This window comes from Dermacentor variabilis, chromosome 11 (genome assembly GCF_050947875.1).
Source record: "Dermacentor variabilis isolate Ectoservices chromosome 11, ASM5094787v1, whole genome shotgun sequence".
In the NCBI taxonomy this organism is placed as follows: domain Eukaryota; kingdom Metazoa; phylum Arthropoda; class Arachnida; order Ixodida; family Ixodidae; genus Dermacentor; species Dermacentor variabilis.
In genome coordinates, this window is record NC_134578.1 from 39863165 (window position 1) to 39935253 (window position 72089).

Consider the following 72089-nt stretch of genomic DNA (forward strand, 5'->3'; position numbering starts at 1 on the left):
CCTACCAGTACTGGCATCCTCGATTAGCTAATTTGAATGCACTCAGAAACAAGATCCTCCGCTCGTGCGTGCAGACTTTGGCTGTGCAATATACAGTGCGTGCAAGGTTCGCCAGAATGGAAAATAATGAAGGCAGAAAAAAAAGAATGTGTGGAAATACAGAGTGCTACGGATTAGGACTATCAGTGGGAAGCGTCGACTAACTACCCACTTCTATGCTAACGATAAGCCTCTTTTGCATGCTGCTTATCCACCAGTCTTTGCTTATCGCCATTTGATGACAGTTTGAGCACTAGGTGGTGCTGCGTTGGCATGTATTTAGTTAGAGTGTTGAATTAGTCTCAGTGACGACACAAGCCTCGGAGTTGCAGAGAAAAAAAAACGAGAGAGAGAAATTGCAATCGTTAGCGCTTAGAGAAAGCACAACGAAAAAGTAAAGAAATGTGATCTCTCGGTAAACGCAAGAAACAGCGGTACTTAATCCGGGATAGAAGTTCTAAAGTTCTTTCCCCTAGCTTAGGCCTCAGATTTTTTTGTGGAAGTACTTCTGGTTCACCTGACTTGACAAGCGGAGGGAGAACAAAAAGACCTAGAAACAAAAAAGCATACAGGCGCGAAATAAGGAAGTAGAAACTTTTTGTTTTGACATAGGATTCAGCGAGGGCAGATTTTTTAAAGCTGTGAATCGTGTTTTGCTTGAGAGCAACGACTGTAGTCCATTGTCATCACGCGAAAAAAACGAAGCCTCAAGTGTAGTCGAAGAGAATGCGTCACGTTGCCACTAAGCCGATTGCTTCATGGCCGATATTTGGTTTATGCCACACCGCCTTCTCAAAATGCGGAAACGTACTTAAGTACACATGGTATCGGCACTCACATCATCATCATCATCACAATCATGTTTGCATGTCCACTGCAATAGTAAGGTCTTCCCCGTTGATATCCCGTTACCGCTGTCTTTCCCTTGCTGGCTCCAACTTACCCCTGCGAATTTCCTAATTTCGTCACCCCACCTAATTTTCCGCCGTCTTCGACTGCATTTTCCTTCCCTCGACACCTATTCTGTACTTCTAATGGTACTCCGGTTATCTACCATAGGCATTACATGACCTTCCCAGTTCCATTTTTTTCTTCTAATGTCAACTAGAACATCGGCCATTGCCCTTTGCCCTCTGATGCACATCACTATCTTCCTATCTCTTAACATTACGTCTAATATATTTCATTCCATTCCCTATCTGCGCAGGCTTTATCATGTTCTAGAGCTTCTTTTTCAACCTCCAAGTCTCTGCTCCATATGTTGTCACTGGTAGAATGCAATGATTGTGCACTTTTCTTTTCAACCTCACTGGTACCCTCCAAGTCAGGATATGGTAATACCTTCCATGTGCCCACCAGCCAATTTTCATTCTTCTGTTAGTTTTCTTCTCATCATCAGGGTACCCTGTGAGTGATTGACCTAGATAAACGTACTCCTCTACGCACTCTTGAGGCTTAATGGTGATCATGAATTCTGGTTCCCTTCTCTTGTACATTGTCTTCTGCATATTAGTCTTCATCAACGCTCTCACACTTTCTCGCTTAAGATCTTCCTTCATTCGTAGCAGTTCATCTACGGTGTTGCTGAAGAGGAGAATGTCATCTGCAAATTAAAGGTTGTTGAGATATTCTCCGTTGATCTTCTCTCCTAAGCCTTCACAGTTTAATGGGAAGAATACTTATTCTAAGCATGCAGTGAATAGCACTGTGGAAATTATCTCCTTGCCTCACCCCTTTCTTGATCGGTAATTTTCTATTTGGGGAGAACCGTGGTAGCTGCGAAATCTTTCTAGATATTTCCCAAGATTTTCACGTATGTCTCTTGTACTCATTCATTGCTAAATGCTTTATGGATTGCTGGTATCTCTACTGGGTGAAATGCCTTATCATAACCTGTGAAAGCCATAGCGAGAGGTTGATCGTTAACTGCAGATTTCTGAATTGCCTGATTGGCGGCATGAATGTGATCCACTGTAGAACATGCCTCCCTGTTCTCTTGGTTGGCTGAAGTAAAGCTTACACTAATTCTGTCTAAAATTATCTTGGCGAATATTTTATACAATATTGAAAGCAAGCTAATGAGACTATAATTCTTCAGTTCTTTCACATTTTCCTTCTTATGGATTAGTGTGATGTTAGCATTCTTCCAGATCTCTGGCACACTTGAAATCATAATGCATTGTATATAACGGGCGCAAGCTTCTCAACCATAATATTTCCTACATGTTTGATTAAATCGACTTTTATTCCACTTTCACCTGCTGATTTTCCCTGGCACATGTCTTGCAAGGCCCTTCTAGTTTCATCGTTACTGACAGAAGGAGCGTGTGTATCTTTTTGATGAATACTTCATATGAAAGTGTTGGGGCTGCTCTGGCTACTGTACAAGTCAGTATAGAACTATTCTGCTGCTTTTACTTTATCATGTAAATTGCTGATGGCATTGCCCTGCTTGCCCTTTACTGCATACGTATTGCCCAGTCCTATACCAAGCTTTGTTCTCACCGATTTCATTCAGCGGCTATATTTTGATGCTTCTTCAATTTTTCCAACTTAATATAAGTGCTCACATAGTTTTAAACAAAGGCCTCTGCCCTATCCTGGGCTCGTAATCCGGTTCACCGCTTAAGTGGCGAGCATTTTAACGAGAAGCTAATTCTTCGCTGCTTAAAGCACATAGACATAATGGACTCCGAAATCTCTAGCCTGGCTGGCTTAGTGAAATTAATCCGGTGAGGTTGCGGTATAGCTTCGGCTGTCTGCACTTCAATAACGTGCACCTAAAAGCAACGGTTCACGAGCATTTTTGCATTTCACGTTTGCCCCCATCGAACATCTGCCACCGCGGCGACGCCTTGAATCCGCATTTCGTGCCCAGCTGCAGAATACCATAATCACTAAGCCACCACGGTGGGTATGCAAAGAACATCTCGAAGCCAACTACAATTACCAGGAATTAACATATTAAAGTGCTTGCGACAATGAAGGTACTTGTCAGACAAAATAAGCAGCAATCAAAGTTTTTTGAAAAGCCCATGAAAAGCCACGGTCCTTGAGCATAGTAGTCGATACTTACTCCTATACACTCCATGAGCAGCTGTTCTCGCAAATAACATTCCTTATTAGCGAAACGCCCGAAGATGTTCGAGCAAAACAAAAATAAGAGCAATGGGTGTGTACCCAGACAAACGGCGTGTTTGCTCGGTTGGAGCTCCATCATGGACCCTTTGTGCTGGCCGAAAAAAACGCTGGGGCACGTGGCCAACCTAAAAGCTCTCTTTTGTGCTCGGCGAATCGCATGCCACGGGCCCGGACCCAGTGCGCGAAATTGGAACAAAACAGTGCACTTGTCGCTAAGTGGTAGCACGACGAGCGAAAGCGGCTGCGAGACCGAAGCGCGTCGATGAAACACTGATAAAAGCCATGTTCTCGCGCGTGGCAGTTATCGCTCGCAATTATCCATCCTGTGCAGTATCTACGACACGTGCCGTTCATTCGCTCGCCCGCTCTGTAGTGGCCGAAATATAAGCTGTGGCGCCTTCTCAAGCCCTTTGAAAAGATGTCGGCACAATAGCGTGAAGACGATAATAGCATCTCTGCTATTACCGGCTGTGCTTGTGTCTATACTTGGTGTCTCGTATAGTTAATGGTAACATGAATACCAATGGAATCAGCTGGCAGTAGTGCGTTTCCGGTTTCTTAAATTTTACTTATCTAGAAAATAAAGAAAATTATTTCGGATAAATAGCCTAATATAACAAAATAATAAAAAAGACACTATAGCACGAGCAAGCATAGCTGACAAAAGAGGAAATAAAAACAGAGGACATTTGTGTACCTAATATTGTAACGTTTTTTTTTCTAAATATATGGACAACTTTCTCACAGTGTCATACAACTATGGGAGGGAACCGTTGCGCTGGTCTCCACGCCAACTGTAAGCAAGGCAGTTCAGCCAGGGTAGGAAGGATGGGTGGCACGTAGCATTAAATGGCATGCTCACTTCAGCAAAGTGACCATTTTTAAGAATTCACTATGTTAAAAATAAATAGGTAAACATATTAATAAACCTCACCGACAGCTGCATTCGTACGCAGGAGCTCTAGCACAGAAACCCAATAATAAAACCATTACGCCACGGACGCATGGTCAAGTGGAACCACTGCAGTTAGCAGCGATTATGCATTCTAGCGTACTCTTATTACCTGCAGCACTAAAATATATGGAATGTACTTTGAAATTTAGCCCTAATTAGGACGAGATGAAGCGTAAAAAACACAAGAACGCTTGAAACTCCAACTAGGAAGATCAGACGAATGCATGCACTACCCATCATTCCCAGGGTGGCGAAGGATTGCAGCGCCAGAGCTCCCTGTAGTAATTTGTTTTAGACTTTATGAATTTTCTGTGGCAACGATACTGAGGCGAAGCGCCCACTAGTTTAAGCTTAGGAAGAGAAAACTGGAATAGCTCATTACAACAGCTAAGTCAGAGAAAACGCACAATGGAGCGTTCAATTTGTCCTGTATTTACTGGTTTTCTCTTCCACGCTCTGTTGGCTACATTGTACGCATGCATGTGCCATTTTTTCGTACCTCTTGGACGACACACAAGGTTAATAAATAATGTTTTCAGCAGGAATTCCAGTTAGCCAACTTGGAAGGCCATGGGCTGTGATTTTCGTTACAGACACGTCAAGGCCGTGAGGAGCCTGGGTAATTTGATCAGTTCCCTAACTGCACTAGAAACGTCTTCTAAAGACATCTAGTAAACGGCTACTGGAAACATGAATCTGCAGATAACCTCAAGACTGAAGGGGTAGATGCGCTCAATTACATTTTATAAACATAATAAATTGAGGTTTACTGTGCAGTGTCAATTTTTTCGCGAGGAGTACTTTTTGTTTGCCAATCGTGTGCTAAGAATGATAAGATTGTACAGCACGAACTTTTGTTAATGCTAATGCCGGCGCTGCACTCCTAAAGTTGCCATACTTTATATCATTGATGTGAGACGTTAACTAACTGAATTAAAGTAGTAACATGTGCCAAGAGCAAATAAAGCATTCTTCGGTCATTTTGCATCGTCCCTGGATTTACTACTGGTGGTATTAGGCGGTTGTAAAATGTAAGGGACCTTGTCGCAGATCCATGTAACATTAATATAATAACATTCACGCTAAATAACGGCACACAATATCTGTAGCATTGTTGCACCAGCCTCGACATTAACTTATAATTAACTACCTCTGGCATTCCAGACAGGCCAAATAGTACAGTTGCGATATCGATAAATATATGTGTTGCTGTGGTTGCCGGCTCAGTTTTATAAAGCAGTCATAATGGTGTTCAAACGCACGACAATATAAGTGGCTGGTTACCAATGTATTCACAATACATTACATGGCATTACACACCTGGAAAAATAAGCTTCACCTATGTATGCGAATCTGAGCAACTCATGCACGAAAACCGACAAACCTGTATAAGGAGGTTCTAACACCTTTCGGAATTTCTAGGGAATTTACTACCAGAAATCACCTTGCGGAACTGCGATAAACTAGTTATAAATATTGAGGTTCTGTGACTGCTTCTTCTTTGTTAAATGTGAAAAACGGCAAGTATGGCAACAAGTTAGTGCCGTCTATTTCAAATTCATAGGTAGGAAATATAGTAGCAGAAAAAGATAATGAAAATATAAACACTGTCACAAATTTATGACAGAATGCAAAGCACTAACAGAATAAATAGGCAGATAACAACAGGGAAAATACAGCCAGACAAGGTTACTTGACCACAAGGATAATTCAAGCATCTGGTTCACTGGTGTGATTTTTTTATTTGAATGAATGAATGAAGTAAGCTCGCAACGTACGCCTCTTTAGAGCTTGCTACCCCAAAATCCGAAATATATTGCTCAGAAGACAAAATAATTAAGAAAACGCAAGATGCAATTAAAAACAAGAATCATTATATGCACAAACACAATGTACAAGCATGGGCTTGTAACCGTTTGTTGCCGTACTAGAGCTTGGTGACCGCTTGTGAAATTCTTGGATATGTTCCTATTTTCTCGAAATCTACGCCCCAGTGACGGTTGCCTTTGAGTAACAAAAACAGATCTCGGTGGCTATATATATATATATATGCTAACTGCATGTGCCAGAAGTGATTTGCGGAGCCGGAAATACGTCATGGCTTCCATGTTTTAGACATTAACTATTGAGAATGTATAGCTGGCCCCACCATGCCCTGGAACCAACTCCTCCATATGTAATCAAATCAATTAAAAGTACAAGCAAACACCAAAGAACCCACAAAGAAAAAGGGCTTGTAACATCAGAAAAGTGAAGTTGATAGAAGCGTCTCCTTCTGAACTACCACTAATGCTATAAAATTATTTGACGACTGAAATTGTCGGGAAACGAAGACAGATGCTCTTGTTTCACATGAACATACTGACTGAATTATTCTGCATATTTCATACTCTCTCCTAAATGTCCACAGAAACCTGCCTCAAACAAAGCGGCCTCAACGAGATGCCTCGCACAAGTATTTATCCCCTAATGTACGCCCCTGGAACCCCTCCCTCTAGTGATGTCTTCCGTGCGGAAACAAGAAAATGCACGTGCTGTTATCGTTACATCATTTTCGTCCATATCTTCTCGTCTAGAACAAGGTCAGATCCAGCTCTCTCAATAATTACTGCACATAGGTGTTGAGGGATGCGACAAGTCTACAAATGGGAACATCTACCAAGGATATGCAGGAACAAAAGACGAGTAGGCTAAGGTATTCTGCCCCAAGCAGCAGATCCTCTAGTCAAACACGCACTTGTTTGAGAACATACACGCAGGCACAAAACACTGCATAAGGTTCTAAAGGTGAATGTTGCCGCTGAGCACACGCCTGATCATGCGGCGCTGCGCGCGGATGGGTTCTTATGCCGGATTACGTCGCGATAAGAATATAATGGAGGAGCGCACTCTTCGCATGAGCGTCCTTACTGTTACCGTGTTCATCTTCGTGCACGTTGACGATTGAGTGAGAACATCTCGCAGCTTAGGAGAGCAGCCCCGCGGCTAAGTGTGTAGAAGCCTCTTTATAGCGACTGTAATACCACCGTGTCACCTGCGTGGTGGCACGCATTGCTGTTTGTAAACAGAGGCGTGCACGGTCACGTGCCCCTGCGATATATTTTGTGTGCTTACTATTATTGCGTTGCTTAACACGAGTAGAGCGCGAGAGAATGATTTATTTACATCCGCGCAGTGTGATCACTGGGAGCGACCAGAGCAGGAGCAGAGCAAAATAACGGGACCTGCGGAAAGGACAGAGAAGAGCGCTGACGAACAACAAAACGTTCATTCTTTCGAGCAGCACATCTAGGTACCGCTGTTCCCGCTCAAGTCACAAACCAATCAGCCTAAATTTGTACGCTTCTATAGTGACGGAAAAGGTAAGAAGCCGCTTGCCTCAGTTGCCACCACTAAGGTCAGGGACTGGGTGCTATTGTCATGTGCAAAAAAATAAATCACCGCTGAATATATTCTACAATTTATATACAATTTGAAGAAGCAGCACGGCTTAATACGAACTAAGGCATATTCAGAAGCTCATTGAAAAGCAAGAATTCACAAACGAGAAGAAAGGGGGTTAACCAAGGGTCTCGACATTTATTAGTAATGTCATAAGAAGGCAACAAACACTGACACCAAGGACACTGTTGTCCTTGATGTCAGTGTTTGTTGGCATCTTATGATATAAGAAGTCACAAAGGAGTTGAAGCAGCAAGAAATGAATACCCAAGTGATATGCAGGGATGTAACGGCAAAAGTGACGCGTTTGTGATTACCTGAAATCGAGAACGCGGCGAAAGAAATAAGGAATGCTTGGATTGCACAGGAAAGGTGCGGAGCTCGAAGTTAATGACGCTCGAAGCTCGAAGTTAATGTCGGCGGCCATGTAAGCCACTGGTAGCAAGCAATGCCAACTAAGCAATAACTTACATCTACCACCGAAACGATGCAAAGTTTCTTACGCTGCTTGTGGGATCGTGGGCTGCCAGTATAGAAGAATGAAATTCGCTTTCTCTTCTTCAGTTTGGTTGAATCGGCGAAACGAGCGGAAAGGCAAGCCTGTTTGACAGTAATGTGATAGACATTTTGCTTCATAGAGCACTTCAAGCTGTCAGCTTCCGTGGAAGGCAAAACAAAATTAGGATCTTCGAAGTGAGAGCATTCCAACGCGCTAAAGAATAGAATGATGGGGACAGGAACAACTGTCGTGAGTTGAGCCGGTGGACAGGTTTCCTTATACTGACGTTATCCCGATGACTAAAAGTTTGACCTTCTACAGACAACAACAACCATAATAACTGCGGGAAGAAACGCAGTTTTATAAAATAATAAAGCGCTAGTCACGCGCAGTCAACACTTGTAACCCAATTTTTCTCTCCTAATAAGCAAACTCTGCGAAAGCGAAATTTTTCCAAATGATATTTGTGCGTCTATGACCTTCCCTTTCTTGCACATTTTAAATGTCAAATATTATTTGGGAAACACCAAAAACTTTCAGGAGGTAAGCAGGTAAGTAAAAAAAAAATATGCAGGCGCACCCGCTAGCACAAAACCTCGGAGACGGGCCGCAGTTAGCACTAACATGAAATTAGCAAAGTAGAAATTGGGGCGTTATGGCACCATCAAAAAATGGTGACAGTTGCTCAAGTATGCTTAGCCAATTGAAGCGAAAGCACAATGACTTTTCTGTTATCACCTCACATTAACACTTCACCTTAATCCAACTTGCTCTAATTTGTACAAGCCTTAATCCAATTACCAACCTTCATCCACTTTAATTCAGCTTAACTCTTTCGTTACCACGCCTATTCAAATCGATCATCCGTAATCGATGCTTTAGATCACGGACTTCGACATGATGGAACCGTTTCTTATGCACTCAAGGCCATCCAGTAGTTAGTGCAGGCATTGAACTTTTAGAATCACTTGAAACGTTCCTGCTCCGGCGATGCTTTAATTTCTGACGGGCCTTTTTGCAAACTAATGTGCGTATGTTGTAGCGAAAAGAGGCCTGGCTGTCACCTTCTGCCGCGCTTGAGAAAAATAATGCTGCTCCCGATTACGCTGCGCTAGCATCAAACTTTTTTAATCAAACGACTCCCAGCAAGTCAAGAATTTAATTGTATCGCCGGCTATTCCATGCAACAGTGTTGAGCGGTGATAATTAACCTAAAGTACCGCCAGCCGTTCAATAGTCAGTTTTGGTTTGGAGTTCGAGTCGTTTTATTTTATTCCCCCAAAGGGTATTTCTGAAGGTCCGCCGCATGTGCAACATGTGGACCCGGCATTTTCAACCAGTTTCAAAGAGTTTCGGCTTCAATTCTCTCTTAAAATCCAGGCAACGGGGGCTGCCGGCGTCACTGCGCAGTTATCGCATGTCGTTCCCATGGCGTTGTCGTCCCGCGCGGCTGCGTCGGGAGAAAAGCATCGTGCGCAAAACTCTGCTGCACCCGCACTTCAATTTAGTGGTGAGTACTCGAGCTGTGATTTCTCAGATGAGAGGAAAGCACATTCAAGCCCAGATGGCCGCGATGTTTTGAGTCATCATGGAACATTCGCAGCTGTTCACCGGCGACATTACGGCCTAGGGTGGTCTCCTTCCTCGTGCGCGCTTATCTGCCAGTATTTTTGCACGACCTGAGAGCTCCACTCATTATATTGAGGGTGCATACTTCGATTGGTTATGATTTGCTGCCATCGGCAGCAAAGGAACTTGCGTTCACGCCAAGAAGGCTGCCCGTAACACATCTCGACCCTACACTACGGATCAGCTCAAGACAGGTTAAAACCGCGTGAGATTTCTTTGTACTGTTCTTGTCTGCAAAGGCGATAAAGACAATGCGCAAAAATGCTAACAGATATGCTTGGATGCATAATCTCGTAGTTGCCCAGCTACGCTGAATGCAATCGCTCCTGAAAAAGGTGCATGACTGCAGACGAACTGGGGAAGCAAGTTCCTTCGACCATCCTCAGAAGATTCCGAAATGGCCAAACTGCATAAAGTATTACGAGTACCGCAATTGGTACAAAAACGAGACATTTTGTGCGAAAAGTGCGGCGCGCACTTATGTTTCACAAGATCGCGGACCTGCTTGACCGCATAGCGTGAGCGATGAACGGGTCCTAGTTTTTTTTTTTTTTTTTGCATCCGAAAATTGGTGGTGTACTGAGCATTTATTTTTTCTGACATTGTTTCCTGGGTTATTTACCTTTGAAATGTATATTAATAATTTCCTGTGATATTATTTTTTGTTGCTTAAATGATATTGCGCGACATAAAAAACGACACGGACGTGAAAGAAGACGACACACCAAGCGGTCGGGGGGGGGGGGGGGTCCATTTGATCAAGTTCTACGAGGGGTGTAAAAATATTGTAAAAACGCCACTTCTGACAAGGGACAAAGATGCGCTTGGTGTGTCGTCTTCTTTCACGTCCGTGTCGTTTTTTATGTCGCGCAATATCATTTAAGCAGTGGATTACCAACTTGCCCGGAATGCTGCTCTCATTATTTTTTGTGTAGACATTTTTTTATCAACTACGCTCGGTAGCTTGGCGTTTTCTGATAAATCAAACAAACTTCTGCAAAACTGGGGAAAGGAATACTGAGCAACTTCAATTTATTCAACCATAAGCTGCTGTGCTGAAGGCTTCTCTTAGCGCTGACACTGGAAGTACCGCAAGAAGAACGCGTCCGGGTAAAACCAACCGGAATCTTCAATATAATGATAATATAATATAATAATAATGTAATATAATATCATAAGTGTCGACTAAACCGAATCGTAACGGTAGAAGGACCTGGAACTCATCGGGCAACCTCTGGGCCTTCGGGATTCTTTTTTTTTCGATTCACTCTCCACACGTGCCAAGATGTTCTGCTATTTCAGCGCGTCCTTCGATGTTTCAGTGGCGAAAAACCGGAAACGGCAGAAAGAGAAATAAATATTTTACCTGCGGGCATATTCTCCGTCCTTCCGCCATCAGGTTTCGTTATTCCGCAAACTTCAGATGTTTCTTTTTTTCGGGGGGGGGGGGGGTGGTCCATTTGATCAAGTTCTACGAGGGGTGTAAAAATATTGTAAAAACGCCACTTCTGACAAGGGACAAAGATGCCTATTTGAAGACCTTGCCTGAAAAGCTTTGTTCACAAACTGCAGCAATTCGTCATCTTTATCTTGTATCTCTTCAGAAAGCACACTGTGTGTCTTCGCAGGCTTCTTGCAAGCGCGATCTCAAATCTTCTTGCCCATACCTTCCAATTGGCCTCAGTCAATGTTGGTTTTGCTTTTCTCTAGAGAAGTGGGTTTTGAGAATAAATGAATCTCCGAATATTTATCCATTTCTTTTACTGTATCCAACTTCTTGTCGAACACGCGGGAGAAGAAACTCGACCAAAGAAGAATGTTCGGTATCATTGCGTAGAAAGGCAGCAGGATATCCCATCATCCTCTTACTGTCTGGTCCGCTTTGTTGCGTACTGTAGAGCGCATTTCTTTCTTTCTCTGCTTTCTATCACTGATGTCTATTCTTTGCCTTCGGTTCTCTGCGTTCTAAGTCTGGCTCTGTGTTTTTGATCTGCTGGTCTGGTTGTTCTCCTGTATAACTTCTGTTCTCTGTTATCTCTGTTATCTATCGTCGTGCTCTGTATTACTCGCTCATAACCTTCTGGTGTAGAATTCACAAAATTTATTTTGCTCTTAAGTGCTCTTTGCCATTGAATGGCCACCATCACTATAAATATAGCCAGTACTAGGATGAGCTCAAATTGCCCCTTCGAGGAATTCTAGCGCAATACATGTTTGTGAATAAGGCCCCTGTTCTGCCTCTTGCACTGAACCATCGATTCTTAACCTTTTGTTCTATTACAGCAAACCTGTATATGGCTAGGGTTCCGTGCATTTTTGTTCTCTGTGAACAAATACTATCATCATCAATGGCTCATACCCCCTTAAGCATTCATATTCCCGTAAGCAAGGAAAAATGCAATGACTCATAACCCCGTAAAGCAGAGACTACAAGCACTCAGCAAAGTGAAGCGAACAGAGCTTAAATTATTTCTAATGACGTATACAACATACAAAAGAGCATGTCGAAAACTGTCATCATAAAAGCCCCATACCTCCGTGAGCAATGGCTCATACCCCCGTGAGCAATGGCTCATACCACTGTAAGCTATAAAAAAGGCGATGACCCATAGACTCGTAAGGTTCATGGCTATTCCCTTTGCGTGAATTAGCTTTGGCGACACTAGCCCTGCTGTCGTTGTCGGTGATTTCAATGTGGATGTGTCGGTAGCGAAAAGGGAGTGCATTACGCGTTCCGCGTTGCAGACATCTTCCTTGCGATAACACGCCGATCTGGCCTAACCGACCACCCAGCAGCGTACGTGCATTGATTTGACATTATCGAAGGACGGTACTGTAGTTCTGAGTGAAATAATGACCTCCGGTCACGACCACAAATGAGTCTAAGTACCTTTCGTCACAATGACCAACAGTCAAGACAATAAATGAGTTCGTACCTTTGTTCAAAACTATGTTTCACGTCCGTGTCGTGTGCTAAACTGCTTCGTTCGTCAACCACCTTCCCAGAGTGGAATGGCTGATGATTTTTTTCTGGAATGTAAATTCTATCATTGCCCTCCTGTTCCGTCTCTTCTATTTCATATCCTCTGTCAATCATTAAGGCGATGTTTTCTACTGAGCAATGAGCAATTTAAGTTACTGTTGATTCAATGGTAGAGATATCATTTTTTTTCTCTCAAATTATTTTTAATCTTGTTTTATGGCGTACACATATACTCAGTGCACTGCAGATTTAGTTATTAGAGTTTTAGCATAGCCTAAGTTGCATGACGCTACACGCAAACAAGCGGCGAGGTCATACTGCGTATGTGCAGAACGCTTAGGCATCTACGTGCGTTGCGTAACTCCCCTATTTCCACACTATAGCGCAAGTCGCTAATGCTGGCTAACATGGTTCAGCGTGACAAAAATGGAGGCGCCTCTGGGGCGGCAGCTGGTGGCTTCGCATATCTCAAGTTGTCTCGTATACTGCTTGGTCCATTAGTCCGCCACAGGTGACTGCGTTAGGTTTGTGCTGGGTTGTTTCGGACCACAATGAAGTGTTAGCGAAACGAGACGGTACCTCCGAGATTCATCCTCAATTTGAGGCGGTTTAGGCTTAGCAAGAGTGGCTGTAATAGCTGGACATGGCTTCCGAGATTTCGAAGCGCGCGAGGCAAGTTACGCCAGTAATGAAAACCATTTCGCTGCCATAGACGTGATCGCAGTTGGGCCCGATCTGAAGCGTCCTCCCAATTGCAACGAATTTCTTTTTTAAACCGTTGAACATGCTGCCTGACGTAAGCCTCACACGTATTTGAATAGGGAAATGAAGTTTGCCGCGAGCTAACGCTCGCTTTTAAGGGAAGGAAAGCATAAACTAAAACATCAGGCATCGATGCCTTGGGGACACGCAAACGGGTAAAACCTGCCGCAGTGCTAACATTTGGAGAAACCTTTGGAACATGGGCGCACGTTTTTCGCAAACAGTGAGCCCGATATGCTTCAATAAAAATTGGACGCTGAATTTGAAGAGCCATAATCTATCCAAAATTAGGAGAGTTCCGTGCTTGACAGCGTTGGGAATTTTTTTGTCATTTTTATTTCTGGCGCAGCAAATAGAAGCAAAGTGCACTAGGATTGCGCTGATTCGTACGGCCACGGACTTTGTACCATGATGTAATGATTTATATCTAGCGTTCTGTGTAGCCGGAGTATGTAGCGAATGGAAGCATTGCATCGGGAGTGCTTCATACATAGGCGGGGACAGGCAAGTAGTTTTTTTTACAAGCAGCCACACTGCACGGAATAGAAATTAATAAACTTTATTACGTTTAAAATAAGTAGTTAAAATTGACATAGTATTGGGGTCAGAATTCTAGATTGATTATTATTTTACTGAAAATTCTTGAATGTAGCCACATTTCAAGAAATTAAAGTCAGGTTCTCAACTGTAATTCAACAATAACCGAACGGCAGCCCAGTTATTTGTTAAATTGAAGCTATTGAGACATCTGAGGCTGACAAAATGGGTGTATTGCACGGCGCTCTAAAAGATAACTATAATTTGTCACTATGGTTTTTGTTATATCAGCTGCTTAGCCTAAGCTTAACCCTTGCGATACAAATCTTTATCCATCTCTTAATCTAGTTCTAAATATACTCCTGCTATAAATTATCTATTTTCCTTTACTTGCGGCACTATGTATATTGATAATTGATTGCTCTCTCTTTCTTTTCAACGCCCTATGTAATGCCTGTAAAACGACTTCAGGGTTAAAAAAAACATTTAAACATAAAAGAAACATAAACATTAAAAACATAAAAGAAACATTTGTGCAAAAATTTCAAACATCCGGTATTTCCCCGACAATAGCTAGCTCTCAATCTGTTGCCCACGGGGATCAATTTCGGCTGAAAGCAAAATAAAAAAATATTTTGTTAGAATGTTCGCACCTGTTGTAGTGTTCACGGATGGCCTTTGAGTGAAAAAAAATTTTTCAGCTTGTCTACAACGAGCATACAGTAGGTGAGTAAACGAAAAGCCTGATTCCTTTATTAGACGTCAACGGGAATCAATTCAAAAACCTGTCAACATCAGTCTCTTGGGGGCTTCGAGGGGAAAACAAGTCCACCATGTTTTCCCGAAGAAATGTTCCACCTTTAAAAGTGAAATCATATCTAGACCGAAAGCTTTGGTAGTTTGCAGCCGACCAAATTTAGAAATTTATAATTTATAGACCGCAGGCGAAAGGCCTGAAAATACGATACCCGATTTGTACGGCGTTCCAGATAAAATCACAAGATTTACAGAACTGCGTTTTTCACATCTGGCTTTCATACTCGTACTTTTCAATTCACAGGATAACTACGCCGAACTACCTTTCACTAAAATGTATGTGAGATGAAGCATTATACACTTCAAATCAAGTAAAACCAAATTTTCTTCCAACATTGGGGACGCTGAGCGCAGCGCTCAGCGTCCCCAATGTTGGAAGAAAATTTGTGAAAAAGCCGCTTAAATGGAATTCCACTTACCTGTGCGTCGAAGACTGTTTCGCCGTACAACAGTGGCTATTTCAGATATACGTCACGCGAACACAGGCAAGCACGAACCAATCTCATTCGTCGACTGCAGATACTCGCTGTCAGAATGCAGACATGAAGGGTGGCAGCAGCGACGAGCCAGTTCCCCTTCGTGGCGCCTCTCGTTTAAACGCGAGCTAGGCGCGTGAGAACACAGCGCACAGGAAGCCATCAGCTACCTCGCACCGGCTAGCCTTCGAACCCAGCGGAGAGCGCACCCAAGACAGGACGCACGCAGCAGTGCTCAGTCGCCGCAGTAGGAGTAAAGAGAGGAGATGCGCACTAACCTGCCCCCTTCCCCTCTCCTAGCGCGCGCACATCTACTCCTCCCCTACATGCGCACGTGAGAGGACGCCGCGCACTCTCCTTGCCTTCCTCCCTTGCGAGCGCGAGAAGACCCCGCCAAGCACATAAGGCGCGAATTTCGATTTTATGCTGAGCATCACGGCGACGGCGACGGCGATGGCAGAAATTATCCAAAAGTGTCCATATGATTGCTATAGCAATAAAAAATTGGAAAAGAACAAAAAGTACGAAATGCAGCAGAACAAAAGGAAGAAGAAGAAGAATTAGAAGCAGAAGAAGTGCTTGGGAGATAGAAGCTGGGCTTTTTTCGTACGGAGGAATCGAACCCCTAAAGAAAGCTCCCTATAGAGAATAAACAACCGCCTCTGGGGAATCGATTTCCCTGCAGGTGCCGTTTATAACTTGTAACTGGAGGCGCACAGGGTTACAATAGTTTCGATCAGCCAGATTTCCGTATAACTGCATCGTTACTCGAGTGATTGGCTCCTAAGAGCAAGGTTTTGATTTATTCGAATGAAACGAAAAACAGATCTCTTCTGAAAGGTGAACTAATATAGCTTCGGGTGATACGAAAATCGTTCCGGCAATAAAGTAGTTCAAGGAAGGGTCCATAGACAGTCAATATAAAAAGGAAACAGCACAATTTCTGCAGTTTCTGTGATTAACTGCAGCTCAGTCTTTCATATTATGAAAAGTAAAAATACAACCTGCCCACGAGGGCTTGCGAAATGTTAATACGAACACAAAAAACACTTTCAAAAAGAAGGTAGGTAAAGCCGTCATAACACTCGCAATCTGCGCCTCCAACTCAAGACCGCCTGCACCACGGTTTTAAAAGTGCTGCTGCTAACTTCTTTAAAGATTAGCTGACACAGCACGTATGGCTCGCTTTCTTCTTCTGTTGCGTTTTTAGGTGGCTGTCAGGTCCATAATTATAGAATAAAGCTTTGAATTCGCGAGAGTGCGATAAATATTTAATTACAGCACCTTTCACACTGCCCCGACTGACAGGTCGCGAAGCGCACCAGCTCAAAAGCAAATGAAGAACAGAAAAGAAGCAGAGATGACAGCACTACCATGTTTTTTCCGTTCTCTTTTTGTTTGCGAGTTGGTGCACTTATACATCGGTCCATAACGAACATTAATCAGCAAGCTCGACTCGCCATCCAGTTTTTTTATACGATCAGTCCAAAACGCTTGTTATGCGAAGCGTGGCTTTGGGGGCGAGAAACGCTCTACTTATGTTTGAATCTGCTCTTTGCTATCGCCTCTTGCTCTGGCTTTTTATTTAGCCATATCTTTTCTTTTTGCGTTGCTGAATTTGAAAGGATTCTCAACCTGCAATTTAGCTGTATGCAATCATGCGACAATCACGCGCAGCAATAGAAACAAGCCGAGTGCTATAAAGGACACTTTTAAAAATAAACTTCAGCAGTCAAACAACTCGCGGGATGGCTTAACCATTAGAACTACACCTTCGCCTTTTACTTATTAGCTGATTAAATTCATCTAATAATATTTACAAGGAATGCGCAAGTAGAATGCCTCCAGATTACCTTTGAATAGCCTCGGTTCTTTAAAGTGCAAGCAAGGCACTGGTACACGAGTGTCTTGCTTGTGTGGTCCAATCAGAATGAGGTCGCCGTGGCCAGCAGTCGAACCCGGGACCTCATTCTCAGCAGCGAATCGCCGGGGCGAATGAGCTACCTAGATGGGTGATCTGGGAAGCGCATCGTGAAAGCCCCCTTTACAATGCTTTCCAATACGACTCACTTCGACTCGTGTAGCTCGCCTTGGCAGGAAGAGGCCGGGAACCTTTTTACTCGTCGTTACCCGACATGTTGTGAAGACCGAGAAGGTCGCCACGTACCGTTCCGAACGCAAGTCTATAGCCCGTAGCCAAGCTGACGACAATCTCGCAGCCAACCACGCCCTTGTGGCATTAAAAAAGTGAACAATAAAGAATGAGAAGTTTCACAAGATTAACTTGGTTTCCAGGAGCGAGAGTCCTGAGCGAGAGTCCGCGAGCGTGGACCAGCTCAAGCAGAGTAGGAGAGAGCAGCCAAAAAATTTCATGTCCCGCGATGGAGGTCTCTTTATGTAGACGCCCCAGGAAAATACTTTAATATTCATTAGGCGAGAACCGCAGGTCAAAATAAGGGATTCAGCGCGCCTAGGATTAAAACTGCATGCCACATCCAATGTTCTGTCTGGCTAAGAATTTTGTTCCCAGTCTTTGATTTTTTGTCGCGTGAAGCGTACAGCCATTCTTGCTTGCTTTCTTTTCATTTAGTTCCTTCCTTCTTTCTTTCTTTCATATTGTCCTCGATCCATAATGCGCTTACAGATCAGAAAGTCAGTGTAAAGTACATAGAATAATACGTATACTTCTTCTAACTTGATGTACCTTTGTTTTGCTAATAAAAATTAGCGGCAAATACTTTTTGATTTGCCCTTAAATAAAAAGAAACGTTTTCGACGTTCGCAACCTAACACTCAATAATATGAACGGACTTTACAATCGATGGTATTCCGGAGCTGTCTTCAGGCATCAAGAGTTTAAAACCCGGTCGGAGAGCCTATCGCTCAGACATGTGGCCTCTTTTTCGCCTCCATCAAATAGCTTGCCCTCTCTTATCTTGAGCCTATGTATCTCAAGTTGCTTCAAAATGTAAGGCATTCCATTGCAACTTTAGTTTTTTCCGCCTCATTGTTCGCAAACTTGAGGAGATCGTTCATTCCGGTGTTTCCCTTCGGAAAGGCATTCCGATTTCGCAGGGACAATGGACAATAAGCACAAGAAAATTAACTTGATATATAAGACTTCTCGTCAAGGTGCTGTTAGCAGAGTGCTCCTGTGCGTCAGAAAGGACCTACCATCTTATCAAATTCAGTCCAGTGATTCAGACTTCCCGGAATTCATCGCATGTAAAGTATCCTTTGGCAAGCTCTGTATAACAGTGATTAATCTATATCTACAACCTTCAAACCGGATTTCAGTTGAAGCGCTAGTGGATATCTTCAAAATAGCTCATTCTAATTTAAACGATGGGTCGCCAACATTCCTTCGTGGAAATAATTACTCAAGCTGCATAGATGTTACCCTGTGTTCACATGATCTAGTGAATGGTGTGGGATGGACAACAGATATGGAAACGCGCGGAAGTGATCATTTTCCCATCCTTGTTAACCACCCTAGCATGCACTATGATATCAGGCGTTACAGCAGACTAACCAACTGGCAAGCTTTTCGGTACCGCCTAACGGATCAAATTAACCAACATGCAACAGTGGAAAAATATACAGAATTTTTGCAGGATAATATGAACATATGCACAAAGAAGGTCCCAATACCAAAAGATTATGCTGCAGTTGACGGAGAATATGAACACCTAAGAGCCATCCGACGCCGATCCGAAAGAGCTTACCGACGGAGCGGAAGTTTAGAAGCATACAGAAATGCTCAGAAAATACACATTGTAATGCGCAGACGAATGGCAAGCTTAGGCAAACGGCGCTGGCGTGATTTCTGCGGCACGCTGTCTCCTCACACGGCTGTCCCACGAATTTTTCTTGTAATTCGTTCTTTAAGCGGACCTGTAACACAAAGCTTCCCATTTCGTGCTCTCGCTGTAGCTCGGGACACGTGTGAAATAATAGTTGCAGATGAATTTTGTGAGCTTATTTCCAGATCTGCTTTTACGTCACAATGTGCGGAATTTGATATTTCAGTAGAGTTGGCTAAGCGAAAAATTACTGCTTGCTACTGGGCCCAACATCCTCAATTAGATCACACTTTCACATTAAGGGAGCTCCAATGTGCAATTGCATCATGTCGCCAAAAGTCCGCTGCTGGGCCGGACGGCATTACGTACAATATGCTAAGAAACCTCGGACCGACAGGTACAAATGCGCTCTTAGACATCTATAATAACTTATGGATAGAGGAAACTGTACCTGACTCTTGGAAAGTCGCTCGAATCATACCAATTTTAAAACCTGGTAAGACGCCCTTGTGCCTTGAATCCTTCCGCGCCGTTAGTTTGACAAGTTGTTTATGCAAAGTATTGGAGAAAATGATTGACGCGCGACTTCAATGGTGGTGTAATGAAACGAAGGTGTTGTCCAACTACTTAGTAGGTTTTAGAAAACATAGATGCACAATGGATGCAATATTAGATATAGTTACCTGTGTGGAGCACGAGCGTGCACGTGGAAACATGACTATAGCAGTATTCCTAGACATCAAGAGGGCATTTGACACCGTTAGTCACGTTCATGTTCTGCTAAGCATGTTGGAACTTGGTCTGTCTGGCAGGTCCTTGCGATGGATTTCTGAATTTCTATCAGGTCGCAAAATATTTGTTCAGACGGGTGAAGGAAAGAGTGCTGAACATATCGTCAAACAGGGAGTACCACAGGGAAGCGTACTCAGCCCCTTCCTTTTTAACTGCGTCATGGCTGATTTAACGCGAAGACTGCCATCACAGTTAAAGTTTTCTCTGTATGCAGATGATGTGTGTATTTGGACATCTGGATCTAATGCTCAACTACTCCAGATGGCATTGCAAGACGGCATAAATATCATCAACCAATTTTTGAGAGAAAGAGGAATGGTACTATCACACGCAAAGACTGCTGTATTGCCCTTCACTCGGAAGCAGTTAAAAAATTTCACTCTTAATCTGGAAGGACACCCTCTAATGATTGTCACACAGCATCGATTTCTTGGCATAATACTTGATAGGCAGCTATCCTGGGCACCCCACTTAAAAAAACTCGAAAACGAGGTCAATGCCACAGTGACTGTACTTCGCAGACTTGCAGGCACATCATGGGGCGGATCAGTATCGTCCATGCTGACTGTTTACAATGCATTAATACGACAAAAAATTGCATATTCCGCGCCCATCTTACACGGACTTTCCCACACGTCAGAAGAGAGAGTTCAAAGACTTTTAGCTAGAGGACTACGCCTATGTCTAGGAGTTCCACGAGCGACTTCGAGTTCTCTTGTAATAGCTGAGGCTCGCCAATCACCATTTCCAGTTATGCGAACTACAGAAACATGCCGGCATTATTTCCGTCTTCAAACCCAGCATAAAAACCACCCATTGGCTCTAGACATAATGAAAAGAGATAGAAGTTATGTTCATATCGAAATTCAAAAAAATCTTCACATATTGCCAGGAAATGAATTTTGGAACTCAGACATCGAATATCCTCCATGGCTGCTTACAGTTCCAAAAATCGAATTGTCAGTAGAAGGAATATTCAGCAAAAGAGATATGTTCATTCGAGCTGCTCAACAACTAGCGCTGTACCAGATATATATGCGGTATTCAGGATACACACACGTCTATACAGACGGCTCCAGTACAGCAACCTCTTCAACTTCATCATTCATTATACCGCACCTCAACAAACAAGAATCATTTAAGTTATCTCGTGCGACTTCGTCCACAACGGCTGCACTGTTCGCAATCCTATGTGCGGTAAAATTTATATTGTCAGTAACAGAAGCGCAAAATTGGGTAATTTTCAGCGATTCACAGGCGGCTCTAACATCACTCTGCAGCACAAAGGGGAAAACATTCAGCGACAGTATCATATATGAAACGCTTAAAAACCTCACAAAGGCAAGCGAAGCGAAACATGCAATAGCATTCCAGTGGATACCAGGGCATTGCAACATTCCTGGCAACACAGCAGCCGATGAAGCAGCACGACAAGCGCACCTGAAAGATGATACGGCTCCGCTCCCAATATCAAAAAATGAATTACGCTGCATTATAAGGACAGCGTCTTTCAACATGTCTAGAAACACTTGGTTTGACCAGAATTCTAAGAGCTCTGACTTATATCATATTGATCCATTTATTGAATTCAAATTATCATTGTCATTAGATAGAACTATGGAAACGCTTATTCATCGATTAAGGCTAGGCACTGCCTACACAAAGCATTTCTTACACAGAATTGGCCGAGCGGAAACCCCCGAATGTGATTGTGGATTTGTAGATGAAGATATATATCACCTCCTTCTAGATTGCCCACATCACGACACACCAAGATGCCGACTTAAATCAGCGCTAAGTAAATTAGACCGCAGACCTTTCAGTTTAAGGAAACTTTTGGGCCCTTGGCCAACAACGGCCTTGCAGAAGAGCGCTTTAAAAGCACTAAAGACTTTTTTTGAAGACAGCGGCATCGTTGGACGTTATTAGTGCTTTCATTGTTCTGTTCATTTGAATGTCACTCTATCTATCCATCTGTTTGGGAATTATGTTATGTTGACTGCTTTGTTGTGACTGTATGTGCTAATATATTTACACGATGTATATACCTCCCGCTGACTTGACAATGTGTTATTAGGCGACGGTATCGTTTGTACTTTTGAGACTTTCGACTACATAAGTGTGGAGACATTTGCCATGTATATTGTATTGTATGTACCCACTGACCCGCTGATTAGAAAATGTGCTATTAGGTGACAGTATCGTATGTACTTTTGAGACTTTCGACTACATAAGTGTGGAGACATGTAGAACCCTCAATGATGTATGACGGAACCACCCAAGAGACTTTCGACTACATAAGTGTGGAGACATGTAGAACCCTCAATGATGTATGACGGAACCACCCAAGAGATAAGGAGTAGCCGGCGCCTTAAATTGCGCGCCAACATCTCCTTATATCATATCAATAAAGAAAAAAAAAAGAACTTGACTCCTAAAGACGACAAGACATCGAAACTGATCACTTCTTATCGTTGCGTCCATTATAACCTCTGTTTTCAAACAGTGAACTTTTTCCGATTTTTATTCTTTTCTCGGGGTAGGTATTCAATGCCCCCCCCCCCCTGGTCTTACTATTTACATCAAACAAGATCAACATAAATTGTCAATATTGAAATGCCCCGAACACCTATGGCTATTTGCCGAAGTTGGCTCTTGCGCTTTCGCAAGACGACTTTGCTTCTATTGCTCGAATACCGACTCTCTCTTTTTCAATTACACGTTACCTTCGAAGGATCTGAACAGCCATGATTGTCCACAGATTCTACAGCGACACTCCATCACCTGAAAATTCAATTCGGGCTTTCGCGGAATTTCACCTTCAATCGCCTGTCGTTGTGGGCAGGGATACAATGGCGTGCACCAGATACAACGAAATAAAAAAAACGAAGCAAACAATAAGAAGGTTCATCTGACAAGGACTTCCCGGCAGCATTCTCTGGTACCGCATCTCCTTTGATAATAGCGAAAACAAGCAAAACCGAGAAAACTGCACCTTCCGAAGTGCCCCCAAGGTCCGTTTTCTTTTCGCAATTCCACTCAACGTAACATGCGCTGTTTCTTTTCCGATGAAAGGCGGACGATGACCCCCTGCGGTTGAGACTAAGTCTAAGCGGGGAATCTTTTGGTGAGGGAGCAGTGGGTATTCCTAGAAGACGCGAAAGGAGAGATATCAGGAAAGGTTGAGCGCCTTCAGCATTGGCTCCGCGTCCATCGACCGGCGATCTTTATGAAATATCTTGCCATCGAGCACCCACTCTGCACCTGACGTCAATATGACGTCCAGATTGCCTTTCTAGAGATTTCTTTAAACGGGTTGGGCGCCGGTCTCGTCTCGGCATTTTTTTTGTGTGTGTGTGTGTGATTTCGCACTTCCGCCGCTGGTGCAAAATCTTATTTGCGACATTTGTGTGGCAGATTTCAAGTGCACCCGCATGAGTGACCGTCCCTACACCTGCTGCACATCGTCCTGCGTGCAAGCCATGTGCAATCTCTCTCTCCCTTTCTTTTTTCCTTTTTCTACACTTTCTTCACTTGATCGCCGTGTAGGCTAGAAAACCGCACAATAGTCTCGTTGAGCTATGCTATGCTTTTATTATCTATCTCTCTTGAGCGCCTAGAATTACTATTCATTTACGCATTAGTCTTGTAGTCTTTTTAAGATTTTTTCTGAGCTTCCGAGTTTCATTTCTATCACATGTGCAGAGCAGCAAATAATACACTGGCTTGGTTGACGCTTTTTACCCTCTTTCTCTTGCGCTCTTTAGGACAGCCGTGTATTATTTATTGTTCCATATAATTTTTTGTTATCAGCCTCTATTATATGTCGTGTGTTTCATCTTTCTATATATTTCCCTATTTACTCGTCCACAAGTGATGGGCACGCAAGCAATCAAGGCCATGTAGGCAAACCTTGCTGGAAACAACAGAAGCGTTGTCTATAATATATATATATGCGTGTGTGTGTATGTGTCATCATTAAACCTATTTCGCTCTCTTACATCTGCTTGTTTCTTTGCATCTGTTCTTTAATGTTCATTATAAATCCAGCTCAACCGTACCTAAACTATCCAATGATATCAAATCGACTTGCGCTCAACATTGACGCGTGCAGATGTCTAGCGCACATGCAAAAGGCTGGAGCAGTGGTGACAAAAACGTTGCACTTTTCCATGCCGAAACAGCTTCCCCCTCTCGTCAGTGCGCATACGAGGGGAGGAAAGGAGAGCACACTGGACTTCTATGGAACGGGTGCTGTTGAAAGCGCTGCTCGTGCCGGCTGTGGTTTGTGCTGGTTCTTCATGAGAGAATCTCGGCTCGGCTGGACATGTACGCCATAAGGCACAAATGAGGAGGAGTAGATTTTAATGAAGAGAAAGGAGGAGAGGTCGGCCTGGAGAGCGTGCCTCTAGCCTGCTACTCCTCACTAGGGAAAGGGGAAGTGGGAAATACCGGGAAAGGTAGCTGGCGGGTGATTAGGTTATGGTACAGTGAGATACTATATACACGTTGCACAAATGATAGTCGTAAACAAGTCCTAGTCTGGCAAATGAAACCAATGAACGCAGCCAGGAGCAGAAACATACACGTATTACGTACAGATAAACTCCTCACTACTCCTCACTACTCACTCTCCTCACTGCTCCTCACTAGGGAAAGGGGAAGTGGGAAATACAGGGAAAGGTAGGTGGTGGGTGATTATGTTATGGTACAATGAGATACTATATACACGTTGCACAAATGATAGTCGTAAACAAGTCCTAGTCTGGCAAATGAAATCAATGAACGCAGCCAGGAGCAGAAACATAAACGTATTACGTACAGATAAAGCGAAACTACGTACACGCTACGCAATAGCTCTCTATTTAGAGATCATTGGTAGCGCAAAACGTAAACCCATTGTGGCCCTACGTTGAGGTGTCATAATGTTGCAAAAATAATGATGTATCATTATCTCGCACTACGACAATTCTTAGCCGGGATTCTTTCTTTACTGTACAGTTTCTTTATGTTCAAATGCTTCGTTCCAGTAACTTGCTTTCAGTTCTTTATTTTTGATTCACGTACGCTCAATTCTATGTCCACGTGTGAGTGATGGAGTGCAAGAATGGATTCGTTAGAAGTCGCTATGTAGCAGCCCCGAAAACAAGAGAAAGATAGAAGCATAGCTGAGTAATTGGAAGGGCCAGTTGTCCCAAAACGACGCCTGCATTTTGACCAACAAAGACACCCCTGGAGACAACACACGTGTGGGCGAGGGGTACACTGATTTTATCCTTGCAAGGACTAACTAAATCACACACGCATGCACGCGCGCAGCACAATTTTTATAAGTCAAAGCATAAGTTATATGATATCATAGCTTCTGATGACATGACTCATAAAAGACCTGTCCCTCTTTTCCTTTTTTTTCGTTCATTATAAAGTAACAGTCTCGAATCCGGCAGCTTTGATGCCTTCAGTTTGCATGTGTGGGTTTGTTCACCAGTGGCTGTCGCCCAAAAAAAGTTCACGTAGACGTGACGCCGGCGCTAGAAAGCATTTCCACGTCCGCAGCCAAGGCCGCGAGTGGTGGCACTGGCTAACAATCCCAGGGTTAGTTCGGATTAAATATAACTAAACTACGATTGAAATTGGATGGTAAAGGGCATCGGTAAGAGCATTGCACGCTTAATGCGAAGACGTTCGTTCGTATTTCACCTGCAGCCAGTTGCTTCTTGGCCCGCTTTCATTTCTCTTTATCGTTTCTTTATAATTCTGTTAAGAACTACAAATAGTTTCGTCTATGCAGACCTTGGTGTCCTTGTTACCTTCTTATATAATGACTAATAAAAATCGGGCCCCTCAGTTTCTATCTGTTTGTCACACACACAAACGTGCGCGCGTGTGCGTGTGCGTGTGTGTGCGTGTGCGTGTGCGTGTGCGTGTGCGTGTGCGTGTGTGTGTGTGTGTGTGTGTGTGTGTGTGTGTGTGTGTGTGTGCATGCGTGTGTCCGCGAGTTTCACGGTACTGCCGTCTAATCAAACTAAACCAAGCCTAACTGTGCAATCCATTTCACGGCCTCTCTTGAAGCCACGACGGCCACGCTCTGAAAACTTATTGCGGTCAGGCGCACCGGATGGCCTAGTCGAAAGTTCTCTGCCCAAACTCGCATTCATAATCTCGCGCAAGAGCCTACATGGGCCTATAAAAGTCACACAAGCGTAGAAGGAAGAAAGATTGTCTGACTGTGCATGTAGACCTTGCCCTTACGCTCCCTGCGTTACAGTCCCGTCACGCCATCGCGAATCCGCACTGCTTTCGCGGTGTTGGGAATAAGCGAGCTAATGAAAGAGCGTGCCTTGAGTGCAGAAGCATTGCTCGCTGGCACCCGGATCTTTGCGTGCAATGCGGAAGCAGAACTTGACGAAACTACGCCGCAATGCATTGTTCTGCTACGGAAACCCTAACGCGAAAGTTCATTTCGTATTCGGTTCTCATTTTCCCTTGCGCACGGGTGCAATTTCATACGACGCACGCTTGGGTTCGAGCCTTTGTAACGTCTATACGTTGCGTTAACGAAGCCCAGTTGAACGCGCAGCGCAGCGGCAAATGGAAGACGGCGATGGCGGAGAGCGTGTGAGGAGGAAATCGGAGGAGGAGGGCATGGCAAAAGCGTGCGAAGAAAAGCGTAGTGTTGCGCAAGACGGGCTTTGCTGGGACAATGACTACGAGATGGCGCCAGAGTTGCGGTCGTCGTGAACCGGTCAGAAGCCGAGATAAGCAAGAGACATTTACAGTATTGGCGGTAAAAATCAGGGAAGAGACTGATACGGCCGGATCTTTCAGTCACATCTAGAGGTAAAAGGTAGATATTGAAGAAAAAAATCATAAATCTCTACAAAACGCCAAATAAAAAAGACATTCTAGCGTACCTGAATAAATCAAGCACGCTAGGTGACCATTTGTCACTGCCCCGTTTCGAGGTGGATGCCATTAAATCATCGTGAACTTCATCGTCTGTGTGGAAACAAATCGCTGCATGAGTGGACGTCTGTCTGCGGCGGCGGCTGCTGCGAACAGAGCCCACGCGACACCCACACGGCGCCTCTCACGATCTCCCGATTAGCGAGGCAGTCACGCAACATCATTTCACTCCGTCTGAAACGTGCCGAACGAGGCCGATTCTCCGCACCAGCCGGTATATTGCAAAATGAAAACACATATACAGCTGCGCTCCAATTTCAAATTGAGAAGTATCGAATCACCGGTGAATATTATTTTTCTGGCTTACAGTATCAAAATTAGCTATTCTTGCGACCTTTCTGCGGCGCCCCTGTTAATATTTCAAACATCAGTTTGGACTGACCTACATTATATCTGTGTTAAGCTGGGCTTTTTACATTAGCTAAAATTTCATTGTAGTTAGCCTTTAGAGAGGGATTCTGGGAGCGTGGTTGAAAAGCCAACAAACACGACAGATGCCGTGTCCGCTTGTATTACCTGAATTTAAAAAAAAAGGTTCAGCCATTGTCACGTTGACTAGGCGGCCACACACCTCTTTAAAGTCACCATCCGCATCTGCGATGGATTGAAAACATGGAAAGGCAAGCAAGTGCACTTTAAAATATGCCCAGCGCAAATTACGTGAAACCATGGAATGAGGGACAAACAAACAAACCATGATTGGGACAAAGAAAATGTAAAGAAGAAATTTTGGGCACATGCATACAGCGAACTCATGATATATATATATATATAAAGAGAAAGCAAAACTACTTTGGGATGTGCATTTCTGAACGACAAGAGAAGCTCATCAACTCCCACATATCAACCTTTACTACAGTTAGACTCTCTGAGGATAATAAGGTAAAATCGAGACTGTACTGCGCGGTGTTGCTGGACGTAACAGGCCCGCAGGCAACTAAGATTGGAAACTTTCTTCCACACCGGTAGCACAGATGTAACAAAACAGAAGAGAAACACACAAAGGCTTCAGTTTCTCTGGCACACACCCAAACACACTGAACAGCGGAACCGCCTGAGGAAGCCGACGAACACTCGCATTCCTGTAATGCTCTTATCCCTAAGTGTATAGGGACGCCCAAGTCTTCTCCGACAGAGAAGCCTGCAACCAAGGAGACACTGGCTTTGCTTTGGCGATAATAAGAGACTACCACGACACAGTTGGTTGGGTAGAAAAAAAACAGGGTTAACCTCATTACCGCCGCTTTCAAAGCGAATATTTTTGTCGTCGTCGCTTTTCGTGGCAACTGTGCAGTATAGGACACGGCACAGTCGGGATAGTTCCACTTCGACATCATTAATTTCATTAACCACCACCACGACCCATTGAGAGCTCTGCCGAGGCAATTCTTTCCATCGTTTCATAGCGCTGAAAGTTATTGCGTGCTGTTATGTACAGAGAGACCAGCGGCCTTGCTCGACACCCCTGAAGGTTAGGAACGGTTTGGCGTTCTGCCAAAGCCCATTATGGTAACCTGACTTCATTGCGGCACCGCCTTTGAAGGAACCGGTGTAGGGTGTAGGCAACGGAACAGGAAGGCGCGCCAAACATTGGGTAATGCTGCGCTACAGAAATTGAAGACGCGAAGGTCTTCACAGCGTTTCGCAGTTATAAAATGCGTGCGGGAATCCTTGCTTTTGTATTTGTTATCAATTGGGTAGTCGTTGCGGAAGGGGCCGTTCGGCGGGCTCGCTGTCTCCTGTAATGTGCTAAATACGGACAGACTAGATCGTGTGTCCTATCTATCGTTAGCCAATCTGTCCTACAAAAAAAGAAAGATAAAAAAACATGGTGCAAGATACAATTATAAGGCCTACGTTGTTCGGTCTTCAGAGGAACTGGGACACCCTAAATATGAAGTACCGAACATATGGCATAAGCCTTGTAGATGTTAATTTCACGAAAAAGCGGTTATTACCAGCTTTTTTGTGTGCCTAATTCTTCTCTTCTTACCACCTTCGCCATCTTTATTAGCTCTTCAGCAAGGACGGCTACCGCATTTAGTCAAGCACAGGTCGACTGCTGTATATTTAACTCGCCGAGAAGTAAAAATTGTCATTCGAGTATAGATTGATCCATACATTTCTAGACAAACGAAAAAGTTCGGGCATGATACACCTTTTTTACCGTAATCACGTCTACCGAATCTCGCTAGTCGATTCCACGAGCGGCATCTTCGTCGGAACTGCCCGAGCGCTCGACCTCGTCGAGTACTTCGCAGGAGTCTTGGAGTGACACTCCAACCAAGGTCGTCCTTGACACCTTCGAGTGCGTTGCATTAGCAGCATTGCTTCAAAAAAAATTATGGGGTTTAAAGTGCCAAAACCACTTTCTGATTATGAGGCACGCCGTAGTGGAGGTCTCCGGAAATTTCCACCACCTTGGGTTCTTTAACGTGCACCTAAATCTAAGTACACGGGTGTTTTCGCAGCATTCCTTGATGCCAGTATGCTTAACCTCCAGACTGGGTTTGTGGCGGGTGCAAAGGTGGTCGTTCGTTAACGTTGTACTTTCGCTAATTTTGTTCACGAATATAAGTGGAGATTCATCGGCCACGAAAATGGCTCGGTAGCTTACTTCAGGTAACATTTCCAAACATGAGAAAAAATCTCGGCATATATTACAACAAACAAACGTCTCAGACCCCAACGCAGCTGTGAGACATAATAGCGTTTCAAGTCGGTTCTTATTAGCTATTCTTATGTTGACGAACTTGAAACACATTTTTATTTTGCATAAATGCCGCGCTTAGATGCGGACTTCATCATCCCCACGTACAGGGAGAAAGTAACCGTCTCTCCGTATGCCTTGTCATAGAAACAATTATTCTTCGGCCAGAGAGAGACAGAGAGAAAGGCAAAGGAAAGACAGGGAGGTTAACCAGAGATTATCTCCGGTTGGCTACCCTGTACTGGGGGAGGGGCAAGGGGATGCGATAGGTGAGAGAGACGAAGCGATAAGGTTACAACATTGCGTGGTAGGTTCTCATGCTAAAGTTACTGCCCGGAGTTTCCCGCCAACTTGCCGTCTTCAAACGCACTGCACTGGTGTTTTTCAGCGTCTGTGACGACACTGCAGTTTTGACGAAAGTAGTGACACTGTTCACAAAAGCTGAGAACAACGTTTTAATTCGACTACTTCCGTACACCTAGGTATGAGTTATACTTTAAATGTGGCTGCATTATTATATCTAATTGTTTCCTAAATAATCAAAGCAAATAACTGAAATAAATGCGGCATATTACACAACACACTGCAGATATAAACTTTCGAGACTTCATGATAAGCAATAGGGACTACTGCAACTTTCAATGTCTGTCTCACGATGATAGACTAGTTCATCGAACTCTTGTTTAATGAAGAATAACGAAAATTCTAGTGATGTGAGAAGCCTAACTATATTTACAGCATTCTTTTTCTGCTGCAGGCTGGAAGAAGAAGAAGTGATCATAGCGAGCAGCTTCAGCTTCGAGCTCTCTGCATTTTCTATTTTATTTTCTGTGATCTCTGCAATCAGTGACAAGAAAACTGGGGGACGTCGTCCTCTGCAATGGGGGACCCAAACCCCGCCCAGCAGTTTTGTCCTGAACGGCCAGTTCATTATGCCGGTGACGTGAGTGACCGTTTCGACCCCAGCATGGTCCCGATTGAGTCATCTGATGGCTCCTCTACTGATGAGATGGGCTCGGACAGCGATTTTACCGTGGTGTCAAGCCGACGCCTGAAGAGAAAGATACGAAGAACATCACCGACCAGTCGCCAGGCGACGAAAAAGGCAAGTGGCAAACAATCATACACTATTGCATATGTACCAACAACGACAACAGACAACCTCAACTCACTGAACAGGCAGAGCCTGTCGGAATATTTTGAACGAACTGCCCATGGTCACGTAGAAGAAATACGTATAAACGCTCGAAAGAACATCCTCTCGGTGGAAGTCAATACACCGACCATACTGGAGACACTGAAAAACATCACTCAGTTGGGAAGCATCCCTGTTCGCGCATTCCCCACATACGGCAAGGAAGCGACGACAGGCGTCATCTACGATGTGGACATTGACATTACAGACACTGACCTGGCCAAACTACTATCATCGTCAGCTCCTGTGCTCAGCTTTCACCGTTTTGGACGTTCCCGATGTGTGAAATTAGTGTTCCAATCGGAAACTTTGCCAACACACGTCAAGGTTGGATATGTGAGGCATCCGGTACGTCCTTACGTGCCGAGGCTTTTACAGTGTCACAGGTGCATGAAACTTGGGCATGTCAGCGCAGTTTGCAAGGGTGCAATAACATGCAAACGATGTGGTGGACCTCACGGAGACAGCAATTGCAACGTTGCTGCGAAATGTCCAAATTGTTCTGGTGCTCATGACGCAACGTCAAAAGAGTGCCCAAAGATCAGGAAGGAAATGGGTATTCTGAAGAAGATGGGTAGCGATCGTTCCACGCACAGGGAAGCGGCAAGGGCTATCCGCCACCGCAGACGTCGTTCACGAAACCGACATCAACGGGATCGCAGCCCTCCTCGCGTTGGAGGGACGACAGCTCAAGTGCAACATCCACCCCCTCTTCGTCTCAGGAATGAAGAAGCACGTGCCTCAAAGCCTTTGTATGCCGCGAAAGTGCAAGGCGACCCATCATCGGCACTAGCCACATCGGAGACTCAGTGGCCCTCGTTACCGTCAAGGTCTGTGGGAACGCCCTTATGCACCGCTCCTACACGTACTGAAGAAAACGAAAAGATGGATGACATTGACGTCACGAGTATGGTGAAAAATTTGATGGGCTCCATGCGCAGGATTCTTTCCGGCCTAAATACCCCGGCTGCCAAGGCTGCCGTGCAGCTACTTGAAGTCTTGGAACCATGCTAGTGGTTCTTCACTAAGCAAGTATGGCGATAATGTTTGAAGAACGGATGCGTCAATCGTTTGTTATGCAATGGAATGCTCGCGGTCTGCGTGGTCGTTTGTCGGATTTCCGACAGCGGATATTTAAATACCAATTTCCAGTTATTGTTATCTGTGAACCTAATATGGATTCTTCTTTCCGTATTTCTGGTTATGTCCAGATGTGGTCTCGTAACGACCAAACCTCGAGCAAAGTATTAGTTTGTATACGTCACGACCTGGTGTATTTCAGACATGACGTCCCATCGCATACTACTAATGATTACGTATGCCTCACCATAAAATACAGATGTCGCACGGTTACAGTGATTGGAGGATATATCCACCCAAGAGCGAGGATCGATTGCTCGCACCTGATGTCTCTGCTGCAAGCATCGCAAGGCCCTCATATTGTGACTGGTGACTTTAACGCGCACCATCCCCTGTGGGGTAGCACTTCGATGAATTCTCGTGGCAAATATTTGGCTGACTTTATGTGTAGTCGGGGACTAAATGTGCTCAATGACGGGTCTCCTACATTTATTCGTGGCACGTCCTACAGCAGTTGTCTTGACCTAACGTTTGTATCAAGGAGCCTTCTGTCTTCAGCATCCTGGTCGACGGATCTAGAGACTCATGGTAGCGACCACCTCCCCACTTACGTTCACTTTAGCTGGTTTCGCCGTTCAGCCTCACGTTGCATTCGTCAAACAGACTGGATTGCATTTAAGACCTCTGTCGACACCGCCTGTCAGAGTATGACATCTCCATCCGAAATAGAGGACATCATTGCCTCTACCCTGCGGGACAAAACTAGAGAAGTCAACATACCGAGGCACAGGTCATCGGTCGACATACAATATGAGGCCCTTCGTGCGATCCGTCGCCGCGCAGAACGGCGATACAGAAGAACAAAGTCACAGTCCGATCTTTCGAGCAGTCGCCGAGCTCAACGACATGTTCTTCGACATCTGGAGAAGCTTGACAGACAGCGTTGGAGGGCTTTCTGTGGATCCCTAGATCCAAGACAGCCTCTATCTAAGATATGGCGGGTCATACGAAGTCTCCAGGCAACTCCACAACAAAGACACCCATTCCATGCGGTGGCTCTACATCAACGCCGGACCGAATTGGAGGTAGCAGAGGACTACTGTAAACTGATTGTGGACGCATCTAATGCAGTGACTTCATCCCTTGTCACCATCGCACCCCCGTCACCTGATGAGCGGCTCGAAGTACCGTTTAAGATGCAAGAGCTTGACGCTGCGCTTTCAGTTTCTCGACGCTCCTCGGCACCAGGACCAGACGGAATCACGTACGCTGCACTCTGCCATCTTGGCACCGAATCACGGCGTCTTCTCCTATCTTTTTATAATACGACGTGGGAGAAAGGAAATGTTCCAGATGGTTGGAAATGCAGTCGCGTTGTAGCGCTGCTTAAACCGGGAAAGTGCCCCAACGAGCTTTCCTCCTACAGACCGATCGCCTTAGCCAGTTGCGTCGGCAAAGTAATGGAAAGAATGGTTTTGTCAAGACTGGAATGGTTTCTAGAGAGAAATAATTGCTTTCCTGATTTTATGCACGGATTTAGAAGAGGCCGTTCTTCGATTGACGGAGTTATCGACTTGGTCTCCACTGTTGAACAGGAAAGAAGTCGACGTCGGTTAGTTGGAGCTGTCTTTTTGGATATTAAGGGTGCATACGACAATGTACTACATTATGCAATCCTTGATGCACTGGAAGATTTAGACATCGGTGGCCGACTATATACATGGATTGTTAGCTACCTTAGTGGCCGCACGGTGTATATGTCGACAAGTGATGGCGACACCGGACAGTACCATATACATCGAGGTGTTCCACAAGGGGGAGTTCTCAGTCCAACTCTTTTCAATGTTGCATTGATTGGCCTTGCATCCGAACTTCCTAGCACGGTAAAGATTAGCACATATGCCGACGACATATGCATATGGGCATCTGGAGCCACCCGTCCCCAAATGCGTGCTAGGCTTCAACGTGCAGTGACAATCACAGCTAAGTATCTTCGGCGTCAAGGCCTCCGACTCTCAACTGAAAAATGTTCTGTGATTACGTTCACGCGAAAACGAATGACCAGGTATCCGATCATTGTTGACGGCGTAGCGATACCTACGGTTACACACCACAGATTCCTTGGCTTAGTCATAGACCGGGGATTATCTTGGTCAAGACACGTCGCCGCACTGAAGTCAAAGCTGAAGACTTTTGTTCACGTCCTTCGCGTCGTGGCAGCAACAAGATGGGGCCCCTCGGAGTCGTCATTACTCCAATTGTACCGAGCACTATTCGTAGGGTATATACGGTACAGCATGCCGGCGCTCTCAAGCATGGGACTTAGTTGTGTGCGCGCGCTCGAGAGCATTCAAGCTCAGGCATTGCGCACATGTTTGGGCCTCCCACGATGCACGTCAACCAATGGAACAATAGCGGAAGCTCGTGCTTGTCCTATTCGGGTGTACTTGCTCTGCGAGCCTCTTCGAATGTACCTCCGCGTGTTGACCCGACACAGGCACCATCCTCTGTCATCGCTCCCTACCACACACCCAGGTTCCAGCTTTTCAATGACTATATCGCGGCATCAGAGTGTTTTGCCGTCGAGATTCTCTCCCGCCTGTATTCCGAGAACGCCCCCGTGGGTTCTGCCTAAACCTGTCGTTACATTGCAGATCCCTGGAATTACTAAAAAGTCTTTCGTTGCATCTATTGGCCTCAGGCAACTCACCTTGTTGCACATTTCTACAGAGTACGGAGATACTGTACATGTGTATACCGATGGCTCTGTCACACCATATGCCTCCACTGCAGCCTTCGTCATTCCACATAAGATCATCGCTCGCCGGTTTAAACTAGACCATAGCTCAACATCAACTGCCGCAGAACTTGTTGCTATCCGGGAAGCACTTCGATTTCTCTCCGAGGAGCGTCCTCACGCATGGACGATATTCTGCGATTGCAAGCCAGCTCTGCAAACGATTGACTGTGTCCTCAGACGGGGCCCGTATCATTCTATGGCTATAGAAATTACAGAGTATCTCGACCACGCAACTAGAAATGGCCACAATGTCACCTTTCAGTGGATACCGTCACACTGTGGCGTGATAGGGAACGAACAGGCAGACGCTGAAGCAAAAACTGCTTTAGATAATGCTTGTGATGTACGCATTCCGTTCTCACGAACAGACACAAACGCCCTACTTCGTCGCGTAAACCACAACTCTACGTTGGAACACTGGGCCCAACCTGATCGACGACACAAGCGATTACACAAATGGGACCAAGAAATGCGATTTCGTATGCCTCAAAAGTTCAATAGAAACCACACGAGCATGGTGCACCGGATTCGCCTTGGTGTCGCATTCACCAACCGTTATAGAAATATGATAGGTGCCAGTGATACTAGCCCAAACTGTGAATGCTGTGAGGTGCCAGAAACACTTGAACATATATTTTGCGTGTGTCCCGCGTACGCGCAAGAACGACAGCAACTTGTCTCTTCCATAGCAAACATCCATGAGAGACCGCTTTCGGACGAGTTTCTTTTAGGTCCTTGGCCTAATGCAACCAGCGCAGCCCTGGTCACAAGAGCCGCTGTAGCTTTTCTCCAAGCCACTGGGCTGGACGCACGCCTTTAGAGATACCACAACTCTGTGAATTTGTATATACGCATCTCTTCCTTATACCATCATCATTCATCAGCCCTTTCCCTCCCCGTCCCTTTTCCCCAGAGTAGAGTAGCAGGCCAGAGCAAGTTATAGCTCAGGCCGACCTCTCTGCCTTTCTGTAAATAAATTTCTCTCTCTCTCTCTCTCTTCTGCTGCAAGTACTTCTTTATAGGAAAACATAGAACAGTTACCAGAATTATTCCACTACAGGTGAATTTCCCGCCTAGGCAGACATCGCTTGCGAAAGAAAACCACAACAATACACCGTCTCATTAGGCAAACTACATATGTTGCCTTTTCCGCAACAAACATAACAGCACACGTTTGTATCAGAAAGTTGAAATGGCCACATTATCGAAATGACCATGTAGACCGAAATAACTGCCGCCAAAGTGATCTTTCAATTTACCTTATTGCGCTTGCGTAGCCGCAAGGTACCACTCTCAGAGCAACCCTCCGCTCCTCTGCCCTCCTTCCCCATGTGAAGTATCCTGGTGACGCAATATGAAGTTTCGCCGCACAGCTCGATAAAGCGCTCCACTTCGCCTCTGCTGCTGAAGCGATCTGTGCGTTCGATCGGGAGCTGGGTAAAGCATCAATCGGCAACATATTGTGGGATGACGCCAGCGCGACGGTACTTGCGCTATACGTCAGCCTTTTACGTCACGTACGGATTCAACATCGAGCCGCGCTTCGCGGTGCGGCGTGCGGAATCATGCGAATTGAACGAATAATTTGACTGCATATATTAATGCGACACCGATAAGGGCCCTGAGTCGCTCAAAATTCGGTGTCGGCGTAGGCGGAGTTGCCCGTGGCCGAAAATTTCCTGATATATATAGGTTTATGTATATGCTACGCCTCCCTATATGGCATGCGTTATATATGCGGGTTATAAATTGCCACACCGATTTATCACTAAAAGTTGCTCATGTCTTATTTGTCCTGCATTCTCGACAAAGTTATTCCTCGAGAGTTCGATCATTCGAAATTCTCCGTGCTTCTTCAAGGTGCAGCCATTCATACGAAGATGAGTCGCTTGCGCTTCGGAAAGCTTGAGTGCACTTCGGTTACGGGCTTTTTGCAGAAGAGAAAACAGGACTGTGGCCTCGTGCGTCCGAGTTGGGAACCATGAGAAGCATTCAAGGATCATTTAATGCTAGCGCGTTCCACCTTGAAAGGGGAAGCTTAAGCTTCCTGCAAGTTTGTTCTTTTGTCTACACAGCCATCTAGAAATGTACAGACAGGGAACTAGGCATTTGTGATTATTCGCTTGAATTTTCTAATTTAAACACGCGGCTTGATGTAGGTTACTAGGTATTGAACTTAGTTTAATTAGTGCGTCGAATGCTTTGGCCTGCCTTGCAATTGACATACGTCCTCCTGGCTAGGTATTCCTTATGTAGTGACGCAAATTGGTCAAATTAGTAAGTCTTTAAAAATTGCACACAGAAACTCCTCTTTAGTTGCCAGGGTGCGTAAGCATTGCGCCATTTGCTCATCTCCACGCAACCCGGTGTCATTATTGGTGTTATGGTACTTAATTTCACCAGCATACACCCTTATCAACCTTCATCGGTGGTTATCAACCTTATTAAACACGACCCGACCCTTATCAACTCTTATTGCTCCTTACCAACCTAGATGAGCAGCGAAGCTATTGCAAAAACGCCTCTACAATTGCTGATGGGATATGCAAAGCTTTAATAATGGTTCGGATGCTTGTTTTGAGCTCGTGCTTTATTGTAACGTATGCTGCTCTGTGTGTTGTATGGGTGATTTCAATGAAAGTATGCAATGTTCGATTCACTTTGCTGAGCGCTTGTAGACTCTGCCTTTCGTGGGTATTAGCCATTGCATTTTTTGCTGGCTTACGAAGGTACGAGCCATTGCTTGCGGGGTTATGAACCATTCATTTTCTTACGTCACGGATGGACAAATTTCTCGTTGGATATGCATAGCAATGTTTGCGCATTACAAAAAATTGCGAATCAAGAAAAAAGACAGAGTGTATTTATCACTTTGGTCAGCTTTAACACCAGAGAATAAACTTTCAATACTTTAGCAGTTTACTGACTGATTGCACAGGTGCATTAGTCCGAGTAAAACGAGGAATCCCAGGCTAAATGCGCTAACAACACTTGGCGTTCGCCCAACATTCCGTAAAACGAACGCAAGGGTGTCTACCAAACACTTTACAGCAAAAATACTCCTACACCACAGGAATAGGGCACTAAACAGAAGTATCAATGTGCAAAAGAGTACAAGACTGTAAATCATGGTAACACAGTGACAGCAGCGCAAGCTTTACCAATAACTGAATATTTTGGGCGTTTTTCTTAATAACGAACATACGACATATTCCGCAAAACCAATTCATATAGTCCCTGCGATGAATTCAATCGATCTGGCATGAGGTATGTTCGCTACCGCAATCATTTCAATCTCGCTTCGACAACAAAACCGGCGCCGGCACTCAGCAGTCTTGCGCGTCTGCAATCACATTAGGGAAGTGGAATACACTGAAGTTCACTAACCGGTACGCACGCACTGTGGACCCATATAAAAGCTTTCAACTCTTACCCGGTCTTACTCGACTCGAACAAACCTGACCGTGCTGCATACAATTAGGGGTTTCTCTTACCAATGCCTTTTCATCCCTAATTGTGAAATGATAGACACCGTCTGTTGCTGCAGCTATGGCCCATTGCAAAAACCTTACGAACCTTTTATGTGACTACCCATCATACGACGATGAGCGACTGCCGTTTCGGATAGTTTGAGGACAAATAGATGACGGGTTTTTTGCAGCGGAGAAAATCCTCGGACCATGGTGTCGTGCACCGGAGAAGTACAAAACCACCAAAGTGCTTATGCGTTTTTGAGAAGCATCGGTCTATATGATTGCTTGACTAAATAATGAAAGCTTTATTGCGTGCGAGTGCATGCATGCGATTGCGTGCTGACTGTGAACTTCTCTCTTTATTTTCTTATTTCAATCCTCTTTCACTCGCAGGGTAGCGCTTACCGAGCTGAGCCTAACTTAGTCAAGCTTTCTGGCTTTCTCTTGCGAATTAGTTGTCTCTCGAGGACATGCTTTCGAAATCGCAACAGACAGTCCTTTTCGACCCGGTTTCATGCTTATTGAGAAACCATCTGGTAATTTGGGACTAGCATTCATGGAGCAGTTAGACTTACGCAGTCGGAGCTATGAGAAGGGGCAGCGTATATTTAGGGACGTCAGTGAACCAGGCGGCGCCGTGAAATTAGGAAATTTGCGGGCCTAACCTGGTGGTTTCAGCTGGCACTTAACAGGGGTAATTGGAGATCGCGCGGAGAGGCCTTCGCCTTGCAGTGCACATAAATAAGCCGATAATGACGATGAAGATTAGCACAGCACCAGTAACTGGCACCGCCGCGGCAGGACGCTTGTTGAGCTTCGTTCCCATTGGCTGCCCGATTTCGCCATGATCGCCTGAGGCTAAGTGCTCAGTTTTTTTCCCAGGGATCGGGGAAAACTACGATTCCCACTGAGGGGTGCCGCTAGCTTGCCAATCTGGTGCGTTCGCGATTTTCTAACGCATTGTTTTCTTTCGCGAGAAGCTATAGTTTGTGATACCAATTTCATATCGAAGAGGCCCGAAACACCAACGGTAATTTCCCATCTCTGTTCCCATCTCACTTTATCAGGTGCGCACCTTCTTGTTCTTACGTTTGCAATACTCATACTTTCAGTTTCATGTAGTCTTGGGAGGATTGAATGGCTTCGAGAGTTTGGAGAGTTTCAAAGGAAAGAAAAATGAGCTGGCTTTCTTCTCGAAGGTGAGAGTAGCTTTCACGTGGAGCACGTATCGAGAAATTGTTGTTGCGGGTAAAACAAATAGACGAAAAATAGAACCAAAGTTACCGCGCTGCTCGAACGCACCCTGAGGCAGTTTCACATCTTGCTAGCCTCGAAAAAGCAGCAACCTCTTTGGCGTTCTGTCGCTCGAAAGAGGTTGAACTGCGGCACATTTGGCATGGATTGCGAAGCCCGCACCTCTACTTTAGAATGCCGGCGGCGTCATATGTTCGAGGCACAATTTGCACTAGCGCTAGACACCGCTGAGCTCTGTCCCGAAAATAGCTTTCAGAACTCTCTTCGGGAATGATTGAGAATGCAGGAGAGTTTGGTTGTTTGCTCCAAAGATCTGTAAACTCAAATGCACGAGCACGTAGGAGATGATTCTGCCCGCGTGTTTTGTGGATAAACGCAAATTTACGAAAGCACATTGGCTGCTGTGTCTCTGCACTGTGTTTTCGCAGCGCCCGCTGACTATTCAAACGCGTAGGTTGGCAAAAGTTTCAGGCGCTTTATAAAAAAACATTGGCTGAGTAATACAATACCATCAATGATAGTTTGCGCCGCTGCTTTCGAGTGGTGTTCACAAAGAAAGCGTTGTAGCTACGTGGCACAACCCTCCCCCTTTACGCGAAATGAAGAGAGAGACAGCAAGAATTAAAGAAAGAAAACAGAGCTATGATAAGTGTCTCAGGCTATAGGCAATAGCATGCACGCTGTAACGTCGTCACGACCTTCGGAGTCCTTTGACGAATTCTACCCCACACTATTGGTCAGCATTTTGTTTAGAAGCACTTGCTCGAGGTGACACGGCGATATAGTGACGCCGTGCGAATTTATGGAGTCATCACAAGGTGACTGCAAATCTCTACATCTCTATTTCTACATCTACATCTCTATTTTGCGCTCGTGTATTCTAGTGGAGGTGCGACGCATTTTCTTTTTTGACGTGGTAAGGGATGCTACATGCGAGGGCTATCATTGCAGTTACTTTCAGCACAAAGTCTGTAAGGTGCTTTACCAACAATACGAGTGCGCCCACTGACATTTGGCGTGTCAGGGCGTGACCCTGCGCAACGAGGGCTGGGCAAGCGTCCTTTGCTCCAGAAAACAGGATTAATTCAGTTAACGCCAAAATCTATTGATGCACATAGTATTGAAGCAGGAGAGGGACCAATATAACTGTGACATGCTGGCGTAACACAAATATGAGACCGCGCGGCTTCACCCGACCACTCGGAGAACAAGGACGGCCCCACTACATACAATGAAATCACTAAACACTACTACCTACAACGTAGAGAGTATAGCACGCCACACCGCACGCTCACTCGAGCTCAAGCGGTTACACTCAGAATGCTACGAACAGACACATACCCCCCGCAAAACAAACTACACCGTTACATGCCTGAGCTCTACGACAAGTCTTACTGTACTAATTGCAATACATTCCTTAACGCATGTCCTTTACTCTGGCCGGGCTCGCAAGCTCACATAAACAGCGAAGCGGGCAAGCGCAATTTTAAAGAGGCAATCCGGAGCGAAGAACTCGCTTCCCAACGCTGGGCCGTCCAGCTGGTCCACGACGCCGCAAGGAAACTCAATCTCCCGGTTCCGTCGTGGGAGACCCCCGTGCACTCCATGAGAACCGAAAGATCTCGTGACCTGCAGGACCTGGAATAAAGTTGATTTTCTTCCTTCCTTCCTTGACCTGTATGTACTGAGCGCAACAGTATTGTGTTGATAAGTGGATTCGTATTCTGCAGATTACTCCTGGTCTGTATTGTGCCGATAAATGTGTTTGTATGGCCGTCAAGCACTCCTGAGTGGTATTGTGTGGGTAAGCACATCCGTATGCCAATTGAACCCCTCAACAATACTATACTGATAGCTACATTCGGTTGCCTATAAAGAACTTGAGCTCAGTATTGTGCTAACAAGTACATTTGTCTGCGCACTGAGAAGTAACGATTACTATATTTTAGATAAGTCCATTCGTATGCCTCTAGAAACTCTGCATCAGTATTGTCTTGATAATTGGATTGGTATGTCTACACTGATCGGGTTTTTGTTGATAAGCGCACTCGAACGGGCCCTGCATCCAGATTAATATTGCCCTGATAAATTGATTCGTACGTTTACCTGTTTTGAGAAGTACATCAAAATACTGTTTTAATAAGCACATCAAAACACTGTTTTGATAAGTCCACTCGTGTGCTTAAGATGGAAGCTTCAGAGAGCCGCCATCACTGGCAGTTGAGGATGGGTGTTTCTTACCGCGGAAAAAAGATAAGAATAGCACTACCGTCAAATTCGCATACGACTCGACCGAGCTCAGGATGGTGGCCTTCTTCTACAGCGCCTCCAGCAATACCATAGTTCGAGAATGGGAGGTGCGCTAGAACTTCAATTTTGCAATTAAAACCTGCCCTTTAGAGGGCAGGCTTTATATCGAAAATAATTTTATATAGCCATTTATACAAAATAATTTATATAAAAGATATCTAAAAATTAATTAGGACATTTTGCTAATCGGCTGTAATGACCATATGTTCATAACCTCAAACTAATCGGCCACATATTCCTCTAAACATTTTACGATCGCTTTTAGCTTCAGTCAACCCCGTTTCTCTTATCGGACATAATATCATGGCACATTATCCTATTTTGCCAAGGAAGTAAAGCCGGGTGGGCGCTTACCTTGTGGCACTCTGTCGATGCACATATTTTTAATTCGTTTTCATGTGTTCTTTATTAGTTAGTTAAATGGGGGTTTATTGGCGCAAAAGCGGCTAAGGCTATGCTGCGCCAAACAAGAGGTGTTTTAAAATGCAGTTTACATTTGAAAAGGCTGTGTTAATAATCGATATTTTATGTAAAAGTCCAGTGTCGTCTAGACATTTACGGAGGTCAGATAATGGGACTAGCTGATCATCACCTAAAATTAGAGCAGGGTATGTGTATTTGATATAATTGTGCAAAAGTGTTCGTCTGTGTGTTTCAGTCTGCGTACATGTGAGTAATATGTGCATAACTGATAGTGGCTGTTTACATTTCTCGCATGCTGGTGTGTCTTCTTTCGCAAGTAAGTAATTGTGCGTGAGGTGTGTGTGCCCAATGCGTAGTCGGCATAGAACTACTGCGATGAACCGCTTCTGATGATAGCATGACTTCCACTCGCCAACTATGGGTTTCGTGCGATGTAGCTTGTTGTCGGCACAGCGGTCCCATTCGCGTTGCCATTTTACCGTCAAGGCTTTTCTAATTGCACGGACGTTATCTTTATATGGGAATGTTGTGTTCGTAATGTCTTTGTGTGCTGCCATCAATGCATATCTATCAGCTGCTTCGTTACCCGGTATCCCAACATGGCTTGGGACCCAGCAGAAACGAATTGACCCACCGTATTCGTAAAAAGCCACCATGTTTAAGATGTCTCCAATCAGGGGTTCACGCTCAGATTTTAGATGTGAAGCCTTCAGTGTGCTTAAAGAATCTGTGTATATGACTGCATTTTTGTGTTTATCAGCGATAACCTTTTTAACAACCTATATAGCGAAAACATCGGCCGTAATAATAGAGGCGTGTTGTGGCCATCGAGTACTTGTTTCCCAACTTTACTTTACGACCCCCACACCCACGTGTTCTTTTGTTTTAGAGCCATCAGTGTAGAATTCCATGTGATTTTGATATTGTTCCTGAAGAGCACGAAATCCTAGTGTAATGTGTTCGCGTGGGGTGTCTTTCTTCTTTAAATGTGTCAATGTCGAGTCACGTAACGGTTCAAAATCATGCCACGGGAGCAGACGCTGTGGCTTTCTGGCAACCTGGAGGACTTTGCAAGGAATCTCTCAATCCCGAACATATTCCTCATATCGCAGGACAAGCGGTTTAATCATGTTCGGTTTATTTGAATAGTGTAGGCGAGAGTTGCATTAGGTGAGGATGTTGTAGCGTATGTATTGCGGTGATGACTGAATTCTGAGTACGTAAGAAAAAGTGAGTAATGCTCTGCGCTGCTGTAAGGAGGGTTCATTACACTCGACGTATAAACTTTGAATAGGTGAGGTTCTGTAGGCACCACTTGCCAGTCGCAGTCCAAAGTTATGTACTGGATCAAGTCGTTGTATGTAGGACTGTCTGGCTGAGCCGTAAACAATGGAGCCGCAGTCTAAAAGGCTACGAACAAGAGACCGGTAAATACGCAAAAGACACGTTCGGTTGGAACCCCAGTGCTTATGAGATAAAAACTTTCAGGATATTCAATGTTTTATTTGCCTTAATCTTTAGTGCTTTAATGTGGGCTAGGAAGTTTAGTTTTTTGTCAAAGATTACTCCCAAAAATTTATATTCTTATTTTACCGGCAGCGCGACATCATTCAATTTTACATCCGGGTCTAAGTACAACCCTCGTTTTTGCGAAAGAGCACTGTAACAGTTTTCTGAGTAGAGAAGCGGAAGTCATTTTTCCCAGCCCACTCCATTAGCTTGTTTATTGTTATCTGGAGCTGCCCTTCACATGTTCGTAAGTTTGAGGCGCGGCACGCTATTTGCAGATCATCGACGTATATGGAGTGCAAAAAAGAGGTGGGAATAACGTTGTTGACGGAGTTCATTTTTACTAAATAGAGTGTTGTGCTAAGTACGCAACCTTGTGGCACGCCGTTTTCCTGGATAAATGTGCGCGAGAGCACAGTGCCTAGACGGATTTGGAATGTTCTGTTGGACATAAAATCAGCGAGACAGTTTAGCATTTTGCCACAGATTCCTAACGCGGCGAGGTCACGTAAGATTCCAAATCTCGACGTGGTGTCGTACGCTTTTTCTAGGTCGAAGAACACTGCCAGGCAGTGCTGTTTGCGTAAAAATGCTTCACGTATTTCGTGTTCAAGTCGGACGAGGTGGTCTGTCGTTGAACAACCTTTTTTATAGCCGCACTGTTGAAAATCAATGGAGTTTCGTGTATCAAGCGTGAAAGTTAATCTCGCATTTACGACACTTTCGTACGATTTCGCCAAACAGCTTGTCAGGGCAATGGGTCGAAAGCTGCTTGGGGATGTGGGGAATTTGCCTGTTTTTAAAAAGGCGGAACTATTGCGTTTTTCCAACTCTTTGGCATGCTTCAGGATTCAAATACTTTGTTAAAGAATTTAAGGAGAGCCTCTATGGATGCTTGAGACAGGTGTGCAAGCATGGAATAATGGATCCGGTCAGGACCTACTGCAGTTTTTTTGCCAGCACAGAGGACCCTGTTAAGTTCTTGTACCTTGAATGGAGCGTTGTATTCATCCCTTGACATACAAGCAGTTGGTACCTTCTCCTTTTCTGCTGACAGTTTGTGTTTTAAAAACGTGTTTGAATAATTAGCCGAGTTAGAGATGTTATAAAAATGTTCCCCAAATATATTCACATGTTCTTGTAGTGTTGCCTGAGTGCCTGAAGGTGTTAGTATGGGTATCATGCATGAGTAGTCCCCCTTAAGCTTCCTGACCTGTTCCCACATCCTTTTGGATGTGACGGTGCTTTTAATTGTAGATACATATTTCCGCCAAGACAATTTTTCCGCCTGTCTTCGAATGTATCGAGCTTTCGCTTTTGCTTGTTTGAAATTTAAAAGGTTGTTATGTGTTGGGTATCTGCGTAAGATTCCCCAGGCCTTATTTTGCTGCTTTTTTGCTACAGTGCATTCATGTGTCCACCAAGGATTCAGCTTTTTCCGAGCAATGCCAGAAGATTGTGGAATGGCCTTTTCAGCTGCTGAAATAATACAGTTATTAAATTTTTCATTAATTTCGTCAATGCCTAAGTCTGTTAAAATAAGCTCCTCCAGCCTGGAACTTTCTGTGAAAACATACCAGTCTCCCATTTGTAGTTTCCAATGGCCCGGTTTCTGAGATATAATGGGTAACGCTGAGGTGAGGTTGATTATAGCAGGCAAATGATCACTGCCATACGAAGTCTCCAGTACGTCCCATTTAAAATCGGTAAAAATGTTGGGAGAGCAAAATGCTAAATCAATGCGGTTAAAGTACGTGAACTCGGTGAAAAATGAGTTGGTGCACCTGAGTTTAAAAGACAGATGTTATTTGTCAAAATAAAACCTTCGAGAAGTGGTCCTCTTTGGTCATTCTTATCGCTGCCTCAAAGAGTGCAGTGAGCATTAGAGTCTCCGACTAAAACAAAAGGTTCCGGCAGCTGGCCAATTAAATTTTCCGTGTCTCGAATTATGAAATGGGTCCAATGGAGAGGGATGTACAACGAACATATGGTGACAGTCTTTAAAGATAAAACGGTGGCAGCTACTGCCTCAAACAGAGCATTTAATAAAACGTTCCGTGTAGGAATGCCGCCTTGGACGACAATAGTGGCACCTCCTGATAGACGGCTGGAGGGCTCGCTGTTCTTTCTTAGAACAGTAAAACCTTTAAGAAGATGTGCATGTTTGGGTCCCAGGTTCGTTTCTTGAAGGCAGAATGCAAGTGGTGGCTGAGAGATAACATTTTTAGACAATGAAACGCTGTCATTCGATAAACAAGTACGCGTGCCAATATTAAATCTTCTCTTTGTTTGTTAGCATACACCCCCATACCCTACCTCTCCATACCGTTGGCGGCTCTTCTGGAGTGAGCAGACTGAGCGTGGCAGTTACACTGCGCGCAGTATTAGTTTTCTTCACTGCCTTAATATTTATTGCTTCTGTTACATATTTATTCGTTAAATTTACATCCAATTACTGCTATAAAAACAGCTGTAGAGACACGCTTGGCGTTTCACAGCCGTGGTAGTCTGACATCACCACACACTAAAACGAGTAATTCTTCGTGTAACAGTCCACGACTGCGGCCCCAAACCACCAAATATAAAACCTTCCATAGAAAACTCTGTATTAGGCTTTTAGTTGGATTCGAATGTCTATAAGAACGTATTAGCATCGTGTTATATGCCTTCTTATCTCTGTACAGAACCTCGGATGAGTGCAGCGTTCTTAAGTGCATTAGTATGCATATGTGTTATGTATATTTGTATATTCTGGACAGAACTCCCAATGAAAACAGCCTTCATGAGCTCATTCTTATGCCTGGGTGTTATGAGCATTCGTGCATTATGGACAACACTTCATGTGAATGGAGTCTTCATGAGTGCATTGTTGTGCCTCTGAAGTAGTTGTCGGTGAAGAGATACACATAATGAGCAGGGTGTATTTCAAACGCGTAATCTGCAATTCTCCCAAATGGCGTTTCCTTACCTGAAAAAACAAATAAAAAGTTAACAAACAAACAAAGAGAGAGCGCCTCTCTATGCTGCGTGTATATGGAGTAATCTCGGAATTGAACCGATGGCACGAGACTGCGGGGGCATGCGTCTTTCCTTAGCCAGTTTCCTGTGTTTCGTCATTTCCGTTGCAAGGCCTGCAAGCGGAACCGCTGAAATGCAAGGAACGTGTTCGGAGCTGCAATCATTGCCCGATGCACTTATTTACCACAGCTTCACGTTTCCTTTTCCGTGCTCCTACCGGGGGCGAATAATCATACTGGCTGCTGGCATTTGCCCTTCGCACAACCTTTTCTTAACTTCTTCAATGTACTCTTTCATGCTACGGCTTCATCGTAGAAACCGTTCTTTCTAGGTTACCTATTCGCTGCTGGCCCTTTGAGTAATTTCTCGAGCTGTAGGTAACACCAGTGAAACTGCGAGCCCGCGGGAGTGGTGCCCTCTCGTCTTGCTAAATAATTTTTCTTTAGAGCGCAGCTCTTAGGCTCCCATTCCTGCGGCGAGCGTCGATGTTGTGGAAGGTGAAAACGAACGCCAAGTGCAACGGGAGATGAAAGAGACAATAGCGAAGAGAGCGCGAGGAGGAAAGCGGAGGAGGAGGCTACAGTGAAAGCATGAGGCGGTAAGCGGAGTAGGAGAGTGTGGCAAAAGCATGACGAGAAAAAGCAGAGTGGCAGCGCCAGACTACAAGCGCTCTGTGGTGCGAGTTTCTCTTCTGTGTGTCTCGTCAAAATGTTGCGCAATCCAACCTCTAACATAGGATGGCGCCATAGTATCTGTAATCGGATTGTGTGAGTTGCGCGAGTTGCGTAGTACTTTGTGGAAGCAATGTGGGAACGAGCGAGTACACTGGAACCTTTGACGAGTCATGTACAAAAGCTGATGGACTTGACCCGCACATCAGATTTTCCACGATCACTGACTCTGCTCGCCGCTATCGTGCTTGAGAGTTGCTTGTTTTGCAAGCTTCGCTCCGCTTGCGGTAAGCGGCGCGAGACGGATTGTCCGCGCCAACCAATATATCGCCAAATGAAAACAAGTATGGAGGTGCGCTCAAATTTCGCAATAAGGGGAATCGTAATCGCTGATCAATTTTTTTTATTCGGAATTATCAAATGGCCGTGTGACATGCGTTTCGCAGCCTATAAGGAATGCAAAAAAAGGGATTTCAGCAAAGCAATGAAAGGTGCTAGTTGGGGCACGTTCATGATTATATTGGGCTGAATTTTACACTTGCAAAAAGGTGACGAAGAACGGAAGAAGGACGTCATTGTTCTGCCAGTGTAGAGATTAGCATAACATAATCATGAAAAGAACTTCATCTTGGTATGGGCACAGCCGTTTAATATATCATCATACAGACAATAAAAATGACCTTAAGAGCCTTCAGACACAGAGCGCGTTCTTCTTAATTTATGCTCAACAAGTACGATGCCATATTTCGCTACAATATCAGTTCTCATAAGCAACGCCTAATGTGACTAGAAGTTGTACTGCGATCATTTGAGTTTGATATTTTGAAAGCTTCGAAAACAGTTTAGGCACCGTCAATCGTTGGGGATGCCTATCGTTGTTAATGCGATTAGCATTCAAGTGAACCCGTCGTGCAACGGTGTAGCGGTGGCGTAGAGGTAGAGCATCCACCTCGCGTGCAAGAGGACTGTGGTTCGAATCCCGGTGCCGCGCAATTTTCCACCGGATAAAAAAAAGAAAAAATTCGCGTGTTGATACATTTGCACAAACAGGCATGGAGTGCGGTCAGATCCCGGTGACCAGAACCGGTAGCGCACTCCCTCACCAGAGCAGGATTGGCCACCCTCGTGCAGCACTTGGCCACAACCTCCCATATCAACACAACGATTGGGTGAGGAAACAAGCGCGAATTAACGATATCTTAGTTGAAATGAAGAACTAGACTGGGTAGGACATGTAATGAGGAGGGAAGATAACCGGTGATTATTAAGGGTTACGGACTGGACTCCAAGGGAAGGGAATTGTAGCAGAGGGCGCCAGAAAGTTAGGTGGGTAGATGAGATTAAGAAGTTCGCAGGGACAAGATGGCCACAATTAGTACATGACCGGGGTAGTTGGAGAAGTATGGGAGAGGCCTTTGCCCTGCAGTGGGCGTAATATGGCTGATGATGAACCCGTCGTAGTCAATTAGTGGTTTGGCGTTCAGCTGCTAAGCCTGAGGGCACGGGAACGAATCCCCACTGCGGCGTTCGTTTAGACGAGGCGAAATAAAATAACGCCTGCCTGCCTGCTGTGCATTGGGTGCACGTAATAGAACCCCAAGAAGAGCCACAATTAACCCGATGTCCCTCACTACGGAGTGCCTCGTAATCTTGTCGGTGTTTTGGCACTTATAATCCCAGATTCCATTAAGCATTGAAGTGACGGTGCACATGTAATTTGGTGGATGTAGATTCGATATTTCCAGAATTGGTAAAGATCCGGCAACGAAGCGCCTCATGTATAAGCCTCGTACTACAGCCGGGCTCCGCTCGCTCTCTCGCGTTTTTCTCTGCGCGTTGCACCTACTAGCGAGGCGTGCCACTGTGCGCTAACGCTGAGAATTAATCCCTCGTTGTCCAGGTCAGGCCATTTGAAATAGTACAGTTCATTCAAGTATTAGATGAATTTTTCTTTGGCGAATTGATCGTCCCAGTTCACGTGCATCTTTCATTGCTAGCAGGTAAGAAAGAAAGAAAAGTAATTCGTTGCCAAGCGGAGACACCATCGGGCAGGTGTGCTGGAGACGAAGTTTCGATACTGACAGGTGCTAAAGATTTCCGAGCCTTTCTTTTTACTAACAAAATGCAGCAAATCGAAGGAGTTGGAATCTATATACTGCGAAGCTTTGTACGAATTCGCAAAGAGTCGAAGCACACACAAGCACACGCATGCGCACACGCACGCACGCAAGCATGGGCGCACGCAAATTATACCGAGCCTTTTCTTAAGCGGAGTCGCTGACTACTACCGAGTGTGACAGGCGCCTTGATGAGTCCATTCTGTCCGCAAGAAATATTTAATCCCTCATTACCGTGCAGTCGGGTGTGCGCAAAGACGACCTTTCTGGGTCTTTCATTATTCTTTCCCCCGTAAGGCTGCCAGCGTCACTTTCACGATGGATGGATGGATGGACGGACGGACGGACGGACGGACGGACGGATGTTATGAGTGTCCCCATTGGAACGGATTGATGGGTTGCGCCACCAAGCTCTTGCTAAGTAACTGACTAATGTCCTACCTAGGTTAAAAAAGAAAAAAACTCCCCCAACAAATTTTTCTGATCCCCAATTGCGAACTTTGCTTTTGTGCGTCTCCGTTTTTTGTCGTTTCCCTACTTTTCTTCCACCAATCTTCCAACTGCCTCTTACTCAACTCTAATGCGGACACGCTTACTTTTACCCTGCTCTCGCTGAAACCAAGGGTTTCAAGGAGGCCAGTGTTGCTTAAATCGACCGCAGGGCAGACGTCTTCACTTTATAATAAAACATGCTTCATCGTTTACCTAGCTGTACCGCAGCAAGCACATGCTTCTTCTTCCTTGTTATATCTCGCGTAAGGCATACCGATCTCGTTTCGAAAAGCAATGAGCTTCGGTTTTAGTTATCATAACTTGTTTCTTTCCTGATTTCGTGTTTTCCTCTTATGTAGGTACTCATGGCAGGTTCCTTTCCATTGCCGCCATCCATGAAAGGATCGCAGCCTCTCTGACTTTCCACTTGGCGTTGTTTGTTGCTGTGTTGCCCACAATACAGGCCGCATACTTGCTCGTAAGCTGCCTAGTTCTTTTCCTCCACTGTGTATCAGTGTTTTTCTGTACAGATACCTCAACACTCTAGCAGCCCATTCACTTTCTTCCATATTCCTCAGTCGTTCTTCATAGTCAATTTTACTGTGGGGTTCCCTCCGTTCAAAACTAGTCCAGCCCATATCACCTTGCGCGAATGTGTGGAGGCGAGCGCCATCTTGTGGTGGTGCAAAGAACGCAGAGGTGTGCATACTCCGCTGCGACTGGTTGGCCCATTCGGCAGCCAGGCCATGGTACCTACAGTCCCGAAACCCGGTGCCCATTACAAAAAAAAAAATACGCTTTTAATACGAATGTCTCCACAAATGAAATATCCACTTGCTACGATCGGTGGGTTATCGCTTTATTATGCATCAAGCAAACTTCTGCAAATTCGAGGAAGTGGACACTGAGTAACTTGCATATATTGAGCAGTATATAAGCTCCTCAGTTGAAGGTTTCTCTTAACAGTGACACGAGAAATCCCACAAGAAGAACGCATCCCGGTAAAACCAATCGGAACCTTCAATATAGAGACGACCCGGAAGTCTGGACCAAACCAAACCGTAACGGTAAAAGCACCTGGAACTTATTTGGAAACCGCTGTGCCTTTAGACTTTTTCTTTTATTCTCTCTCCACACAAGCTCAAATGTTCAGTAACTTCGGCGCGTCCTTCGATGTTTCAGGGGCGAAACACAGGAGTCCGGACAAGGAAATATAAATATTTTATATTCTCGGTGCTTCCGCGAGCATGTTTCTCGTGCTGTCCTGCAAACTTCGTATGTTTGTTTTCTTTTGGCTGACATTTGATCCATTTCTCACATGGGTATAAAAAATGAATTGTAAAAACGCCACTTCTGTCAAGAGGCAAAGCAGCGCATTTGAAGAGCTTGCCAGAAGAGCTTCGTCCACAAACTACAGTAATTCGTTATCTTTATATTATATCTCTTCAGAAACCCTACACTGTGCATCTTCGCAAGTTATTTACAAGCGCAATGCCAAATAATATCCAATTCTTGCCGAAACGCCTAAGGCAATGTTAGTTTTGCTTTTCTCCAGAGAAGTGGGTTTCAGAATAAATTTATCTCCGAATTTTTATTCGTTTATTTTACTGTATTCAATTTCTTTTTGAACACGTGGGAGAAGAAACCCGACAAAATAGAAATGTTGCGTACCATTGTGTAGAAATGAAGCAAGATATCAAATTCGCCTCGTGCTGTCTGGCCCGCTCTGTCGCGTACTGCGCCTGCGTATTCTCTTCTTAGACGGTGGTCTATTACTCGCGTCTGTTCTTCGCCTTCGGTTCTCTGCGTTCTTAGTCGGGCTCTGTGTTTTGTATCTGCTGCTCTGGTTGTGTTGCTGTGCAACTTTTGTTCTTGAGTCTCTGGTCTCTATCGTCTGCTCTATGCCACTAGTTCCTCAAATTTTCGCAAAGAGTTTCGCAAACAAAATAATAGAAGGCCACCTGGGTGAGCAGGCTTAGAAACGCCATAAAAACCGAAAAATGTGAGATGATTGAAAAGAATGCTAATCACTATTTAAAAAGTTAAGCTTTAGTTGGTGCTGTTAAAGTAATGACTAGAATAGGTCATGTAATATAGAAACTTGTTTTTGATAATTTCGAGATACGTCGCTTGTTTTAAACAACGCACCCAATTTTAATGTAATCTAATTATATCATACCTTTAGCTATTTTGTCTGGTTCCGTATGTTCTTCCTCTCAATTTTGCCGTCCAAGGAACACTAAAGGTCATTGTTGCTTGCTGTGGAAAGGAAAAATATGAGGCTTAACTTTAGCAGAACAAAATTAAACGCTGATGCCAAACATACATACACAAATGCGCACTGCTTTGAGGTATGTTGTGGCAAAAGTTTAACGATAAAAAAATAAGATTTCCTTCCGAAAAGCGATAGCAGACGTATCACTAACGCAAGAAGTGTCTATTGCATTAAAAGCTTTCCATACTTCCCGCACTATCTATATTCTTTTTTTTTTTGCTTCTGCCCAGAATCTCCAAAAATTATGGCTCACACTTAAACGTGCTCTGATGAGCAGACAAATTGTTGGTCACCTCATTCTCTTGCCCCCTAATGTCTGTGCTCCTCTGAACGGGATATGGGATATCGTGGAATATCATAACCTCAACCAATTCAGCACGCCCGTCGTACCGTAATCACCTTCCGCAGAAGGGCGAACCAACACACCGAACCTTCTGGTGACGTGACATGTTACAGAAATGTGAATGTGAATGCGCAATGCATGGGTTGGTATGCTATTACAGAAACGCACACCTCTTTGTCGTAAGGTGTCTAAGATTGTGATATCGGCTTGCACAGCGTTTCGAAAGACTGGCACAACGCTGTGGTGTAGTCTACGTTCTGGCATACGCGTAAAAAAATAAAGAAGTGAACCTTGCGAATTCGACACCTAGCAACAGATGTCGACATCTACGAAAATGTCGACAATGCAGTAAAGTGCGAACACGGTTTCCGGCGTTTTTTAACCTTTGCATTGGCGTTTTGAGCTTCATGCGGCAAGCAGCGGTTGCAGCCGACACTCGCGAAGAATATTGTCCCGTTTTAACGCATGGATCGAGTTTACATTATGCATAATTCACCTTTTCTTCCGAAAGCGTTACGCTCGCTCTTGCTTATTCCAAATGAAATGATCTGATGTCGCTGTGGACGACACAGCGGCGTCATACACGTTAAGCCTATGTCCGTAACTCCGCGGTAGAGTGCTTCTATAGGTGTCTCTGCCATTCCTGTTCCTTGTACTTTCTCTGTACAACGTGATATCGGCAAATATTCACGTTTCTCGCTTTCATCCTGAGGCCACGTAATACTGATACATTTGGGCGGGCGATTCATTTTTAGCAATTGAAAAGGATGTTTACTCCCACCACCCGAAAATATCTGGAGAAAGAGAAAGTTTAATGATACGAAATATAGAGAGGTCGGCTTCAGGTACATTCCTCTAACCACCTACGCTGCGCTGGGGAAAAGGGAAGCGTGAAAGAAAGAGGGAAAAAAGCGGCGCGTGATGGGTGACGATGGACAACGAACAAGGATGTAAAACCTATAACGAGTAATTAGGTCTACTCAAAGACAGTCCAGTCCCGCACATTCTAAAAAGTCAAATAAGGCGTGGATGGCATTAAAGCACGACTTAAAGTGCGGCCAAGGTCCCAAATTAACGTTAGCCGACAGCGGTGGGCTGTCGCAGTGCGTAAAGTCATTGTTCAACTTTTGTCGCTCTTCCACGTACTCAGGGAAGTCACACAGCACGTGACCTTTAGTCTCATTCACGTTGCACAGCTCACAGTCTAGAGACACGGTGCGTCAGGCGAAGAGCACGTATCCGCACACAAACTCCACCATCTGCCTAAGTCTACGGAGAAAACCGACACAACTGCACTGAATTATTGCTGGCAGCCTGAATTTCATGGTAGCGTCCAGTCTTTGGAGTCGTCTACGCCGATTATCCGGATGGTCCCAGTGCTTTTCTATAGATTTCCGAGTTCATGAAAAAGGAATTCCGAACAGTGGCTCTGGTTCTTTGAGCGCCTTCTCCGCTTCGGCATCCGCCAGTTCGTTGCCGTGTACACCTGAGAATGCATTAAAGTGTAATGTGATGCCCATGCTATTCCGCTAGTGTGTATAGCTCGGCAGTTTGAAGAGCCAACACTCTGTAAGAGCTTTCTTTCAGTGCAGCTCTAAGTAGTCGGAGAACTGATTTCGCGTCGCTGAAGACTGTCCATACCTGAGGAGGCTGCCATGAAATATAGTGAGCCGCCTCTCTGATTGCCACTATTTCCGTGGATTCTAGTGGGCGTCTTGTTATGCAGACGCAACCATCAAATGACTTGATGCGCAGGCACTACGAATGCCACAGCCGACGCATACGGCTTACCGATTCGTTTCCGTATACTTTCATCGACGAGTTCAATTCATCGAGATATATACAAGTGTTATATGTCTGAGGCCCACGGTAGGTATTCGCAATTTTTTAGAAATACCGTGAATGGAGAGACGCAACCGTATGTTGGACATTATACCTAAGCATCACTAAATTGTCTCTGCGCAATAAGGTGGCCGGCAATGAATTGTAGTTCTTATAATTGATTGCTTTGACGGTTAGGTTGTTTCAGAAACGTTGTAACACACAAGGCTAAGCAGATAAAAAAAAGTTGCATTGACGTTTAAAAAAATTTAATTATCGGATTTTGCATGGGAAAACGTCGATATGATTATGAGGCGCGCCGTAGTGGAGGGCTACGGAAATTCGGACCACCTGGTGTTCTTTAACGTGCACCTAAATCTAAGTACACGGGCGTTATCGTGTCTCGCCCCCGTTGAAATGCGGTCGCCGGGGCGGAGACTCGATCCCGCGACCTCATGCTTAGCAGCCAAACGCCATAGTCACAGTGACGCTTCACTACGTGAACGCCGGTTACGCGCAAGCGTATGCGTGCTATTCCCTTTCTGTACATTGAGCGTAGAATGTTTAAAAATGTTTTGATTGCGTGTAAGTGTAGCGGTATTTTTCCATACCTATTTCTTATTTTGCATGTTTTTTGTTCGTCTTTTGATTTTTATAAACTGCAAAGTAAGCTAAGGAAAGATGGCAGCACACTGCAAACAGATTCATTCATTCATTCACAAAACATTATTAGAGATATGAAGCCCGGTCTTTTCAGACCGAGGTGGGCTACGTCCCCGTCGGCACCGTCAGGCCGAGCCTAATGGCGCCATCGTCAACCATCTGGACAGTCCGTAGTTGATTGTGCATGGTTTCTATTATTTCAAGCAGTTTGATAATGTGTTATTCACACTATTCATTTTGCCCCACTTCATCTTGATCTGCTGGAGTCTCCTGGTCATACCAATTCCGCGCCTCTTGCCGGACCTTTTCAGCTCGTATCCCGATGCTTGGCGAGGACTTCGCGGTCGGTCGACTCACGCTCGGCCTGCCGCTGCTTGCGCCGCTGCTCCGTCCTTCTGGCTGTGCGTCCGGCCTCTCGATCACGAGGTGAACCCGGTACGTCCATAGGGCATACATAACCCGCAGCCATTTCCAGAGTTACTGCCAGACTTTCCTCTAGGTGGCGTCGCTTTGCCACGTGCTCAGCAGGCTCCTCCGTAATTTTATCGCCCGCCATTCTCTTCTCAAACTGCGGGCGCCTTCTTCTTGTACGCCTTCACTGTGCCGCCAACGCTGTTTTCCCGAGCATGACAAAGAATAATCCCACGCTGAAAACGTCGCCATTTTGCCAGTAACAATTCATGCGCGATACCAAGGGATACCTCGTCCACTTAAGTGTCGTTCCTTCTGGATTCTGATATACACCCGCAGATTTAGTGCTGTCAAAGTGTATGTGGAGTGGAAATGCTTGTACATACTGCCCAGCACTGTTGCTGTACAAAGAACAAAAGAGAAAACTTTGGTTTGCGCCCTTTATGTTCACCAGTAAGCATTGCTTTACAAGCATGAGTTCAAATCCCAGTGGATTCGGTTGCGGAAAAGCATTTTCTTCGTCATGTTGTGACAAGCGAAGTTGGGGATGACGACGTGACCTAACGACAAAAAAAATCGTCATTGTATGTCGTCAGTGACGACAAAGGCAGTCGTCAGCATAACGGAATTGACTCGAGGAACGGAAGGAAGGTCAGACGGACGAACAAGGCGAGCCCAATACCATGTACTTAAATGCTGTCACAGTAAAAACAGCCGCAATATCGGGTCTTGCCAAAGCAACCATAATTGACTCGATAAGTACCATATTGTCAGCTGAGGCGTGTTTGAGATGAGAACCATTTACTTAAAAAATTGAGAAACATTCATTCTTGCATCTAAGGAGAAAACTGAGACGCTCCTGAAAAGAAGAGACAAGAAACACACACAAAAAAACAAGAAAATCTGAGCGTTGCAACATGGCACGATACTTGAAAAAGGAGCATACAGACAACGCGGTTTTGCAAGGTTTCAGCGAAATAATGTTATCCGTTTGAACTCTCAGGCTCTTCGGTACGAGAATAGCACGTCGCCAGAGTTGCCCGAAAGGGGAGTCAACCAACCCTGACAATACAAATGGCGCTGTCGTCTAGAAATAACCTTACATGACTTTCGGCCATCAGCGGCTTGCGACACATCTGGTGTACAAATGAAGCATGTACTTGCATCGACGGGTCGTTGAGCAGAAAATAGACCACGAAATGGTTTTCTCGGATTTGTTCTATTGTGCATTGGAGGCTGCAGTAGCAAAGGTCGATCTCATTTCAGCGTATTCGTCACAGTTCACCATGCATTTATACGCCTCGACAGAAAATATATAGAGAGAGGAGAATGTCAATACCAGCCATAAATAGTATCACACAGGCAGTTTGCCGAACACATGCTTACAGATTTAGAAAAATCCACTTGTGACGGCCCTTCTGTGGGCGTACCGGAGAGAAGGGCATTGTAAGAGAAGTGGTGGGTCGGAAAATTGCACTCTTCGAAAAGAAGACTGCTTTTTTTATTTCTGCTTTCTGATAGCATGCTTAGACTGGAGAACATTATGAGGATGGAACTTCGCAGAAGTCGTAACTTGTAGGATGGCTCAGAAGAGTCTAACGAGGATACGTCAAAATCGAAAAGAACTGAAATTGAGTCATTAGGACAGCAGCGATAATTTAAAGTGAAAAGGTAGGCAGATGATATTTCAGACGATACTAAATGTGCAGTTTAGGGGGGTGTGTGAGGCGCTAGGTAATTACCGTCTGTGGAAAAAAAACACTGAGCCTGTTCCATTTCTCGCCAGCATCAAAGGCAATCTACCTTGACTTCTAAGGAAGTAGCTTCGAGTCCAAGTAATGGAATGCATTTGGAAGGCCCTTCTTCAACTTTACGCCCACCCACGCTGACAAAAAATGACACCTAAATTCTGAGAATTGTCTACTAATGCGTAAGCATTCTTTGATCGGCTCTTACTGCGCTTTTGCTTACTTGCCTTTCTTGGTGGGTGGAAATTTTATTGAAAGGGGGAAGGGTAAAGGGGAACGTGGCTGAGGGATCGGGCTCAAGTAAGGCCCTGGGCCTGCTTGGCCTTCTCCGCCCAGTCCACCAGTTCAAGCTGTCCGTTGACGTCCCCGGAACTGAGCCAGCCTGTCCAGTCAGTCTCGCTGCTGACGGGAGGATGAGAAAACAGGAGCGAGGTGAATTCCCACATTATGTGTGCGAGTGTTCCTGTTTGTGAATAGAGCCTACATTGGTCGCTTTCCTTGCCCCCAGTGATTTTGTTGGAGTACTTTGGGTGTGGGTATGTGTTTGTCTTTAGTCGCCTAAACGCAACCGTTTGCGTTTTATCGAGTTGCTTGGCCGGTGGTGGGAGTGCGCGACGCCTCAAGCGATACCTATGGGCTATTTCATGATAAGTCTCGCAGGGTTCCTCGTGTCTCTCCTCCTCATTCACGCCGTCCGCATACGCGGAAGAGGCTGGGCGCGCGAGATCTCGAGCCAAACTCTGAGATCTCGAGCCGGGCACAGCCACTCATGCATGTCTACTCTTCGCTTTTCCGTTACCAGAGAATGATTGATGAATGATGAAACAATTTCTGTACCATTTTTGTTGCTTATAATGTATGTCTTGTTTAGAAAATATCATAACGTTCCAAACAAATATCTATTCCATGCAGTCACAGCGTAAGTCCAATGAGTCTTTATCGGTGCATATTTAGAGTTTTAGCATAATTTTTTCATTTCCTGCTATTTTATTTTTTGTTACTACCTGAGTGCGCTGACGTCACCAATTTTTTTTCTTTCTTTATGTAAATCAATAATATACTATTACATTATTACCACATCTTCCAAACACCCATTCTACCATATTTTATACCCCGATATCTCAATTCAGGCTTCTTCGCACGCACACCAGTAGTGCGGGGAAGTCAGACTTCAAGTGGACATGACGAGCATGGTTCTCTCTTTTCTTTTTCTTTTTCCAATGCTGTGTTATCGACTCTAAAGCCGCCAATAATATAAATTTACACTATTATAACGTATAAATGTCTTAATTTCAGCAATTATGAATTTATTTTGCAGATAAAGGGCGTGACACTTTTCGCGTCACGGGCAGATTTAGGTTGGGTACTCGCTAAAGAATGCTAACACATTAAAAATTTACAGAAAAAGCACTTGTTATCGGCATAGTTTAACACTTGGAACGTTTTAGAGAACCTACGAAAAAGCCAAGGTAGCTTACAATTAGCACTCAAGAACGTCTGAGAACGTTTTCCTGTGCACAACAGTCTTTGCCATCAGGCTTCCAAGCATTCTGCACCGCCTCCATCTTGTTTGCACCGCAATGTCGCCTGCATCGTTTCTAACTTCAATGCATCTTTTCCCGCCTTCATCAGAATTTGAACAAAACTTACGATGGTTGCAATTCGCTCAGTTCCCAGCACCCTAATTAACCATCTACGGTGAGTATTGGAACACAACCACTGTTAAAATGGAGTGGCCATATTATAAAATTGTTAAGCGCCTGGATCGTTCACGCCTACAAAGAGTCAATTTTAGATCTCAAGGACCAGTTTTCGTCCAGGAGCGTTCCCCCTTTACTCATATGAAAACAAGAAAACGCTGACAACAAGGCCGGGGGCTGGCTATATCTTTTCCCGCGGGAAACATGAAACTGTCCGAAAAGTTAAGAGATCAGCACAAAAAACGCAGTGTAAGACGATATGTAAGTAAAAAATACACGGCGCAGAGAGCCTCACCAAATCATAAATAATGCGGCCTAGAATGCCTTATGTACTTAAACACAATGTGTGCTGCCAAAAGAGGGTGAACACATCTCACTGTTTGAAAGCGAAGATTTCGTACAATGTACAACACTGTTCTCACTAGAGTAACACCAAAGAATTTCACATTCCATTTTTATGTTTTTTTCTTGAATATAGAAAGTGTTTTCCAACAACTATTTTTATGTGTGTGTTTAGTCATGTTGAACTACAGGATCACACAGAAGCACTGAGTGTGGATATGTGTACTATACATAAGCAAAATAGCGGACAAAATAAACATACAATGAACGAAAAACAAGTTACATAAGCCAAGTTAAACATCTGCAGTGCAAAATAGAAATATAAATCTACAATGAAAAACACAAAGGGTTATAGAAAGTAAACACAACGTATGCAGTTGCATCTCTTCTCGAAAAAGAGCAGGATTATGTGTCACCACAATATCGCCCAGAAGACCATTTCCTTATTTGATGGCAGCGAGTTTCTTATTAGTCAAATAAGGACAATATTGATATGTACCTAGATATTGGACACTTCTGCGTTTGAGCCGCAAAGTCTACTGCAGTCAACGGAAGCGATAAACGTATATGGTAAAGCTGATGATGCACCTATTTGTCCCTAACTCGAAGTTTTCATTGAAAGTTACGTAGAAAGTGCTCCATGTGGCTTTGTAGAAGACAACTGGGCATTGTTGAAAGACAAGACTACCTCATTAATAGATCGCTACGTTCCCGTGTGTGCTGTTCGAATGGCATTCCGTTCGCAGTTGTTCTGGCCATCCCTTCTTCGATTGCGCAATAAAAAAAGAGGCGGTACCGCAGCACTTTATCATCCGATACCACGGAGAGGTGGGTGGCATATTGCAGTGAAATCTCCAACTGTAAACACGCACATGAATTTGCAAAGCGTTCTTTTTTTCAGCGACACCCTACCATAACTTCTGGAGTAAAGCCCACGCAAGTTCTGTAGCCTAGGTAGCGATAAAAGAAAGATCAAAACGCACCAATTTGTGACGATTGTGGATTATTGATTTCACGTGGCCGATACTACGAATTGTTAGAGAATGTATTTAAAAATACGTTTTCCGTTGAAATCTGTAACCACCTACCTGTTCTAGTTAACCCCGACTTTCGTTTCATGCAGCCAATCATTTTTTATTGATTAGGGTTTTTGAATCTTGTACTTAACATAAAAAGGTCAGAATCTGGCACGGATGGATTAATTTCTCAATTTCTACATCAGACTTACACTTATTGCTCAGAAGTTTTTTTCAAAGCTCTTTACCGAGTCATTCGAATGGGTTACAATGACTACAGAAGGGAAAGCGGGGAAGGTCATACACCTGTTCCTAAAGCAGGAAATGTAACCCTTTCACTGAACCTGCTTCTTCAACGCATTATCTATTCTCCAACGTTACCACTTTTCTCCATCTCAGCTTTTTTTAACGATAGTCAGTATGGTTTTAGAAAACATTACTCGTACAAAATTCACCTTTACTACCGACTTTTTTTTCGATATTTGACTGCATATTTCTTGACTTCAGAAAGCTTTTGATACCGTTTTTCACCGACTTCTCATAAAATCAGGCTTGCTATACAGTGACCGGTGTTTGTAGCAATAGATTAAATGATTTTATCTAACACGACCCAGCATGCAACTGCCAACCATCATAACTCGGACATCGGTTCTGTCACGTCCGGCGTGCCACAAAGGTGCGTGTTTTCGACCCTTATTATTCCTTATCTACATTATTGACCTTCTAGATTGCGTTTCCTCAACAATCAGCTTATTCGCCGACGATTGTGTCCTCTACCAGGCAACAACTATACCGCATGAATGTACTCAACACCAGTCTGATCTTGACAGCATTATTTGCTGGTGATATCTCTGGTACATGAAATTGAATGTTAACATAGGCAAAATAATGAGGGTCTCCCGGAAGAATACTCAGGGTCCTACCCCTGTGTTCACGATCACAAATTTTCAGCTGTCCTTTGTCAAATAATGCAAGTACCTTGCTATACACGTTGACAATTTGTCATAAAATGCGTATAGTAAGTGTGTGATTATCAATGCCAACCGCTTTTTGGGCTTTTTGCGCCGAAATATTTCTTGAGCACCAGCTTTATAAAAACAGCTTTAAAAACCTTAGAGCTAACTCGCACACTTTTCTACAGTCTAGGGCCTCCACTATTGTACGCTTGTATCCGCCCTCGAAGCCTTCCAGAGCCAATTAGCTTGGTGCCGTGTTACCATCTATTCCAGTACCGCCATTATACCTACAGTAAAATCTCTTCCTGGCCTCTCTATAATTTTCAACAGATTAAAACTAGCTCCCTTATGTCTTTTTTATAATATCTTTACACACCGTGAGCTGAGACGCGCCTTGTTCTCTCCACCTTGCTGTGTTTCATCTCGGGTCGACCGTCGCTGAAAAGCTTAAGTGCCATTTTGCCAGACCAACATGTGCTTCCATCCGTTCTTGCCGAAGACGTCGTCTGAATGGAATCTGTCGCCGGAAGCGTTGCCAGAAACCTCGATTGTACTTCATTTAAGACTGCCATTTCGAGCGTGATTTACTGCACTCCTCTCTAAAACGCCGCAATGGCATCGATAGCACTTTAAATAAATAAATAAACATGTCTTTCAGACCTGCTCTAAAGGTATAGATGACATATTTAGTCTGAACACAAAGGCAAAAGCAAGCATACTTTCATTTCGTCACGTGAACGTTCCCGCAAGAATGAACTAACTAGTTTTTTTCCATATTGGAAATTATGCTGCCACTCAATTTACCTTCTTCATTTTGAAGGCAGAATAATGTCTTTCTATACGAGGTGCTTGTATCTATGCCTTTTAATATGGTAGCCGTTCCATATTATACTTGCACCTAATTTACTACCCACTTCAATTCTTTCATACTGGAATGATGCCACGTATCCCATGTAACTTGAGCCAGACTTCAAAAATATGCAAATGCCACGTGGCTGCACAGAAGCGTAATGTTATTTGCCGTCGCTTGGAGGTACTTCGATTATCTTTTTTTCGAATCCGCCTAACTACATAATTTGTCTTAATTAATCAACTTCTCAAATAATATAGTTAGAATAAAAGTGTCAATAGGAAAATTGCAGAGCAACACAAGAAGAAACTTCCGATACAGCTTCGTCTTGCTCAATATGTGCTACATAAAAGTGTTTTTCCAGGCATGAGAGAAACCCGCGGATACATGCAAAGTGCCTCGAGTGCGCAGCCGTGCGGAAATTTTGTGTGTATTTTCGTACTTCTTTTACGCTGGGAAAAACACTTTTATGTATAATTTATGAAACAACTGACCGCGGTATCGGGTGTTTTTCAAGTTTCTCCACAATTTCCTCATTGACACTTTTAATCTAACTATTTGAGAAGTTGATTAATTACTAAAGACTAATTCTGTTATGGGGCGGACTGCAAAAGAATGTCTGAGTATCATCGAGCGACCGCAGACGACGTTACCTTGATTCTGTGCAGCTGCATGGAGCTTGCGTATCTTTAAAGTTTAGCGGCAGTTACGTGAGACGCCCGTATATGCAGGCGTGGTGCAAACTGTGAATTTTACATTAACCGCAGATATTGCAAAGTTTCTCACACGCTTTCCTACATAATATGCTGCTGCCTAGTCGTTGCAGAGGCCTAGTATACGCCCAGATAGGGTACGGAAACCTGCGCTTGACATTTATATGCTAATGGAACAATGGGTACAAGATTAAGCAAGAAATCCGAAGTGCGTGGATTAACATAGAGATCTGTCGTCTTTTCGTCGCGTAATCATGCCTTTAATGTTACCTAAAATGGCCTTCCGAAGCCCGAGAGTTTCGAATCTCCTTGTGATGCAACTTCTTTCAAATGACAGCACTGAAGTTTTCATGTACAATGGAGATGCATTAGTAAAATTGCATAGTGACGAGGGAATTGCGCACTGCACGTGTAAGTCGAGACAGGGCTTGCAGCGAGCCTGAATGCTCCATGACTATATTATTTTTTCCTGTGTGCCGCTCTTTGTTTGGGCAGGCCTGGCCCTTGCTCCATTAAAGCACATACATCATCATCATTTTATTTTTTTTAGTTCTTGTGGAAACTCATGTAAATCAAAAAAGCTTTCCTTAGAGCTCGCTGCTTCAAAATCAATGCTGACATTTAACATTCTAAGCAACACACGAAATTAGAAGCAAGAAGGTCAAGGCCTTTACGAAAAGAGAGCCGGCCCTCAATTGTCATTATTGAGAAATAAACTACTACTTTTGTTTTAGTAAGAGCGTCCTTCACGGAAAGCGTTATATTCATTGTGATGGCAACACCAACCATCCGTTCAGGGTTTGCATATCTGTCTTTCATTTTTTTTTATGTTCTCCAAAACCTGAATTTAGAAGTTCACTCGTAATATTTGAGAAATGTTATATGCACGAATAAAAAAATTATAATATGGGATTTTACGTGCCAAAACCACTGTGATTATGAGGCACGCCGTAGTAGAGGACTGCGGAAATTTCGACCACCTGGGGTTCATTAACGTGCGCCTAAATCTAAGTACTACAAGTGTTTTCGCGTTTCGGCCCCATCGAAATGCGGCCTCCGTGGCCGGGATTCGATCCCGCGACCTCGTGCTCAGCAGCCTAACACCATAGCCACTCAGCAACCACCGCTGGTTGCACGAATAAATGATCAGTCATTGCCCATGTTCGTGAAATCATCGTATTCGGGACCGACCTTAAATGCTGCCCCAATTTAAAAACAAATCTTTGAAGTTTCTGAAACAATTGCTTCCCTCATTTTCAAGACTTCCGAGTCTTAAGATAAAAATATACAACTGAAAGTCTTCCAATGCTATCTTGCAATAGTTCGAAAGCCAGCTGGTTCTCCCTAATATTCATTGCATCACAGAAGTGCTGCAATTGCAAGTAGCTTTAATAATACCTTATCGGTGCTTTAGCCAAAAGACTGCTATAGCTTTCATTCACTAGGATGAAAAATACACCATTTCTTATATTTAACCAACATGCACCATAGCTTTGCATGCGCTGTCGTTCTTTAGCTCTGACTTGTTCGGGTTGATGCTGAATTTCGTTCGAGGCAACACCGAGTGAGTAGCTGTCAGTAGCAACATTTCTGATCGTTTAAAGGGCATTTATTATTCGCTACACTTGCGCACACGCAGTGAAACGATGTCGACAATAACGACTTTTAGTAAAGGATGGTTCTTCACTTGTGAAGAATACTTTTCGAGATACGTAAAGAGGATGTTAAATACGGGAACGCGAAAGCTACGCGCTCTTAAACACAGGCGTCCATCTATAGGTTTAAAACTTTGTGTACATTCTTAGTATCTTTCCACAGAAACTTGATCAAGTAAGCTGAACGCTTTTTGGACATATGTTTCCCATGGCTTGCGAAACCTGTGTGCAACGCGATTAGCGTGTTCCCCTTAGTTGCATAAACTTATGTTGAACGGCATTAAGAGTGACGCCCAGTAATAGGGGCAAGAAGCTTGACCGGACTAATAGCCGAGGTCAAGGACATTTGTTCCGCAGAGGTTTAGTTTACTAAGTGGACCATATTTACAGGTAAGTTCCACTTAGTGGAAGCTATGTGTAATTAGGGTAATATTGTACATCGCCATTCATTGCGGCTGCTGCCACCTTGTGAAACATGTGATGAAATTTATGTTTGAACAAAATGGATTGGAAAAATGGCTAGAATCGGTGGTCTGCCGTGACTAGACCTAGACTAGACAAAGACTAGACCTTCTGTGTTTGAAAACACCGACAGCAGGACCTTGTGAGTATTTACGTGACTTGACACGGCAGACTGATTGTCTCTTACCTTTGGTCGCTTTCGCTCTTCACCAGGTTGCCATGGGACGGGATGCAGATTTAGCGGCAAATTATTGATTGTTTCAAGACAAACGATAAGAGTACTCACAGTAGATAGCGGTACAAAAGAGAAAAGCTCAAAGAACGGCTCAGAGTGAGTAAGGCGAATGATTAGGCCTTATATGTGGTGTAATTCCATAGGAGTTTTAATGTCCCGCCACTTCTATGAAATTTTATGCACGCTCTCGTCCAACTCTCTTTACTTTGCTTCTTCATCCAATCCAAGCTCAGTTGTTCTTGAGGCCGTCTTTCTCAGCTTGCTGTATCTGCCTTCGTCAGTATTACGCTGCCGACTTGACTTCTTGCTTCATGCTCTGCTTGTTTTACCGGGAACATTGGACGCACCCCATCGCACATAGCCCTTCTCGAGGATTGGCCAAAAATGTTCTCACCCCAAGTGTCACGCGCCCAATCACACGCGCTTCATGGCCCAAGTTGTCAATTCAATCGGACGCATACCCGGCGGCAGGCATCCGTTCCACGGATCACGTGACCCAAGTTGACGTGTGATGGGATAGGTGTGAACAAACACCACACATGTCGCAAAGCCGGTGCCGTTCCCTGAAACTTTTAATCACTTTAATAAATGTAATCAAGAGGTACTTCGGACAAATCTGGAGCGTGATTTCATCAATACTTAGTGCGTGTTTACGTGGTTGTCCCTGTATGCCTCCGAGGCACAGCGTCGTCTGCTCCTGACAGAATTCGTCCGTTCCCCTGAATACACAGCGCGATCTCAATCGAGATTAAACGACGAGGTTGTTTGGTGCGCTTTCAAAGTTCGCACCCGTGGTGTAAACGGGATCGTGTTAATTAGCGCTCTTATGCCAATTTGTGCGGCGTTTTAATGTCGACAAAGCGTGAAGCACCTTTCCCGTAAAATCATCGCAGTTCTGGTGTTCCCTCCAGCGAAAAATGAACAAGCGCACGGTTTGGCAGCGTTTGCGATTGCCCTATATTTACGCTTGCGCAAGTTTCGTGTAGTTTCGCGGCGTAGGTAGCGCGATTGCGATAAACCGAGAGTTGGCGTTCAATGCGCATCTTAGGTGTTAGAATCACTGAAAGCAGTTACTAATGAGCAATAAGCTTTGTTAGGGGTGACTGTGTGAGGGAATTTTAGCAGGCATACATGCGTGCTTGTGTGTGTTTGTGCGCTAGTGTGTGAAGGGAATAATAAGTCGAAATGGATGAGATGTTAGGAATCAAATTGCCTAGCTGCGTAGTCTGAATGTCCGTATGCCACTGTTTATGCTATTTAAAGTATGACTGTTTAAAAAATTTAAGCCAGCTTGGACGTGACAAAAAGTTTTGAGAGAGAGAGAGAAGAGGAAAGGCAGGGAGGTTAACCAGACGCACATCTGGTTTGCTACCCTGCCTGGGAAAAGGGGGAAAGGGACGAAAAGATTGAGAGAGATGACAGAGAGATCACAGTTTCGCACACATTTCGAGGTTCTCAGCGAGTCTACACACGGATGCCAAGACCTGCCGAAATTGAGGTACTTCAACAGCACTTTCGTGGCTCTCTGCGCCATCGACGCGTACGGCCATAGTCCAAGGATTGTCATTTCCGAAAATGGTCTTTAGTCCTGCTGGTTCAATGCTATCCAGAGAGCTTCACGCTCGACGTCGTACTGGGGACAGAGACATAGGATGGATTCAATCGTTTCTATAGTTCCACGAGAGTCGCACATGGGTGTATCCCCCATCGCAATGAAGAATGAGTAGGCCTTCGCAAATGCCACCTCGGGCCAGAGGTGGCGCAATACTGTCACCCCAGAGCGGGAAACTTTTGATGGCACTTGCAGCTTTAAGGATGGATCAAGCCTATGATAATGACACTTCAGGAGGTTGGGAGAAAGTTCTTGGAAGGCCGTATTCGGTGGCACCGGCCACTGCCATGTCCGCGAGCTCATTACCGAAAACCTTGGCGTGGCCCGTCGCACGTGAAACAAACAAACATTCAATCGTTGACTTAGCCGCATCAGCGGTGTGTTCATTTGTAAGACGCGCGTATCAGCCGTGGAAGAAAAATCCTGTGCCGGTAACAACGATCAGCAATCAGTTGTATATGTGCACCGGTACAGAAGCATTGATGGTTTCGAGAAAGCGAAGGACTTCTGTCAGTGCAGTGGCCCCCGCACCGCAGGCGCCGCTCCCATAAATAATCTTGAAACCCTCTTAATCGACTACTGGCAACCAAGTAGGACGTAGGCAGCACCAGCCGACAGACTGTTGCACGAGCTGTTGGCGTATACGAATATATACGGTATATAAGATATATCGGTATATACAGTATATTGTATATGAAGGGGCGGGGCCGGCCGGAGCGTAACTGGCGCAAGCGTATCTACATGTGGAATTTGAAAACGCTGCCGAGCCATGCTCTTATTCGTTTTCGCTGGCGGGAATATCAGAAGTGGGATATCTTTATTGAAAAGCAGAGAGAGAGAGAAAATAATGCAGAGAAAGGCAGGGAGGTTAACCAGAGGTAGTTCCTGTTGGCTACCCTGCGTAGGGGGAAGGGTTAAGGGGGATAAAAACAGAAACAGAGGGGAAATGGGGAGATAGAAAGAAAGGGAGACAAGCACGAGCAAAGCGCGTACACTACAGAGCTGTAGGGGGCGGCATTCTTAGAGTCTGTCGTGAAGCCCCTTAGACTTCAAGAACCTTAATAACGCGAGTAAGGCCTTCAACTCAGATGTTCTTTCGGAGCATTGGCCTAAAGCTTTTAGTTCTGAAAGTGGACGATTGTCCAACTGGTCCAGTACTCTGCACATCACTTGTCTCTCAACATTGTATCGCGGGAAGGCACAGATAATTTGTGCGAGCGCCTCGTTGATGTTACATGTGTCGCACGTGGGGCTGTTGGCCATTCCTATGAGAAAAGCATATGAGTTTGTAAAGGCAACGCCTAGCCACAGACGGTAGAGCATGGTCTGTTCTCGTCGTGGTAATCCAGGCGGGAGTTGCATCCGTATGTCCGGAGACAACCAACGCAACCGACACATGGTGAAAACATTTGAGTTCCACAGGGGCAAAGTACACTCACGGGACATCAATCGCAGCTCAGTCGCAGCGTCTGTTCGCGAAAGCGGAATGAAGACTCGTTGACCACTTTCATGTGCAGATCGGGCGGCTTCGTCGCCGTGGTCATTCCCGCTGATGTTACAATGTCCTGGAAGCCACTGAAAGATTATGTTGTGTCCCTTGTCATGGGTTTCACGCATTGTCTGCGTTTGAAAGCCGCACAAATTGGCATAGAAGTAGTAATTAGCACGATCACGTTTGCCTCACGGATGCAAATTTTGAAAGCAGTCCCAACACTATCGTCGCTTAATCTCGGCTGAGCACGCACTGTGTATTCAGGAGAACAGACAAATCATGTCAGGAGCAAAGAACACTGCGCCTCGGAGGCACACAGGGGCAACCACGTAAACACGCGCTGAGTATTCATGCACTCCCGCTCCAGATTGAAAAGAAGTACGGGACAGCAAACAAAGCAAGGTGACAGCAATGAATAACGCATTGAATGAATAATTATTTGGCCGGTGCATCGATTCATTCGTTTCTCGACTCAATACGTTCTAGCTGAATGTTCAAGTTCATGCTTAAAAACATCTTGTCTTTTGTCTTTTAATGCATTTAAGCTGTTGGTTAAATTGCTCCGCTTTTTTCGCGTTACACACTAGAAATCGGCGTTTCTCTTCCGTCGTTCAATGTTGTCTGAGTGCTTTCCTGCACCAATGCTTATGTCACAGTGCTTGGTTATGAAAGATGGTGTACTTTCTTCAAAATAACTTGAGCTGCAATATTGTGTTATATCATCATTGTGTTCGCCAAGCTGCATGCCTGGATGTAATACAAGCCGGTACCACTTTGTCAGGCTATGTAGCGCTTTGGCTCTGGCCCCCTTTCTGTAAGATGGCAGGAAAAATGAATTTCAGTTCAATTCAATTATGTTATAAATTGGCGCACAGAAATCAGGGAATCATCGCTTGACTCGCAGATAGATAGATAGATAGACAGATAGATAGATAGATAGATAGATAGATAGATAGATAGATAGATAGATAGATAGATAGATAGATAGATAGATAGATAGATAGATAGATAGATAGATAGATAGATAGATAGATAGATAGATAGATAGATAGATAGATAGATAGATAGATAGATAGATAGATAGATAGATAGATAGATAGATAGATAGATAGATAGATAGATAGATAGATAGGATTATTTGATATACTGATAGATTAATTAATTAATTAATAATGGATTAATTGAAGAAGGCGTAGATTCAGTAGTTTCCAGCGGAAATTCAAACTGGTGCCAAACACTCCACATGCGCGATGTCACTGGTATAGGTTACAATAACGCTCCGAAGTATAAAGTTGAGTGCTGCGAAAAATTATTATCGAGTGTTTACTTCTTTCGTTTGTTTAATTTTTGTATCGATGGCAATATTGCGGTCATTCTGAACGACTCACTATTATCCCCGAGTTACACAGCGAATATTTCCGTCTCGCTAAACCAAAACGCCAGATAATTCCCGAGTAGGGACACCATTTTCGCCCGAGAACACCACCACACAAGCCGCCAACAACTCACGCACATGGCTAGCGTGCTGTCCCACAGGTCAGAACCTTTGTATATCCGATTCTGTATCTATATAAGATTATGTGCATAAGTCCGGCAGTTTACTTCACGCCGGGTCCAATTACGGTACCATGCGCACCATAATTACCCTACAGGTAAGCGGTTTCATTAAAGGTACGCTTGATTCGCGACGTTTCGTTGGGGATACAGGACAGGTTAATTGACATTCCTCGGGCTGCGAGTCCTTCTCTATAGACAGACAATAATGTTTAATCACGCAGCTGCGTGAAGCGCTGTGGAATGCCTGCCCACCAAGCTGCCCCCAGCAATATGCCCGCGTTCATGCTGTGGTGTAATCTGGCGTAATGCGTTCAATCGCTCCCGCAGACGTCGTGTAGAATTGAGAAGTAATAGTTAACCGGACAGGAAATGATAGCTGTACCCCACAGCTCGCGTTCCAGATGTACAGAGGGAATCTGAAAGGCGACCATGCAAGAGCTAACTTGTCTGACTGGATTTAGGGCAAAGCTTCTCAGGACCTTGTAATTAAAGTTCTTTGTCTGTCTGTCTGCCTACTTGGGGAGTTCAGCGTCTGAAATCGCGATCACACACACAAACGCGCACGCACGCACAAGCACACATACACACTGGCGAGCACATAGCGTCAGTGCGCTTCACTCGACGACTACTGTGGGCGCAACAAAACATTTGGTATACTGTGCAAAGTGTTAAGGCAAAAACAAGGCAACTAAAGAAAACAGTAAGTTTGTTCGATGTTCCTCGGAGATATTCGGATTGTTTTTAGCATTCCGCCTAATTCCATAATTAGTCTCAATGAAATAATCAATCAGCTTCACGAATATTATAATTTCATGAAAAGTGTCAATTAGAAAATTGTAGAGCAACATGAAAAACTGCCGCTCCAGCCTTCTATTGCTCAATGTGCGCTACATAAAAGTGTTTTTCTGAGCCTGGAAGCAGCTCGAGAATACAGGCAAAGTGATTAAACGACTTAGATGGGCTGGTTGGTTGCTGGCTTGACGGAACATGGTTATAACAGTTCGTTTTGAGGACAGGGCACAGAAAGAATGCGCGCACAACAGTCGCCAAATTTCAACTGAGAAGAACTTCAACTCAGTTGAAGTTAGGCGACTGTCCTGTGTGCATTCTTGATGTGTCTTGTCCTCAAAACGCGCCATTACAACCATGTTCCAACACGCAAAGTGGCTCGAGCGGCTAGTCGAGCGGATATTGTGCGTCTATTTGCGGGCCCGAATTAGCGCTGGGAGCTCCGTCTGGCTCAACGCCAGCAGAAACTTCGGCCCTGCCGACTTAAAACTGCTTCAGTAAGTGTCTCACAGAGCCATTTCTCAAGTATAAGTCGCCACGACATGCTAAATAAACTTTGCGACCACGAAAACTATACCACTAGAAAGTCACGTCGTCGTATATCGGGCATACAACACGGAGCGCTCCCCCGAGGCAGCAAACCTTCTGCCCATAGATGTCGCCACTGCCTACGCAATATGGCAGCTCCCATAAAAAAAGCGGTCTATAAAAAAATATTGCCATTTATTCCGGTCGAAATAAATGGCAATAATGGCGAATGTCGGTTCTCCCACCTAAGCGCCTATGCGACCACCTGCAACTTGCCGCAGCAATGTCCTGTTTTGTGCCGAAGGCGGTGACCAGGACAGTATCAAGTAGTTTTGCAATTTTCCGATAGGTGGTGTTTAAATCCACCCCCCCAGTGATGGCTCTTACCGAGTAACGAGAGGCCAGTCTCGTTATGCAATTGGTGAATGCGTGCACCGGTACTAATAGCATAGCCGGAAACACATGCTGGACTCCATGTTTTCGACATCACCCATTTGCGCGCGGTTTCTTTGCAGCGAAAACTCTGACAGAGGTGGCGTCTGTGGCGCAGCGAAGAATACATCGTGCGCAATGATATTTTGTTCTTCTCGTGAAAGAGTTCCTTTTCTCTGTGCGAGTCTGCCGCTTTCGCAGTAAATGAGTTCAGGGAGGAACGAATCACTTAGGCGACCTTATTTTTTAATCGTCTCTAATAACCTTGTTGCTCTTTGTGGTTCATCGCCAAAAGAACGCCCGGACACGCATGGTCGCGACATCATAGTAGTTAGACAGACGGTTGCTGAAATAAGATACTCTAACACACGTTCTATCCTTTTCAAGGCCAGCCTTCGCGTATATATTCAGAGGAAGCAACCCTGAAACTAGATATACGGCCCAGAGGCGTTGCAAACAACGCAAGTGCGCGGTTTTCCACTCAGTAGAATCACAGTCCCGTCTTTCCTCTTGCGTTTCTTTTTCTCTCCTTCCATTTGTTCCGTCCACACGCTCTACTTTTGGGGTTGCCCGGGTTCCCGTATGTAACAACTCACTC